Genomic DNA, 72,089 nt, shown 5'->3' on the forward strand with positions numbered 1-72,089 from the left:
GCGGCTGCCTATGTAGGTAGTATGCAGCATGACAGCTCACTAGCTCTAGGAACATGTGCACCTTATGTGTTTGTCTATTTGTGGCTATGTGTGTGAGCGCTACATATAACATATCAGTGTGTCTACACATAATTAGACCTCACCAACCAAACCAGCAGTCAGACTGCCAGTTGCTGGGATTGAATGAGCAAGACACTGGGCTGAGCAGTAGAGTTCCATAAACACCTCTGGGTTTGAGTCTAAGTGTTTGAGACTGCTGCCTTAGGGTGACATGAGCGTGTGTGATTCTGAGTGGGAGCCCGGAGCTAAAGGCTGAGGGCGGCATGAAAGATACGCTGGCGTCTCCCTTCCGCCACAGGCTGCACACTTTCCCAGTTCTCCCCACAGAACAGCCTCACTCTTCCCCTGCAAAGCTGTCAGTGCCACTTCAGCGATGCCGCTTGTCTTTGTTCCAGTCAGACGAGGATGATACAGATGAGAAGATAGATAAGATAGACTGCAGGCTGGAGAGGAAGTGTCGGCCGCTGTTTGGGAGTCTGTGGCTTGAAACGCCTCGCGCGTGGTTTCTGGTGGCGCGGAGGAAGTGCTAAATTGAATCTGTGCTCTGTGTAGTGTGAACTACTTGACGTATCTTAACGTCTTAACTCGACGCCCTCTTGCCAACTCGACACATCAAAGACGTCCTCACCTCTTGCATTATAAAACTATTTCAGGCTGATGTAAAAGGAAGGGCCCTATATATACACAATCAGAAGTGGTGTAGTACAGCAACGGTTAGATGCAATAATAACAAATATAATAATAGACCAAAGAGAAGGCTGCATAAATTGGATCTGAGTATATCTTGGTCACATGCAAAGAAAAACAGTCAGAATCATGCAGGAAAAAATCAACTGGACACATTAGGGATAAGGGCTCTTTTTCATATACGTTTCATAAAGATGAACTGAAATTTATATATGTTCATGTGTGTACACTCACTGGCGACTTTATTAGGTACACCTTGCTAGTAACGGGTTGGACCCCATTTTGCCTTCAGAACTGCCTTAATTATTCGTGGCATAGAATCAAGGTCCTCAGTGATTTTGGTCTATATTGACATGATAGCATCACGCAATTGCTGCTGATTTTTTGGCTGCACATGCATAATGCAAATCTCCTGTTCCACCTCATCCCAAATGTGCTCTATTGGATTGAGATCTGGTGACTTTATCACTGGAGATCTTTTGTGAACTCACCAACATGTTCAAGAAACCAGTTTGAGATGATTTGAGCTTTGTTGCATGGCACGTTATCCTGCTGGACGTAGCCATCAGAAGATGATACACTGTGGTCATAAAGGGATGGACATGGCATTTAAAGGCTGCTCTATTGGTACAAAGGGGCCAAAGTGTGCCACGAAAATATCCCCCACACATTACACCACCACCATCCTGAACCGTTAATACAAGGCAGGATGGATCCATGCTTTCGTGTTGTTTACATCAAATTCTGACCCTACCATCTGAGTGTTGCAGCAGAAATCAAGACCAGGCAATGTTTTTCCAATATTCTATTGTCCAATTTTGGTGAGCCTGTGCAAATTGTAGCCTCAGTTTCCTTTTCTTGGCTGACAGGAGTGTCACCCAGTGTGGTCTTTTGCTGATGTAGCTTCAAAGTTTGGGTGTTCTGCATTCAGAGATGCTCTTCTGCATACTTCGGTTGTAACAAGTGGTTATTTGAGTTACTGTTGCCTTTCTATCAGCTCAAACCAGTCTGGCCATTCTCCTCTGACCTCTGGCATGAACAAGGTATTTTCACCCACAGAATTGCTGCTCACTGGATATTTTCTCTTTTTCGGACCATTCTCTGTAAACCCTAGAGATGGTTGTGTGTGAAAATCCCAGTAAATTAGCAGTTTCTGAAATGCTCAGTCCAGCCCGTCTGGTTCCAACAACCATGCCACATTCAAAGCCACTTAAAGGATTAGTTCACTTTAAAATGAAAATTAACCCAAACTTTACTCACCCTCAAGCATTCCTACAATTGGTGTATATGAATTTCTTCTTTCAGGTGAACACAATCAGAGTTATATTAATAAATATCCTGACGCATCTAAGCTTTATAATGGCAGTGAATGGGACCAACGAGTATAAAGAACAAGAAAGTGCCTCCATCCAAAGCAAAATGTACTCCACACAACTCCAGGGGGTTAATAAAGTCCTTCTGAAGCAAAGCGATGCATTTGTGTAAGAAAAATATCAATATTTAACAAGTTATAAAGTAAAATATCTAGCTTCTGCCAGACTGCCTTCCGTATTCAACTTACTAAGAAAGTGTAAAAGTCTTGCAGTTCAAACACATATGCTACGTCCTACGCCTTCCCTATTCAACTTACGAAAAAAGGTTAACTGACGTGACATCCGGAGGTATGTGGAATACGTTTTGCTTTAGATGGATACACTTTCTTCAGCTTCATACTCGTTGCCCCTGTTCATTAACATTATAAAGTTTAGATGAGTCAGGATATTTATTAATATAACTCAGATTGTGTTCATCAGAAAGAAGAAAGTCATATACACCTAGGATGGCTTGAGGGTAAGAAAAGCTTGGGGTAATTTTCATTTTAAAGTGAACTAATCCTTTAAATCACCTTTCTTCCCCATTCTGATGCTCAGTTTGAACTTCAGCGGATTGTCTTGATCATGTCTGAGTTGCTGCCATGTGATTAAATATTTAACATGTGTCCCTAATAAAGTGGCTGATGATATTACACTCTAAAAAAATGCTGGGTTAAAAACAACCCAAGTTGGGTTAAATATGGACAAACCCAGCAGGTTGGGTTAAAGGGCACCTATTATGCCCTCTTTCACAAGACGTAATATAAGTCTCTGGTCTGGTCAAGTTTCAGCTTAAAATACCCCACAAATTTGCCCCTATATTGCTGACTAAAAGAATAAATCCAAAATTGGTTGAAAAAAATGGCTGGGTGAAAACAATCCAATCCCTGGGTTTGTCCATATTTAACCCAGCATTTTTTAGAGTGTACACACATTTATTTAAATATATTTTCAATATATTTATTTATTATATTTATTGACCTATAGACACATATTCAGTTGTGGTCAGAATTATTGGCACCCTTGATAAATATGATCAAAGATGACTGTAAAAATAAATCTAACCTTTCACTGCAGGAAAAGAATTGAAAATGGGGGAACAATTACATTATGAAATAAATGTTCTTCAAAACACATTGGCCACAATTATTGGCACCCTATTATTAAATACTTTTTGCAACCTCATTTTGCCAAGATAACAGCTCTGAGTCTTCACCTATGATGCCTGATGAGTCAGTCAAGTCAAGTCAGGTGTTTGAGACACCTGGCAAGAGATCAGAGAACATTCCTTCATGCAGAATCTCTACAGATCCTTCAGATTCTTAGCTCCATGTTGGTGCTTCTTCTCTTCAGTTCACTCCACTCATTTTCTTTAGGGTTTATGACAGGGGACTGGGATGGCCATGGCAGAAGCTTCATTTAGTGCTCAGTGACACATTTTTGTGTTGGTTTTGATGTTTGTTTTGGATCATTTGGATCATCTTCCACCTGATGGAAGATCTAACCACGGCCCATTATTGAATTTCTAGCAGAAGCGGTCAGGTTTTAATTTTTTATCTGTTGGTATTTGGTAGCATCCATGATACCATATATCTGAGCAAGATGTCCAGGACCTCCAGCAGAAAAATAGGCCCACAACATTAAAGATCCAGCAGTATATTTAACCGTGGGCATGGGGTACTTTTTATATGTGCACCAAACCCATCTGGTGGGTTTGCTGCCAAAAAGCTCTTTCTTTAGTTTCATCTGACCATAGAAGCCGGTCCCATTTGAAGTTTGTCTTGTCTGACAACTGAATATGCTGGATATTGCTTCTGGATGAGAGCAGAGGATTTTTCTTGAAACCCTCCTGAACAACTTTTGAGGATGTAGGTGCTGTTTGATCATTTTTTTAGGCTTTCTGTGACTCAAGACTCAACTAATCTTTACAATTCTCCAGCTGTGATCCTTGGAGAGTCTTTGGCCACTCAAACGTTCCTCTTCACCTCGCATTAGCACGATTTAGACACATGTCCTCTTCCAGGCAGATTTGTAACATCTTTAGTTGATTGGAACTTCTTAATTATTGCCCTGGTAGTGGAAATGGGGATTTTCAATGCTTTAGCTATTTTCTTACTGCCACTTTCTATTTTGTGAAGGTCAACAATCTTTTGCTGCACATCAGAACTAAATTTTTTGGTTTTACTCATTGGGATGAATGATTAAGGGAATTTGGCCTTTGTGTTTCCTCATGTTTATACTCCTGTGGAACAGAAAATCATGTCTGGACAATTTCATGTTTATGATCACCCTGGTGTGCTAAAAAATGTAAATATGAATGGGAATATACTTCAGAGATATTTTACTCATAAAAAAAATTCTAGGGGTGCCAATAATTGTGGCCAACGTATTTTGGAGAAAAACATTTATTTCATAATGTGATTATCCCCCAAACCCCCCCCCCCCCCCCGCCCCAAGGTTAGATTTTTGCTAATTTATGAATTAAAGATCAAAAGGATAAACAATGCAGATTTATTTTTATAGTCATCTTTGATCATATTTACCAAGGGTTCCAATAATTGTGAGCACAACTGTATGAAAAACCACTTAGTCATTTAAAGTTTTGATTTTCCTCTGATTAGGTCTTATCTCTTCAAGTGTACAGGGTGAGCCAGGACCACCATTGTTGCCCCCTCAAAAAGGCACAAGAACGTCTTTTTATTTAGTCTCACCCGAGCTTCTTAGGTAAAACAAGGTGTTTACTTTAGTTCCAAGAGTCGTTTTAAATGTAAAACATGCTCTAAACATGTACTGGTACATGATAGTTTTTTTTGTATTTTAGTGAACAGAAAATCTTTTGTCTTGTGAGGAGGCATTAATTTATCTTTGCTGTGGGCCTTGACTGCGGTAATTGTTGTGTGAGGGCAGGCGGTGTGCCGAGTCAATCGCTCTCTCTCTCTTTCTCACTCTCTCTCTCTTACAGGCACATAGATTCACTCTTTCCGACACGCGTGTGCATGCAAGAATGAGTCAAAATGACTTATCCAGCGGGGGATGTATTAACACTTCATATCCATAAACTCAAACCTGCAGCATGTCATGTCGAGCACATCAGTCAGAATGGAGCACCAACACAAAATAAATATTCCAATTTCAGGACCAAAATGGCTTTGAAAGACCTAAAGAGAGTATTAATAGTGAAGGCATATCATATTAAAGTACCCTACAGCTTCTGCGTGTCTTTGTGTTTGCAATGTCTTCCTGGAGAGCATCTGAAACCCTTGAATTGTAGGACTGAATGGAACAAAGAATGTAGTGTATGTTTGATGCTTTGTTTTCTCTTTATGTAGTACATAAGGCAATTTGTAAGTTTCAGTATAGCCAAGTACAGCCTACGCTGACAAAAAGTCACCATGGTAACCATAGTTTCCATAAAAATATCATAGGTACCATTACTACAGTCAGTGTTATACATTAAATCTGTGGTAAGTCGATATTAGCCACTACTGATGTCGCAAAAAGAAATTTAATTTACAGAAAGACTACTACTTAAATGGGATCCCTTATGAATTTAATATGAATTTACAGTAGTAGCTACTAAAAAACCCTGATATTTTGGCATAACCATTATACTTCAGAAATGTGGCATATTTCAGAGGAAAACGGGATGTTGGATAATGCTAGATTGTAAAAAGTCTCACTATATGACACCAAAATAGATTTGACTTTAACATGCTACTTTTTTAAGGCATAAGTGACTGACCATCATGAGTTAATGAACAAATAATTGTTAAAATATTTAGCCTTTTTAAAAATCCTTGAATTATTATATTAAGAATGGACTTTCTGCCTAAACTCTCTTCATATTTCACTGCTGTCAAGCGACCAATAACATCTTCCTAAGCATTGCCCATAATCAAAACCCTCATGCGGTCATGATTCTTCATAATCAACCGAAATACTCTGACATCCCTTTTTCGCTTTCCCCAAATTTCTCTCTGAATCTCCCCGTGAGCTCGCAGCAAACATCTCGGGAGTGTTTTCCACTGCTTGTGCTATTGAGGCTAAACAATTTCACTGCACTAATTGGCCAATGTCAGGCGTGACACTAGGATAAACAAACGCTGCTCAGGAAAACTGAGACAAATGTTGGCTAATTAAACTGATGGGGGAGAGAAAAAAACTGACAAAAAATTAGAAAAGAGGAAGAAAAAAATCCCACCATGTGAGGCAAGCTTCCCATTTTGAAACGTTAGCTCCTCTAATTAGTCTTTATTTGGCAAACGGGAGAATGAAATAAATATATGCCGAGGTAAATAAATAAAAGCGTTTGAGCGGCAAAAGTCAGAAAGATTTTGTGGCGTTTTGCGCCGAGACCTTTGAAAGAGGACAAAACGGGGTTGTTTTAGCGAAGGCCTCAGATCTGCCGTGTGATCACCTCCCTGCTTCTCTTCATCATCTCGCTCGCCATTTAATCACTTCTGTCAATTTGTTACTCTCTGTCTCGTTTGTGAAATAAACAGTCACGGCATGACGACGGACCTTGGCTTTGTTTGCGTTGGACTTTGAGATGCGCTGGCACACACAAATGCGTTTCTGTTACCTTCTCTCTGTTTCTAAATCATTTCTCCGTCTCTCCCGCCATAATCTTTCATGCTGTCTCTCTCCCTGTCTCAATTCCTGGTTTTACCACCCCCGCTCCACCACCTCCTACTCCGGAGCGTGTGTCACCGGATGTTTATAGGCTGTTGTTTTCGACGCTGATGACCATTGTCACACAGTGTTTCTATTACCAATCTGCCCTGATGGATGGCCCCTCTCTGCGCTCATGCTGATAGGAGTGTCCTTGATCAGCAAAGGAAGAGAGCGAGAGAGAGAGGGGAGGAGGGGGGCTGGCTGAGGTGGGGTTGGCACTACCTGTCCATCCACGGTCTCGGCAGACTGCAAACTTCAGCCATGACACGTGTAGATCAGCCCACTTACAGACACGCGGTGACACGCCGGTTGTAAATTGGGCCGCTGCCAGCTGAGGTGGGTGTGGATGCCGAGTCCCTTTCACTGCTTAATTGGCAACCAGCAGTCTGCTGAGGACGGCGCCGTCTTTGCCGTACAGCTGTGTTGAAGGAGTCCGCGGGACAATGGAGATGTAACGGGCCAAGCTTTAATTAAACACATAAGTTGGGTGTCTCTGCTGCACTTCTGTATTTTGCAAACATCTGCAGAAGTTGTTTTTGTTTAAAGTACAGATGTAAATAGCAAGACTGAGGACAGATTTCATTTAAACCATATTGATTCTTAAAATTCTATGAATTACCTTACACCAAGGCTGTAACCATGTCTTGAACATTGGTGAGGACCATGATATTGTTTTTCCAGGGGGGTGGGGGGTGTTATTGGGTAATTTTTTTAAAAAAGGAATTAAATAATTAAAAGATTAAAAGGTATTTAAGGGAATACCGAAAAAGAAATAAGAAAGGTAAAAGGTCTATTGTAGTTATTAAAGTGTTAGTTCACCCAAAAATGAAAATAATGTCATTTATTACTCACCTTTATGTCGTTCTACACCCGTAAGACCTTTGTTCATCTTCAGAACACAAATTAAGATATATTTAATTAAATCCGATGGCTCAGTGAGGCCTCTATAGACAGCAATGCCATTGTAAATCTCAAGATCCATAAAGCTACTAAAAACATATTTAAAATAGTTCATGTGAGTTTGGTGGTTCTACCTTAATATTATAAAGCGACAAGATACTTTTTGTGCGCCAAAAAAACAAAATCACGTGAAATCGCTGAAATCACGTGACTTTGGCGCTCCGAACCGCTGTTTCGATTCGTAAAGCTCCAAAGCAGTGTTTTGAAATCAGCCATCACAAGATAGTTGAAAAGTCGTTATTTTGGTTTTTTTTGCCACACAAAAAGTATTCTCGTCGCTTTGTAATATTAAAGTAGAACCACCGAACTCACATGAACTGATTTAAATATGTTTTTAGTAGCTTTATGGATTTTGATATTTACAATGGCATTGCTGTCTATGTAGGCCTCACTGAGCCATCGGATTTCATCAAAAATATCTTAATTTGTGTTCCGAAGATTAACGAAGGTTATAAGTTATATTAATCATATCATATTGATCAAATTATAGCGTGTTTTCAATTCAAAATGGCGAAATTTCACAAAAATGTTGAGTAGTTTGCATTAATGAATATTATTGTCGGTTTCTGAATATTTAATTAGGGGGAATTTGGCCATTTCTAAATATTAGGCCGGACTTGTCCCCCTCAATGTCTGTGGTGGTTACAGCCCTGCCTTACACTGTATGCTGTGTTTAACAAACAGTGTAATCTGATTCAGGAACAAATGACTCTTATGAACTGGTTCTTTTTAGTGAATCAAAGCCATAAAGCATGACCAGCATAGTCCGATTCAGGAACAAATAAGTCTTAAGAGCTGGTTATTTTAATGAATCATCCAAAAATGCTTTTTACATTTTTAAAATTGTACACTGTAAAAAAATAATTGTTGGTTTAACTTAAAAAGGTTACCTGGTTGCCTTAGAATTTTGAGTTCATCGAAATTAAAAATTTGAGTTAATACAATGAAGGTGACTGATTTAATCAACATAAACTCAAAATATTATGTTATCTGAGCTACATTAATTATCTAAGTTGATTTGACAAGAAAAAAGGTTGTGATAACATCAGGAAAATGTTTTACAGGGTAGTATTTTAATAAAAGACAATAGAAATAATATTATATATAAAATAAAAATAAATAATATTTATTAAATAATAATAAATAGAATAATATTCTATTTATTTATTCTATTTATTATATTTGATACATAATTCACATCTGAACTGCCTTATTTAGGCCATTATGTTAATTCTTCAAATTAATATTTTTATAAGGCACTATATTTATTTATCATTCTAAAAAAAAACCTTAAATATTAATTGTAAATATTTTATTAAATTGCAGAATGTTATATTTTTTTATCATTCTAAAAAAAACCTTAAATATTAATTGTAAATATTTTAATAAAATGCATTAGAATGTTATATTTTATAATAATTGTATTAAAATGTTATATGTAATTTGTTGTATTTCTTTATATAAATATAACCATCAATATACTTATTTGATTCCAAATTTGCCTAACCAATATTTGTAAATAATGTTAATATTGTTATTGTTAATATTTTGTTATGTACTACATTAAAAGGTTCCCTGAATTTGTTTCATATGTAAGCAGAAGTGACATTATTGAAATATGTCCAAATGGTTTGGATTTGCATTGAGAGCTTGTGAATCAGAACCAAATCAATCAAGAAATCTGTATCAAATCTAAACAACTAGTTGTAAAATATTCACTATTTTTGATTCATTTTTTATTGAAACATGTATGGCATTCACATTCTTTACCATTTCACCATGTTTTTTTTTTTTCCTCCAGTATTTTGTGTTGTGTTTTTATGACACATCCCAAGTTAAAAAGAGTTCAACTTAAATAAAATAAACGCATGTCAACGTGTTCTTCTGCAGATGTCCTGTTGAACAGCCCCTAACTATGTATTTGAAGCATGACATGAAAAGATTTAAAAAACATATGGTTAGGGTGAGGTCACTTTAAAAAATGGATTGTGCGGCATATGTGGAGTCATTTCGAGTGTGTTTGGCTGTTTCATCTCTGATAAGAGTTATATTAATGATATTCTGTGTGGGAACAATGATAGCAGCGATTTGCCTCAGCATTGTCATTTACTGATTGATTATCCCATGATTTATGTTTTAATATAAAGGGGGGGCCACGGCAGAGCACATAATACAATATCCACAGTTAAAATAACTTAACGAGCTGGAGGGAGAGAAAAAACAATGAAATCTGAAATGGATAGAACAGCTTATCAGTTATGACCCCTCTACATATACACTCTGCGTGTGTGTGTATGTGTACATGAATAAGAGACAGAGAGAAAGCAGGAGATTGAGAGCGAGTGAGTGTGTTTCCTCTGTAGACAGTAGGCTGATGATGAATTTTTAAACAGATCACACTGATAATTGTATTTCATATCTGTCAGTGACGAGGAGACTGGCCACTGAGATGCTATTTATGTCAGCGCACCTCGCTCGGTACAGCCCTCAATAAAACTCAAATCACGAGGGAGATTGTTAAGTCTTCCTCAAGAATTATTAAATCGAAGGAAAATTTATGGATGACACTTTATAACAATTAATCAAGAGATGTTGATTAATAAAGTTATCCTCCTCCTCCTCCTCCGTTACAGCCGATGTCGGGCAGCTGAGCCGTCGTTGTCGTCACAGATATGGTTTTGTCATTCTCTCTGATTAATGCAGCCCAGAGAGACGCCTACTCCGTTGCCCACCACACCCTCGACTTAAAGCAGCCCAACACACTCAAAACATTTTCTACCTGTTAACCTTGAGAAAATATTGGAATGAGTGGAGCAACAGAGAGCGAAGGAGATCATGTGGGACTGACTGAAAAAAAAAAAAAAAAATCAAAGTGGAGATTTTGGAGAATGTCACCCAGCCAACCTTGTCACTGTGATTAGGCTACTGTGATTAATTAGTTTAGTAAGATTGAGCATTTAGGTCAGAAGTGTGTATATGTGCCTTTTTTTTTTTTTCTTTTTAACTACTTCCCAACCCAAAATCCCAACCTAATATATAGTAAATTGAAATCATTCAATCAACCAATATCAAACAATCAATCAATATGTATAATCAATCAATAAATGTATAAATTGGATTATAAATGCAAATGAACAATACAATATAAAAATCTAAATTGTGTGTGTGTGTGTGTGTATGTATATATATATATATATATATAAAATTTTTAATTTACTTAATTTATTTTAATATATATTAAAATAAATATTACTCTATCTATATATATATATATATATATATATATATAGTAACATTTATTTAAATTATATATATTTAAATAAATGTTACTATATATATACATACATACATACACATATCTATATTTACACATAATATGTAACTGTATTTATACATATACACGTACATATTTTTGGTATTTTATTATTAAAATGTTAATATATATGTATTGCATTTACAGTATCATCTACTGTACTTCTGTGTATGCGTATTTGTATTAAAGCAGGAATGAATGAAGGAAAAATTCAGCTGATGAGAGCTCAAAGGAAGAGAAAAAAGCAGGAAAACTCCAGCATGTGACCTGGCCAGTATTTGAGGGAAAAAAAAGAAAACGAAAAAAAAAAAAGCTCTCATTTAGAACGAAGTGGTACGCGTGAACGTTTGCAGGGTAGTTCGGGGTGGAGCAGGGCCGTATACGTCTGATTTGCTGATATAGCCTTGAGACTGGCGTCATCAGTCGCTCCCGCTGCAGAGGCCAGCCAGAGCTAGCCGAGGCATTTGCAAAGACAGGGACGCCGTTCAGGCTTCTGCCAGGGTGTGAAGCAACAAACGTAGGGCCGGAAAACCTGGCCTGGTTCAACACCCGGATCAAAGGCAGCGAGACTCTATAGGGCCGTTTGTTTGAATCAACCTATTTCTGGCAAAGAGAGTGAAGGGACGTTCAGTGTGGCAGACGGGTGGACTGAAATGGTGCGTACGGAGCCTCCTCAGTCTTACATAAACCAAAACCCCTATATAAACACCTCCTGACTACTGAATTGTGTTTTGATAGGCAGCCATATCTGCTAAAATAAACAGAAATGGCAGGCTTGGGCTGTGAGATGTGACCTGCGTTGGCTAGGCACGATTTTTCTGGTTATATTTATCATATCATTTTACTAAGACTCTGAGAATACTTTCCCCCATGTCTTCTTAGTGAAAAAATGAGGGGGGGGGAACACATTTATTTGAATGGTCTCGAATGCGCTATGTAATCATAACAGTTTGGCATCATGCAGGATATTTTAGCTGGTCAATGGAGAAAAGAGGAAAACATTTCTTGTTGTTCTTATTAATGCTTTTAGATCTTTTATAAAAACAAACACATTTCCACTAAGCGTCAGAAGTAGAGCACTCCAAGCAGCTTTAGGGGGCTGTTTTTCTCTTTGTTGCATCAGTATCGAGGAGAGATCTCTCTCTAACTGAAACCCTCAGGCTATAAGTTTGACTGAAGCGGAAAAAAAAAAAAAACATCCTATTCTGTTTCTCTTAAAAACCATACATTATCAAAGGCGTCTCATGCATATCTTTGATCTAAAATGGTTACATCTTAATAATTATGGTTCAGAAGTATGAAAGAATCAAATGTTTCTTTTTCCATTCCGGTAGTGTTCGAAATTGTTCACCATCTTCAAGACCTGGGGAGCAAACAAACAAACTAATAAATAAATAAAAACTGACAGAACTGCGCTGCTATATTATTTAATGACAAGATCTAGAAAGAGGGGAAATATCCTATTTAAAAACGGAATATAAAGCACAGTGTATAGCTTTCGTGTCTCATCTCGATCTTTGCACTGTTTCTTTCACTTTTTATATATTTATCCAGTCAATAAAATGCTGAGAGAGAGACGTTTCCAGTAATCCTATATGCTTAAATATGACTCTAGGAGCGTTTTCTGGCCACTCTCTTTCCGAGCTTCTGCGGAAAATGATGTTTTTACAGAACATTTCCCTTTGCAACCAATCAAAGAGGTGCAGTCAGTGGTAATGAAACAGGAAAACATTTCAGCACTCCTCTCTCCTCTTTAATGGCTGAAAAATGCTAATTGGAAGAAGACCGCATGTGTCAAAGAAAACAAAAGAGGTGGTATGGCAGGCAGCGGGACTCATGTTGGAGGATGGTATTTTGAAATGTGAAATGTGTCACTTAACTCCTGCTGAAACGCACAGGGTTTGGAGGGGAGGATCGAGGAACGGAAGCCCCTCCTGAACGTGGAGGTGCAGCGGAGCAGGAAGAGACGTTTATGAGGTAATAACCAGATACAGTCACACAGAGAATGAAAATCTGGATGAAGAAACCTGAAAGATCCTGATAGGCAACTACATACTGATTCCTAAAACGTCTCGCCACTGATTTCCATATGCATGACTTGTTGCATACGTACAACTATCTAAATAAATCTACCAGTATTTAGGATTGTTTTAATTGAAGATGTCTATTGTGCAACTAGTCTGAACTTTAAAACACTTTAGCTACATTTCACTCTCGTTGTTTACAATGAATTAAACAATAACCACAAAAAAACATTTCTCGAAATCACATCTTGTGTGTTGCAAGTCATTATTTGTAATGAATTAACAATCATGCAATAAAACAACCGTTACTCTATTATTTGAAGGGTATATATATATATATATATATATATATATATATATATATATATATATATATATATATATATAAATATATATAAAAAAAAGGGATTCCACCTCATGTCAGATTCTCAAGTCAAATAAGTTTTGTGATCAGCATTTAGTTGAAAGTACAAAAGTAATGAGTTACGTAAAGCTGTGTGATGGGCTTCCTTCCTCCAGAGAAAGGTGACATTTTAATTACCCTGCCTTATCTGATGGGTTTCAAGATATTCTTCCCAGTAAAAGCCTTCTCTTTATTATTTTTGTATTATATATTCTTAGCTTTCGCCTGTCAATGACTGTACAAAATTCATTTGACCCAGTCGTTGATTGAAGCTGGGAAGTTTTTATATTGTATAAAATAGTTTTATCAAAAATCTCTTCAGTGTGAGAAGTGTCTCCTGCTTTTATGACAAAAGAAAAAATCCCTATGAAGGAATAATTGTGATAAAATAGATTTCTGACTTGAGTAATATAAAACTTGCTCACTCACTTTTTTTTTTTTACTGTTACTTCCATCATCCAATTAATAATTTCAAAAACATTTTATATAATTTCAAATGATAACAAAAGACACCATAACTTTGTCCATTGTCCTTTATTTGCATGATTATATAAGAATATAAGCAAATAAATGAATCAGCAAATTGTTTCTGTTTTATTTCAAACATTAGAATAAGAATTAGCTTAATAAACAGTTATTACTTAAACAGTGAAAAACACACATATATGTACTGGCGTAATATATTAAAATGTAAAAAATAAATAATAATGAGCAGTACCACAAAAGCATAAGAATCGTTGGCAACAACAGCTGTTCCAACGATCCAGAACTGTAATTGTAATACTGTATATATTTCAGAACATAAAAGTGATTGTAGAGATGTAGCAATATTAGTTTTAACAAACATAATTGCAGTGGTGTTGGCATGTAAAATGGCTGTGATCATAATCACAGACGTAAGGTTACGCCACAGAGCCGTTCTGGAGTATTATTACCACTATTTAAGTTGCCGTGTTTAAGTGCAGAGTTATTATTTTTAGCAGTACTGACGTTTATACCCAAGCGATCATCGCTGGATGGCTTCATGTGCAATTGCAAACAGTGTACCGTTTTACAAAAAAATAAAATTATTTAAAAAAAAATGGACAGAAACATTCATTTATTCTAAATGCAAGTGTTGCTGACCTCTGACCTGTGGACTGCAAGACTGTCCTTTTTGAAGAACGGCAACATCACCTACAAGACAAGAACAACATTTTGGAAGCATAATCAATACATCTGAGTCACATGCGAGGTTAGGGTACTTTCTCGCAAGATTCACAAAACAAAGCTATTTCTGTAACCCCATGGGGAAGATATGCTGCTGAAAAATAATGCTGTATCCTGTAATTGGTATTGATCTTGCCTGCTGATTTGGTGAAATGCATGATTATTAAAAAAGATCACTTGACACACATATTTGCATAACGTGTTAGTACGTTGAATTTTTAGGATTTCTAGGTATGATTGCTTGTAAGTATTCTCTTATGTTGCTCCACAGACTATTTACATCACCGTTAAAACTAGTAAGTATGTGTTTTTCCAACACACATGACAACTGTATGATCAAGTCTTTTTTAAATAAGAAAACATACCTTTTTTTTTTGTTGTTAAAAAAAGAAAAACATTGTCATTGTAACCGTCTATAGAGTTCATCTACTCAAAAATACATCAGTGACAGCTAGCTATGTTTTTGTTTATAAACCTTCAGATCTCACCATACATATCTGCGGACACATATGACAGCATCCCGCCTCGTGTAGCGTGCGGGCAATTTGGATCATAATTTGTTGATGTGATGTGACATGCTACATATAAAAAAAAACTACTTCAAAGACCATCACCTCGAATCTCCCTCGGTTTTTCAGTTCCAGTCTTGTACCATCCGTCTGCGATCCCTTAAGCAGACAGCGTAATATTGAGACATGAAGAATTTCTACAACAAATAATGTGCATTATAGCATGTCCAGGCATTTTAATGCAAATAGAGCTATCGTAACAGCTACAGTAAATAGCAGATTAGACTAAAAATGCAGATAAATCTGAGGTTATTTTTCATAATATATGAGAGATGAACCAAATCCATTTGCTTCAGTTACTATAAAGTATCAACACATAAAAGCAGTGATAGAGAATCATTTTAAAACACCATAAAAAGGCATAAAATCTATAATCACTCAGTCTGATGCTGCTCTCTTAAAATACATTAAGTTAATAAACTAAAAATGTAAATATATTTTTCTTATCACTGCATGTAGTGGGTGAGGACATACATTCAAGGACAGTATTATTATACTTTTTACACAGCTCATATTTCCCAATCATCTTCAGTCATTTATTTAATAAGAGAACCACTGAACTTGAGCAGGAAAGGCAAACATGAACATTTCTTCTATTGAAAGAGCTTTAACCAGGACTGAAAATGGCACAGTTCAGACTCCACACGAACCGTTCAAAGTGCGTTGGCATTGCATCTTGAGCTTTACGCTCGTGCTTGCGTGGCATACCTTCAGGCATGGCCTTTTACAAAAGAATAAGATGTCCTACACTGAATAGGATGATAGGTACACACAAACATTTATACATTAAATATAAATAACTATTCCTAAAACGCACAATAACATGCATAAAACACACACACCCACACCCATACACACAAGCATACGCCGACCTGTCAACACCAACTAATGTTTACTACCAAAATTTGCCTTGCCAATGATGTGTTCTGGCACGTTAATAAAATACAAAGTGCGTAAATAAATAGTTTTACTTATTTTTCACTGGGTAGTAGAAAAAGATGCATTTCTCTAACACATCAATTGAAAACACTGTAACTATTTGTATATCTAATCATCTAAAATTATTTCAGTTCATTAGCATAGAATGAGCACAGCTGGGTAATTCACCATGCCAAGACACACTCTAGTCTGGGTTTGGAGAAACCCAGCATGATCAGCATGGATATTTTTTTTTTTTTTTCTGCTAGATTCTATTTTTTGTTTACACTTTACAGTGTTAATGTTACAGTGAAATTACTGATACCTATGAACAACATATATCTAATATGTACTAATTATTTAGTTGCGCCTTTATTAACTTTTAAATACACATTGTTATTTTTGTTGCTTGTAATCACTTATATTAATATAGGCACTTATATAATCACTTATATTAATATATGTTTAGCACAGGCACTGTAATATAAAGCGTTAAATCCCTTTTAAGTGCACACTAACACCACTTTGAAGGGAACTTCATCACTATGCTGAATAGCAAACATTAATTCTGGAGGACAATGCCGCAAGTACTGCTACAAACAAAAAGGAAAGAAAAAAAATCACTGATTTGTAAGTCTATTAGCTAATAATGCACAATGATATAAATACCACGACAAAACAGCAAAAGCATTGCGGTGAATGCAAGTGAATCTAAGTCGAATAAACTGTTAAAGAAAAGTGGAAGACCAGCTAACATAAATGTGATTTTCACGGCAGTAATAATAAGAATCAGATAAATCAATAGGAATAAATATTACTTTTATAAAAACAGTTTTATAAAAGTTGAAAAGAGGTCAACTGTTCGAAAATACGCAGAAATATCTTTCTAACGCAGGTTTATTTGAATATGACAAGCTAATAATCATTGTACCGTCGTCTTGCACGGAGACAGAGATATATATCTGTTGTTAACACGCAATAATCTCGGAAAACCGTAGCATTTTTGCCCAGCGATACTCCTGCCCTACAGCGGCAGAAATCTTGGCTTCTTTGAGCCCGATGAGTTTCTGATGGGAGATTGGTGACGTAAGAGCCATCAACAGCGACAGGCTGATCGAGGTAGTCGCGAGGATGGATAGATGGACAGATGTTGGGGCGGAACTTGGACATATTTCCACATTATTAGCCCCTACCGACAGGCGTACAGCATAAATGATCAGTTAGATTGCAACTGGCAATAGCTCAAGGATGCGCAGCACCGTCAAAGGTAAGAACATGATTTAAACGTCGCGTACAGAGATATCAACGCTTCGGTGGTGGTGATGTATAATATCCTAGCCTGGCTTATTCATACATTTACACTATACTAACAAATGTGTACACTCACCGGGATGCGGTATGCAAGGCGAACCTCTCGCGTCGGTCCACAGGCTGAATTATCCGCTGAAATCACAGCAGAATCCCCGCGCGCCGAACCACCGCGCGTCGAAGAACCTTAAAATCCGTTAGAAAACATCAGGCGACCGGAGCGAGCCAAGGCCACCTCAAAAAATTCACTCGGGTTTCTGGCGTTCCCCTTCCGAGCGATTTAAAAACACACCCACCCACTCGCCAACTTACAGAAAGAGTGGACATTGCGTCAACGCTGGTTTAAAGACAAAAACAAAGTTGAGATTTAAGTGTGATTTTTGGGGGGTGCCAGGTACACCGTGTCAACAAAGTACTGAAGAGCAGATATGATGTGGATTTATTACGCTTCTTAACCTAATAGGATCCGAAATGTCTAACACCGCGGACTCGTTATTTAATTTGTGGATGTTTTGCAATTGATGAATAAGTAATGTGTAAGCGTTGTAGAGAGGCTTGTTACGGTCATACTCAACTTGTTCCAGGAGTCCCTCCCCTTCCCGTGCAAAGTGTTCACTTCCTAGTAAGGTGTAACGAATCAATCTGTAACTTCCAACTGTCCTTTTTTTCGGGGATGGAAAAAGGTCGCAAATAATTTGCTTTTAGCGCGTGAACGCCTGGAGTAGTTCGTGTAGTGTTGTTCGCCGCGGCGAACGTGAACGCGACAGATAAACAAAACTGGCAAAAAGAATAAAAGACAGTGAAAGGATCAAAGAAATGTCTTTATGTGCATGAAAAACTGTTCTAAAATATCAGACAATATAAAATGATATGTTTACAGCGGACACCCCTCCTTTATGCGTTTGAATGTTTGCGCGTGACGTGAAACTTATTTTTCACGAGTAGCCTACAAAATCATAGTTTAATTTTAAATAGCACTATTTAGTTTTATATAAAACCGTATACTGTGCATATTAGTTTGAATGGACAACATACAAACAAGTGATGTCTTCTCCAAAAAGGCAGTTCGTTGTCTTTCAAACGATCCTGTTTTGTGGGGAGGGAAAAAACAGAACAATTAAAAAGATTGACAGGTGGGTTTTCACTGTCAGAGTGACGCTCCGGAGGGGTGGAGTAAAGAGAGAGAGGCAGGAAAGGCAACTCGATGTGTCTGTCTATCAGTTGAGACTGTCTGAACCGCTCACGCATCCTGAACGCGCGATACATATTTCAGCGAAGAGCCGCGAGACCAAGAACGCCGTTTCGCTCCCTGGAGTTTTTGTTTTTTTAAAAGAGTAATTAGTTTACGTTCGCTGCGAGAGAGTGTGTTTTTTGTTTATATATCGCTCTGTAGTAAACGCGTCACGCTCGCCCGAATCAACTGTCCACATGTTTCCCTGAGCATGGACGGACAGTGTGTTTGGTGAATATCGGGAGGAGCACGAGCAGAGACTCTCCACTGCGCGCGTGGGGAATTTAGTCCGTTGAAAATGCGCACTGAGCTCAAGCCCCATTTGTGACTGACATTAACTGTCTCCTGTCTGCCTGTCTTTTCCCTTGGTTTTGTCCCGGTTTTAGGCTTTCCACCGAGCGAGAGGACGGAAATACAGTTGGACGGGCTCTCCATAACTGGAAGTTTCTTCCGTTTTGCTACAAACTATTGCCATAATCTAAGGAAAACCTAAGGAAGCGTTTTTTTCTGTTTGTGCGCCGTTAGACATGGACGGGAGATATATCTTGAGCTCTTGGCAATCATGCTATGACTTATAATTATTAAACGTCTCGGCCAGATACACCTTCATTTTTTTATTTACAGACATTTTAGTCTGTAAAAATATCTACAACCTCTCAAGACCTATTGACCCCTCTTAGACTTTGCATCGGCAGCATCAAAGTGACTTTTTAAAGAGGTGGAATAAAAAAAACAGATTCCGAAGAGAAGAGGAACGTGTTAATACATGCTTTGTATTACATTTTTGAAATTAATTCTTGTCCCCCGTCACTGGCATTTTGATTCTGTATGAGAAGTCAAGTGGAGGGTGGGACGACAGCATGCCGCGGAGAAAGCAGCAAGCGCCGAGGCGATCTTCAGGTAAGCGGTGCATGCATGTTTTGTTTACTAATATATTAGTACGTAGGTGAAAAAAAAAAAAAACATAAAATCAATAACACTTTATTATTATGTGGGTTTAGCGCTTAATCCAAATATTGACTGCAATTTGACTTTTTAATTTGTTTTCTGTTTGTCTTATTAACTTTTAAAGAATGCCAAAAACAAAGTACTTTAATCAGAATACATGTATTGATTTAGCAGAATGCATTAGATTTAATTTTATATTGCTATAAAATAATGCTTGAGTTTTTTTTAAGTTGTGCCAAAATGAAAACTTCACACTCCACCGTGGCCTATGTAGTCGAGTGAAAATGTAGTTTAAAGTGCTCCAGTTCGTCTATTTAGATGCGGATTGCCATCCTTGATTTGATGCTTGATTGATCGCCTGTCATGTGGCCTCCTTTGATCTATTCATTCCTGATAAACATCAGTAAATCATTCACCATGGAAACACGCATGCGCCGTGCGGCCGCAGCCACTCAAAGGACAACTTTTGCCCCCGTCGTGCGGGAAAATAGAGAAAGGAAAGAAGTTTTCGGCAGGGTTATACACTACTTTTTTTCGTCATTCAAAGAGAGGGAGAGAAAAGGGGATAAGGGATTGCTGGGGCGTGTCGAGAGCACAAAATGTAGCAGAGAGAACATTTCTTCCCTGATAGATGTCACTGAGCAAGGCCTCGGTACTGAGATCTGTTTTCCTCTTAGCTCAATTTATTCATGTGAAATGTACCTGTGCTCTTTGATGTTAAAAGACAGAGCTGATTTCTGTTTTTAACAAATCTTCTATGAAGATCAAGAGAGCAAATCTCTGATTTGCAACGAACGCTGATGGATTTTTTTTTTTTTGGGGGGGGGGGGGTGATTAAACACAAACTAGCCATTATATTTAAAACCATTTTGTTGTATTATACTAAGGGAGTTCCACTTTGTCCTATTGGCGTTCTCTATCCTTTTTCTTTTTTTTTTTTCTTTCGTCCCCCCCCCCTTTAATCTCTGTGACTAACAGGTCCATTCTCTTCTGAATGAAGGCTCTCTTTCAAGTTCAAGCATCAGCAGAGTTACTGATCTGCAGAATTAGGCCCTGATATTTGACTGATGAGGGAACAGCCGACATACCAGACACACTGCTGTAACCAAGGTCGACTTTATAAGGGCTAACAAGTGCGATACATAGTTGACATTTCTTTCGTTTAGTTTGGTTTTTACGTTTACCTTTCTGCTCAGTGGAGGGAAAGGGTATTTTTAAGGGATTATTTCATCTCCCTGGCTGTATGGCGAGACTGACGTGGGGAGTTCGAAAGCTCACAGAGGTGAGATGGCGCCTGGTAATCTGACCTGGCAGCTCCTCCACAAAAACAAGCCATCAGCCCCCTCCACCTCAGCTGAATATTGATTTAATTTTCTCTATTCTGACAGGCATGTTCATCATTTGCTTTAATGGTCATTCAAAAGTTGGCAGGCACATTGTTTCCGTTTTTCCCAGAGCCTGACACTTTTCCCCTTTCCATCAAAATAAAAATGTTAGGAATTATTGATTGAGGGAATAAAAAGAAAAGCCGCTTAGTGTGACAAGGTGATTTGTTTTTACTAAAACTTCTTCTAAATTATTCGAGCTGTTTGATTATTTTAAAAATTTTGCGCTGTGCACTAAAAGCAGCACTTCTCTGTTATGCTCCACCTCTTTTAACGGATGAGTTTGCCTCGATTTGCTTGCTATCATTGCCATTGTTTGCTCTGAGTGATTTACATGCGTCGGCTGTGGGCTCAGGTCGTTTTGGTGCAGTGGGATCGGAGTGGCCCTCTCTGTGTTGGGCTGCTGCAGTCATTTGTATTTATTTGCTGGCTTTTCTCTGAAACAGACACAGGCCTCCCACGTAGAGCACAGACTGTGTCTGTGAGTTTGAGCTCTAGCAGAGAGGAGAGGAGCCAGGGGAGGACTCGGCGATGAATGCGGTATCTCTCCGCTGCTCCAGGTTTCATTTGGTTTTGTGTTTTCACAACCTCCCACGCAGATAGAGACACGCTCGGTTTGCATCCATTCCACGCAACTCCGTCCTCTGGATAGCCGGGGCGTAAACACTGAGTGCCCTGAGGTGGTTTTCGATATTTTTGCTGCATTTACTTTTCCTTCATTTTAACTTTACATCTTCGAGAACTGTCTCTTTTCTAAATGTAGGCGTGACTATTAAATTGTATTCCTTTTTAGATTCACGTTTGAGACCATATTCAGATTAAAAAAAAAAAAAACACACAAGCGCACACAAACACGCTCGAAAGAAGAAAAATAAAATGCGAGCTGGGAGGAACCAGCACAGGGAGTCATTAAAACGCATTCTGTCCTCAGCACCAGAGGCTTCTTAATTATCCGACATAAAGGTAAAGGTTCCTCTGCTGGCTTCATTAGGGAGGAACCCTAATTATCTGAGCTCCTGATGGATTTGTGACAGGCTCTAACGATTAAAGCTGACAAATTCAGCGAAGTGTCAGGTCTGCAGCTGCCTTGATGTAATCAAGTTGATATTATACAGTCCCTTTAGCCTGTAGTGCTGAATTAACTCAATTTTCTGGTGCAGGTGACAAATGGACTTTGCTACCTGACTAATCACGTCACCGTGGCAATGCTGCCTAATGACCTCAGTAATCCAGGCTCTTAACCGCACCGCTGGGCCCAGAAAGCATTTGAGGCAGCCAATCAGAACGCCCCTGCGTTAGCCAATCGGGCCTGGTGCTCTGCAAACACGCCATCGCTCCGTCTCCGTGTTGATGGACGTACCACTGTTCTGTGTCATTGGTCGCACTACCGTTCGAGCTCTGAGTGTACCGACACACCGTGCTCCTGCTGACAATAATCGCACCACCACGCTCTCGAAATCTGAAAATACTGTCAGAATTTGAGTGCTGTTGAGCGGCTCGCTTTGCTTAAGTCTCTCAGTGCAGCGTTACATACAAATCAAGCTGCTTTTACAGATTATATTATGTGCAGTGCTGTGATTTATATGTGTTTTTGCAGCACGAGTATGAGGTTAATACCTTTTATTCTCTAACAAAGATTTATTATGTTGCATTAGAGATGTGAAGGTTTTGTTGTAGTCTGTTAAACAGCTCTTCATATTCATTCTCATATCTGGTGAGAAATGTGAAATATACTGGATTATCATTTCTCAATTTGTGATGTCTTTGTATTAAAAGATAGGAGTTGACTGCCACCATTTGTTTTGCATGTACGACGCAAATTATAGAAATAAATCTATAAGGGGACGCTTAGACGTCATGTTCTATCCGTGTCTCTTTCTTTAATGCCTATTTTCGAGCTAGCAAAGAAAATAAATCTTCCTGAAAGATGCGAGAATGCAGCGTGACATCTGGGCTCACCTTGTGTTGGCTTCGCTGGAGGGTAGACTCATCCGCTCTCATGTCATTAACAGGTGACATTGACCCATTTAGTCAATATTCATGTTGGGACCCACCACTTACAACTAATAGTTTAATTTGCATTTGGGGATCAAGCCAGTGGCCTATAGGAAATCAAAGCGTATCCAGTTATTCTGAGTCCCGAGCTTGCCGTTCCCCTTGTCCGAGATCGTGGAGGTTGAGTTTGATTAATGAAGATCGATGACAGGTTTTATGGGAAGAGTGGATCAAAATGAAAATATGTTGGGACTTTGCATGAGCCAAGTGTGATGGTACACAGTCTGCGGTAAACACCGCTCTGCGGTTTTAATGAGCTTAGACACATTTGGGAGTTATCTGGTTTCCGCAAGTTTCGTAAAGTCTAAAATTAAGAATACTTCCAGACGTGTGTTTGTGCGTCTGCTGATAGTTGCTGAAAAACAAGCACACAGAGGACCACAAAAAGCTAGCGTGTCACCAGAGGAGGTTTGGATTAGAGGTACTGTAGCATTATGGGAACTCAAAACTATCAAAAGGGCCAGCTGTGTTTTTTCTTACTCTTTCTTTCTCGCTCTCTTTCTTTCTCGTCCTGTCTGTTTTGATCCCCCATGTTTCATTTCTCAGCTAATTTAGTCCACAGTGAGTCAGAAAGATGAGAGGGAGGGGGAAGAAAGACAAAAGAGAGAAAAGCTCAAGTCATGACCCAGCAACGGGAGTCTCCAAGCTTGAGGAGTACACGGAGGTCAACGTGTACCCAGGGGAGCCCACGTCTGCCTTCTCTCTGTCCTGCCCTGCACTCATCTGTTGCTGCTTTCCCTTGCTTTTTTTTCCCTGGCTCACAGGAAGGATGGGGTGTTTTTAGAGGCTCGGCGGAGTTTTCTCATCCCAGTATGCCGTTTTCCTCATGGAGCGCCTTATACATCCTCATCAGATAAAACACAAACGGCTCGGCCAACAGATCCTTGCCGATGTTTATAACGGGCCAGCAGGAGATTGAGCTTTGATGTTTGTGTTGTAGGATCTGAGGAGCGTGTGGCGTCTCAACAGGATGATGCTGTTTGTGACATTGTCTGATTAGTTGCATATTTTTATAGATAGCTTAGTTAACGTCATATTTCAATGGTTGACATCATTTTATTAAGGACGGCCAAGCGTTCTAAGGTTTAAGCCTTGCGGTCATATGTTCGTATTTAGTAACATTCATTTTGACAGATGAGCATGAAACGAAAGGAAGCTCTTTGATGATGTTAAGTAAACACCCGTGAAGCCCCCTCAAACTTAGGGAAGTCACGTCCTGGGACTCGCTGTTCCTCCTCCCATCAACCACTGTATTCTCAACTCAAAATATCCTGCCTGCATGAAGACAAAAGACCAGCTAAAGACAGATGAAAGAAAGAAAATGCTTTTTTTTTTTTTTTTTTTTTGTCTGCAGGTCCTTTTGCTTTTTTTAATTATTATTTTTTTTTTATATATAAACCAAAGTTGAACGCTGTATTGTTTAAGGTCCAATAATGTCTGCAATAAACAATATTTCAAAAAATCTTGATTGTTTTCAAACAAGTTTACAAAACACTTCCCCTCATCCATCATTGGTCAGAAAAACGGTAGTCCCGCCCCCAAACTCACACTTGTTTGGGCTAGACGGGATGCTCAAACAAAGCACTGGCTCTCATTCATTAATAATTGCGTGCATTATTTCATATTTGTACGCACCGGAGAAATTCTCACAAAAAAAAAAAAATACATACACAATACATGCGTACACGCATCACTTTGTTCTTAACCTTGTCTAATTTTGTGGTTTCAGTTTCATTTTTTTTTTTTTCATACATTTGGAATTCATTTTAGTACAAAACTTCTTGGTGAATCATCATTTGGTCGCGAAAATGTTTGTAGACAGATTTCATGGACGCTTGTTGAATGAGACCTAATGTTTTAATAGATTACGTATATTTAACTCGCATGAAACACGCATGTAATTTTATATATAAAGAACTTATGCTTTTAACTCGGTTAGTCAAGAAAGGGCTATGGGAAGAAGACTGTGAACAGGAAACCAAGGGTTTAGTGGGTAAAATGTGATATTCAAAAATGCAGAAAGTGGGGGGAAAAAAAGAAGTGAAAAAAATAAAAAAAGAAGGGAGCGAGCGATAGAAGAAAGGAGTGGTGCTCAGAAAGGTATTAGAGCTGACAGATGAACAGGAGTGGGGAGAAATTCTCCCGCAGCAGCTGGGACTGCAGTCATTATCCTGACAGGTGTCAATTAAGAATTACTGCCTGCCTCAGTCCTCTGCGCAGCCCAGCTGTCTGCGCAGCAGAGAAATAACACTTTACCCTTGTCACTTTGTTAGTTCGTAGCCATAGCCTCCGAAAATGAGTCGCCCCAACGCTAATCGATAACCAGTGTATTAGCAATTATTTTGCACATTGATTTACGAGGGCCAACGACTTCTTCTGTGCTGTTATTAGCCCTTGATTAGATCTGCCCGCACACGTGAACACACACACTCTCACACACGCATTCATAGCATGCTGCCCTGTTGCCAGGTGGATATATGTTTCCTCCGAGGCCCCGAGGTCTAGAACAATCTTAGTGCACAGTCTTAGTGGCCCTGTTGGGCCTTCCATCACTCGTGGCCGTTACAGAGACAGGCCCCTCTTAGGCCCCACATGCACCCACACACACAAACATGTACAACACCTCTGTGGGGGTTGAAATACAGCCCCATTTCAGGCCGGCCCTGGATGAACGCTGATAGGGTTTGAGTATGTGTGTGAGAGAGGGGCTTGTAAAAGGCAAGAGTATTAGTGAGGTGTCGTGGTCTGTTTCAGCTAAATGAATGGCTCTTTGCTGTAGAAGGTGCTCCTGGTTACCGAGAGTTATGGCTGACCAGATAGGGGGCTTCTGGGTAATGTCTGTGTGAAGGAGCACCGAACCGCTACATTTATTTTCATGCCTGCGGTTATTTAATACTCCACTTTCATCTTTAAAGCCATCGTCAAGAGCTTTGTAGGTGTCTTCATGCCTTTGCAACAAGTGTGGCATTTTGAGATCTGATTTTTTTTTTTTTTTGCATTGATTAGTTATTAAAGAGTTAATTGACCCAAAATTTAACATTCCGTCGTCATTTACTCACTCTTGTGTCGTTCCAAACTTTTGTTTTCTCTACAACCTGAAATGAATTTTTTTTTTTTTTTTAATGCTCTTTTACCATAGTTACAATGAACAGGAACTGAAGCTTTCAAGCTTATAATTAATGTACCTCTGATCAAAAGTTTGGGGTCAGTGCATTTTTTTATTTTTTTATTCTAAGAAATTAATACTTTCATTCAGCAAAGACACATTAAATTGATCAGAAATGACAAATACTGTTTATATTGTTACTAAATATTTATATTTCGAAATAAATGCTGTTACTTGGGATGCTATCTTAAGTAACAGCATTTTACTGTGACACTTTGATAGTGTCATATTTTCCACAAAAATATTCTGCAGCCACAACCGTTTTCAACAACGATAACAATAATAAATGTTTCTTGAGTACCAAATCAGCAAATTTCTGAAGCATGACACTGAAGACTGGAGTAATGGCTCCATCACATGAATAAACTGCATTTTAAAATATACAAAAGTAAAAGACATTTTAAATTGTAATGATATCTTACAATATTACTGATTTTTACTGTATTTTTATCAAATAAATGCAGCCCTGATGAGCATAAGATTCTTTCAAAAACATTTTAAAAAAATCTTATCGGCCCCAAAGTTATATACTCGTATAGCTTCAAGTCACAAGGACCACTTTTTTTTTTTAAAAAAACTTGCAAGCTTTTCTTGTAATTTATTGGAAAAGACTGATCGGCACAGTCTTCAAAACCTCTGCTTTTTCACAGCTTAGCTGAGTAAGAGTATTTATTTATGTCAGAGTATTTATTTTTGGGTGAACTATTCCTGTAAATGCTGTACTTTCACAAGCCGTAAGGTAATTGGGTTATCGTGTCACCTGTGAAAACAAAGCTTGCGTATGTGCTAGGTCGAGGTGAGTACAACAAACTCTGAAGTCTCTAAAATCGTTCTCTCACTCCTACATAGTGGTGGATTATGTTCTTTATGCTAGAGAATGGGATTTGTGTTTGCTCGAGTGCGACCTTTGCCCTACAGGAACTAAAAAGAGAACCTAATCCCTGGGTTCCCCTGATGTGCCGATGTAAGAATGGAGATCCCTCTCCCTCCACTCTTGATCAGAGGCGTTACGATTCTCCTCTATGAGCGCTAAGCCACTGGACACACAATGAGTGGATAAAGATAAGCCTCCAGCTTGTGTTGACACTCTCATTGAGCCCCATAATGCACTGCTCCGGATCGCTCTCATAAAGACTCGGCTCCCCTTTTTTACGAGCCGTCTTCCAACGGTCGCACAAAATGCCTTGATTTTCTGTGTTTTTACCCTGACACTTTCATTGGTCGTTTTTCGTGCTGTGTTTAAGACCACATTTGCAGTCCATCACCCCTAAAGCTAGGTAAAGAGCCGCGTGTCACCCTCATCTCCTGCCGAGGGTCACTTTTATTAGCTTCATTGATAAAAGCCTGTCTGCACACATAGACGATAGCTGGTAGGCCCTCCAAGTGGCTGTATTTTTTCCTGTGTGGAGAAGTTTTATTTAACTGATAGGACACTGGAAAGTAATGAATATCATTTTTCCCTTTTTTGTCCCCAGTTTTATGGTGCTGATAAGGCATCTAGGGGATGTATATAGCGAAACGGCACAGATTCTTTTTTAGATGGACAACAGGCAGGACAGATCCCTCTGTCACTACTGTATATCATTTCCAATCTTTGATTTATATATTCATCTTGTCTTAGAATCATTTCCTAAAGTATGAATCACTGGCATTCATATTTCAGGATCTGTGATAAATATATGCAGAGTTGATATCAGTTTCAAAATAACTAATGCGACAAAAAATGTCTGGTTTTCATTTCATTCATGCACAGAAGCCTTGAGGGACGTGAACTGGATTTGAATCCTCCACATATACTTTAATAGATGGGCGAACATGTTGTGACTAGTCTCCCAGACTTAACTTTATAGGTATTTATAGTGATTTGGACACAATCACATTCAAATGCCACATATTCTGAGAAGCCTAAAGCTTGTTTGGAGACAGACTCACCCAGACAGTGTCAATCATAGTGCTAAGCTTTGCTCTGAATCTTCTGTCTGAGAAACCAGTGGGGGGTGTCCCCTTCAAATCTGCCCCCATCTCCCCTCCCCTTTCTGTTTTTGCCCTCTTCTCTACTGGCCACCGCTTTCTTTAAAAAAGCCATATGCTTCCCAGTTAGACTTCAGCGTGTGCACACATACACACGCAGAGGCTGCGACACGTATGAGGATCAACTATTAACCTTGTCCAGCTGACTGAAAGCCATACGGTTGGTGGAACTTTAACCGAGGGACGCATCATTGATCATTGACTTGTTCTGCTCAGCCCCTAAAGTCTGTGAGCTTGGGAACTTGAGATGAACAGATGTGCTGTGAAGAAGAAAAGCCAGGTGACTCAAAACGAGGACCGCAAACATTTACTCTTCCATTAACAGATCTGAGCTTTATAAAAGCAAGACAGACTATCTCGGGAAGAATTAAATCAACAATAGACGTTCTAGATCTTACTATAGATTGAAAGTCGTGACATGTCGAGTCACAAATTCAGTGTCTCAGGCCTAAACTGGTTCTAAACCAAAACATTATGATGTGTCAATCATATTTGGTAATGACTTGCCAGGGAATTTTTTTTCATTGACCGACAAGAAACAAGTTTCTGTGTTCTGCTGAAACCAGGTGTTGACATATGTGTGTGTCGGTGTGTTTTTGTATGTGCACGTGTGTGTGTAGCTCCTCTTCACTAGCGCACCGTCTCCATGTTAAATTGGTTATGGCAGCGCAATCCAGCCCTACTTAGAGCCGTCAGAGCAGCCGCTGTGTGACGAGCCTCGGCAAGGACGTGTCATAAATACTGAGGTGTCGTTTCTTTCATGTAAATATACCTCTGTTTCAAGTATCGTCCATCAATACTGCACACGGGGGGAGATATCTAGCTGCTGCACAAAGTATGTGCTCTTGAAAACTGCAGCAGCTCCTATTAGGTCTAGTTTTGTCTGGGAGTGAAGATACACTTTTTTAAGGGGGTATATATATATATATTTTTAAGGTTTTTTAGCATTTCCCCCTGATGTTCCCCTTATGACGTTTGTGACGGTTTCAGGCATTTCTTCTTTGGAATTATATGCACTGAAAAATGTTTCATAATTTTGATTTCATGATTCCCTGTACCTTTAACCCTCTGGTGCTGCTTGTGTGTCGGTCAAAAATTATCTTTTTTATTTCAATGAAATAAATGTAATGTATTTTAGTTCAATAATGTTTTTATTTAATATTTTGTATTTTTAGGGGATTTTATGGTGCTAAATTATATTTATGGAATAGTTATGATCCATTTATTATTACTCGTTATTACCCACTTTTTGAGCATAGACCTGAAAATGAAATTTCCAGCTTAAACTGTTGTAAATCAATGCCTTTGGAGCACAAACTTAAGTTTGGTCTCTTTAAGACACCCAGCAGATTGTTACTGAAGTGAAAAAGTTAAAGTGAAACTAAACAAAAAGTTATTAAAATAAAAAAAGTAAAATAAAAGTAAAGTAAAAAGTTTATTATGAAAAATGCAAAAATATTATTTTTTAATTTTATATGAAATATATATTTTCCAAAACATTTTTTACTCTGTGAGAAAATTAAAGCCATAAATCTAAACAAGTTCAAAATTTGAGTTTGATATTTAAAAAAATGAGCTTTCAGTAAGATTTTGTTTGGGCGCAGTACCAAACGTTTCCACTAGATTCAATTTTTCTCACATTCATTTCTAATGCGATCAATTTTGACCGCCAACAATAGAAGTGGCTATTTTTTTCAGGATCATTTAAACTTTTCAAATCATGTCCATATTTTTTTTGTGTTAAAAAAGTTAGACCTTTAACAAGGTTTGTTCCATTCTGAACATTATTTAAAAAAAATATATATATATATATATATATATTAAAAAAAAAAAAAAAAATGTTTGGTTAAAAATGACTGAAAAGCACCCGAGATTTACACTACTGTTCAAAAGGTGTTTTTATTTATTTATTTATTTATTTATTTATTTATTTATTTATTTTTATAAAGAAGTCTCTTATGCTCACCATGGCTGCTTTTAATTAATGAACAATTTCATAAATAATATTTAATTATTAAATAATAATTTAATTTGAAATATACATTAAAAACAGTACTATTATTAAAATGTAAAATTTTCTACTTATTAAAATTTATTCCTGTGATGGCAAAGCTGAATTTTCAACAGTCATTACTCTATGGTCTTCAATCACATGATGCTTCAGAAAAAAATGCTGATTTGGTGCTTAAGAAATATTTATTTTTTATCAAATTAATGTGAAAAATATCTATTCATCAAAAACATCCTGAAAAATATTAAACAGCATATTTTCAGGATTTTTTTGATGACTAGATAGTTCAAAAGAACAGCATTTATGTGAAATAGAAATCTTTACTGTAACTTTTTATCAATTTAATGCATCCTTGCTGAATGAAAGTATTAAACTTTTGAATAGTAGTGTATGTAAATGACCTCTGTTATTATTGTCTAACCTCTTTTGTTCATTTTTCACTTTTAATCATTAGGACAGGCCAAGTTGCTGAATTGTCATAGCTTTATCAGCAGTCATACATCTTCTTAGTTTCTCAAATTGATGGTGAATGGACATGGACATTTTTTTTTAAAGAGTTTTTGACACTATATAGACAAATAAGTGAATGTTCAAGTTTCCCTTTATATTCCCCCATAAAATCACTGTACCTTGTACCTAATTGGTTTTAACTACCAGACGGTGAGGAACCAGAGCTACTTTGCAGGTTGAGTGCGATTGTTTCCATCCATTTGCATTCAAAATGGCGGCGTTTTGATGTTTAAGTGATAGCAGCTCTCAGGCTGAATGTTAGGACAATGTTGTGGGACAGACAGTGCAGGGAGGATGGAGGGAGGAGGGGCCAGCACTGTCTAAAACCCATCACTCATTGGTTAATGATACTCTCCTCTCATTTAGCCACACCATTCTCCCATTCCCTCCTTCTTTTAACCCTTCACAAATCAAACGTGGGGTCATCCACAGTTCACGGCCCCCAGGTGGTCAGGAAAGCGCTACCACGCCCTCGAGGGTTCGTTTGACGGCGTGTCTGTGTGTATGTTTTCCCCTAAACTGTTGTCCAGGTGCCGATTTCTCCACAACTTCATCGCCGCTGTTCTGTTTTTTGTCTCACTGCCTGTTTGTCTAGTGTCAGTCTCACGGCTTGTGTGCGCGTGAGGTGTTTTTTGAGCCCGGTGGCAGATTTATTGCCTCGGTTCTGTTATTGTGGTGTAAAAGCTGAAAAGTGTCTGTCTCTTCCTGTCACTTAAATATGTCAAAAGCTTTTCCTTCGTCTTTTTAAGGTGTCTGTTGATTGTAACCTACTGGCTGTGTAAAGTTCAGGATTGTAGATGAATACGTGTAAAGCATTCGCCTCTTGTATGTTTTGTTGTTCATAACTGTATTTCAGCAGAATTTAAAGTTCTACATAAGCCCTGCCCCTTGTGTGTGCTTATTGGATATTGTCTAATTTGTTTATGCGGTCAGCCACCAATAAGAGTATAACAATTTTTACCATGTTTAAAATAATTAAAAATCCCAATTTCCTCTCAAATCAGTGTTAATTTTGGCCTTGCAAAAACATTAGTCTGCGCGAACGTTTTTTTTTTTGTGTGTGTGGTTCGCCTACGTCCATCCTTGAGCTTTTCCTGCAAACTGTCAACTAACAAAATACAAAATGAAACCTCTATCCCTCCCTCCCTCCTTCCCTCCCTCACTCTCTCTCTCTCTCTCTTCCTTTCCACACAGTATCCTCTTTTCTCACACTAAATTTAGGTCACAGCTGTAAAGACAATGAAGCTGATTTGAGTATTTCTCTAGTACTTCCTCTGATGTTTGGTTTTTGTCAACGAAGACTGGAATAGACACATTTCCAGTTGATGTTTTTATCACGCGTGTCGTTCTCCAAGTACAGTTCGGTTGTTTCTTAGTAGTAGTACTAGTAGTGATATTGTGTCTGTTTGTTTCCTCTCAGGTAAAGAGAAACCCCAGAGCTGTGGAATTAAAGCCTTTTACCCATAATCCATCTGACCTGGGTTTGTTATTCCCCCACCGCAAACCTTAAATCAATCTACAAATTCAGCTCTATGTCCTTGCTCATAAAAGGCTCTCCTTTCACTTTCAAAAAAATGAGGAGAAAAGAATGGGAGAAAAAAAAAAACGCAGTGTAGGAAAGCAGGGACCTTATATAAAGGGCATGGTCTGCGTCCATGCCAGAAAAGCTTGATTTCCTTTTGCAGTGCGGCCATACATCAGAGGCCCTCCCAGCTGGACTGTCACACTCTGACAGAATGACATGTGTCATTTATCAAAGGGGCCAGAGCTTGGGAAAACTCATATGACAAAGCCTGGGAGAGTTCATTCCCCCTTATCCACAACACACACTCACACACACACTCACACACACACACACACACACACACACACATAATCCATCTCTCTCGTTCTTTCACTCTCTCACACACACAATTCCCTCCCACCTTTTCGCCGCTCGCCTGTTGCCAAAAAATGGGTCTGTAATATTTCTGTCATCTACACACCAACTTGCTGTTCTTTTTCCCGTTCTCTCTCTTGCTCTCTTTCAAAGTTTTTACTGTGTATTATTCTTCTTCCCAAAAGCCGTTTTGCAGTAGTAACTTTTCAACCGCATAATTCCTGTGTTAATTACGGAATCATGTGTATTTGAAGTGATTAAACCCGGCGTAATGAAGCTGAAGATCTTAGATATCCTATATCGCGCGAGCGTTTCTCTGCTGGAATCCATTCATCAATTCGAACAAACTTCATTCTTAAGTCTACTTGCACCAGCTGAGAAGGAGAGAGAGAAAGCAGGAAGGAGAGGGGTCAAATATAGTTCACACCGCTGTGTACTACTCTACAGGGCACATTCACCCATCACTCAAAATGTGCTTTCTGTCTCTCACTCTGAGGGGCGGGAATAGATGAATTCCACAGACTCTGAGCTCCGGGTTCCAGCGCTGCGCAGCCGACCTTCGACCCCTTAAACGGGCTCTGAATATGTGGTGTGTAATGATCCTCGCGCTGTAAACATTTAATGACGCAGAGACTGTCATGGGAATCTTCGCATTCCCCACCCAGAGAGAACGTCAAAGGAAAGATCCCGTTTATGAAGTATGAGTCTTCGTACGGATCTTTGTTCTGAGCATGAATCTTTTTGATCATATGCTCTGAATTAGACGCATAGCATCCTTGTTACATGTAAAGATCAATAAAACAACAAAGTGGAGTAACGGCAGGTGGCAAATAGAGATTATGTAGGTGATGCGAAGTCTTTTCTCTTAGTATGAATCTTCTACTCTGGACTGATGATTCGAACTCTGAACAAGTTTGTACTTAAGGTTCCGGTCTTCTCCTCTTGAGTGTGAATCTTTTAATACATTGAGCCGTGTTGCTTATGTGGGTGATGCTCAGTACGAATCTTTTGCTCCGAGCAAGATTTGTGCTCTAAAGAAAAGATTTGTACTCCTAGTACCAGTCTTCTGTTTCAAGCATGAATCTTCATGTCGAATCTGGCTCGCTCTCAATAGGGCTTTTCTCACTGCGCTTAACCCCAGGTTATCATCATTCTAAACACCACTTTTAACCCCGGCTAAAGGAACGTTTGTAATTTAGAAGCAGGGTTAGCACTGCTTTTATTTTTACCCAGGGCTATGAAACCCTGCTCTGGTAGCAAACCTCCCGCATTGCATGAAAATCCTATGTTACAGCTAGATGTTTAGCAACTGACAACCAATCACGTACTCATATTTTTCGGCTTTGGACAGTAACGGAAACACGGCGCATTGTATATAAACAGTAAATGTCAAATGCTGACAGAAAACGTGACAGTTTGAGTGAAGAAGAGACAGTTTTATTCGTACCTTTTATAGTCCGAAATGTCCATTCACTATAAACTCGTACAGTCGGCAGTAAGAGGATGCGCAGTGCTGGAGCTAGCCTATGTAAACAGGTCGCGTGCTGCGTTTATCCAATCAGTGACACTGACACCGCAAATATGCAAGTAAGAACATTAACCCAGGGTTTAGGAATGTACAGTGTTAAACGTCAGCTATACCCAGGATTAATTGTTAACCTGGTGTTAACCAGCGTGAAACATGAAGCAAGATAACCCAGGATTCCATTTACCCGGGGTTTAGAATGACCCAGGGTTAACTATTTCAAGTGTGAAAGGCCTAAAAAGAATCTTCTGCTCAGAGCAAACTATTTGTGCTCAGAGCATGAATCTTTTCCTCGAAGCACAAATAATTTGCTCAGATAACAAAAATTGTGCGCTAAGCAAAAGATTCCTAATCGAAGTACCAATTTTTCTTTTTTCTCTCTGAGGATCAATCTTCTGCTCTGAGAGTGAAAATTTTACTTTTTGAAACTTGTTGCTTCAGCTGTGTGGATGATGCAAAGTTGTATCTGGCTTGTCCTCGGTATGAATTTTCTGTTCTGAGCAAATGATTTGTGCAATGAGCAAAAGATTCATACTCCGAATACCCCATACTTGAGTATGAATCTTTTGATTTGAATGTGAATCTTTTGTTCAGCGTGCACATTTTTTACATTATACATTAAGACATGCTAAAACGAATATGGCCGATCCCATTCCCTTCTTCTTCTCCCCATCTGTCCAGAGTATGAATCTTCATTTCAAGTACGAATTAGTTAGAACTAATTAGTTTGTTCAGATACTTTATTCGCAGGTCGTTTGTAAGCTCTTTTCCTCAGGATATGAAAACTATGAATAAAAGATGGAAAAGAACAAGATTAAATGAATAAAAATCTGCATTTGTACATGGTGCCGTACGACGTCATCTTCCCTTTAGGAGGAATTCTCTCTCTCAGCAGGTTGCTGCTCTTCCTTTCACAAATTCTCTTTTCTCTCTCCCCTCCACTACTCCTCACGTTCCCCTCCCTCCCTCCATCTCTCTCCCTCCCTCCATCTCTCTCCCTCCCTCCCTCCCTCGTGGTGGCGGGGCAGGCCTTTTCATTTGTCTTCATAAGCCTAATTTATTTTTGCAGCCAGATGTGAGCTGACAGGCATCAGTCAGTGGGGCCGCTGGTCCCCCCCCCCCCACCATTCTCAGGTCAGCAAAGCAGTCACGTCTCTCCGTTTGACTGAGTCCCCCATCAACATTACACAAGATGGATGTGTCTTTAAAGGCCAGATTGATTGTGGATATCGGAGTTATGGCATCATTTATCATGGTGAATATTATTTAGGTGCAGGGGAAGAACAAGAGAGAGGAGATGGGGGGGACGGCGTATTGTTAGAGGGCAATTGGAAGGCTGTGAAAGTTTAATTGTGTGTGTGTGTGAGCGGAAGGAGAGGTCGTTTGTTTCTGGAAGGTTTAGCGAGTTTTGCTATGCTTTCGGTTCTGCCTGGGAATATCATGTTGTGTTGAGGGATGAGCTTTTTGCACTTTTTTTTTTTCTCTCTTTCTCTCTCTCTCTCTCATTTTCTCTCTCTCTCTCTCTCTCTCTGTCTCTCTCTCTCTCTCTGATGTGTTGTTATTGATTGTGTGTGATGTGGGCCTCTGCGTGATTTAGTGCTCCTCTCAGGACCCTCCATACACTCCGCTCTTTTCTCAGCCCACTTTCACGCTCGTCACAGAAGCTTCTGGAAAAAAAGAAAGAGTCTCCAGCTCTTTGTGTGGCTGGGCCCAGGGTCAGAGAAGAGTGTTCGGGACACCAACCAACAAATTTATTATTTTCCATCCCTCAGCTTCAGTCTCTCAATATGTCCAAGCTGAGGTGAGGTTTATTGTTAGATACCGCAACATGTTTTCCTGGCTGCTTTTATCTAGTTATCTTTCATCTCTCTTTAGGAAGGTGGGATGTTCTATAAGACGCATAACTTCCTTATTGTGAAATGTGAACAATATAGAGCAGTTGCAGTGGATGGCACATGTGTTCTGATACATTGAGCCATGGTGCTCATGTGGATGATGCGGGTTCAAATTTTGTTCCTAATCCTTTCAAACCATTGTCATTGTCCAATCTCTAGCTATGGTTCTTGTCGTTTATTTTGTTTTATTTTTCATTTTAGATTTTATTTATTTTTTGTATTTTAGTAGTTTATCACTGTTTGTTTGTTTTAAGAGTCATTGGAGGTTTAACATTTTTAATTTTACTAAATTATTTAATTTAGGATATTTTCTTTCTAATTTTATTATTTAATTTTATATTTATTATTTTTAAAGTGATTTACAGGGCATTAAAGATAAACATTTTAATAGTGTTTGTTCCCTGGTAATCAAAGCCAGTGATCTTGTCATTGCTCTCTGCTAGTTGAGCTATTATTACAATGAACTATTTTCTATTCATTTAATAATATTTTTGTAGTTTGCATTTTGGCACAACAAATACTGTGATATTGCCAGCAGCTCCATTTTTTTCTTTTCTTTCTTTTTTTTTTTTTCCCCGCCTACCTCACTGATGTCATTGATGTGAGAGCCAACAGTTGCCCCGAGTAGACCAAGGGCAAACGCAACACCAACAAGCTCCTCTCTGAGCAGGCATGAATCGAACAAGTGAATATGGATGACATCAGACACTTTTTTTTTTTTTTTTTCGTTTAGGGAGTGAAGGGTAGACGGTAGAGAGAAGAGCATAGCCGTCTGTTTTATGGGACGGTATGGAGGATTATTTATGACTCTGGTCCCCTTTTTTCCCCAGCGTAGAGATGCTCTTTGGAGCGCAACCTGATATCTAGTAGTAACAGTCTGGTCTTCAGAGAGCTGCTAAAGTTTACAGTGAGCTGACCCTTAGGGGCTTCCATCACAGATCATATAAAACAGGAAATCAGGAATAATGTTTTTAATTCTGTACTCCTATAGAATTACAGGATGTTGAAAGTCAATGTTCCAGGGTGTGTATGTGTGAAGGGGCTCTCCAATGAACATTGACAACTGTCCATATTTGCTTGTATCCTACAGGATCTCTGTCATTTTGCTGTATGTATATACAGTGTGGGCGTCCGGGGACCTCCGCCGAATGGCTGGTGCCCATATTTGTCTCTCGCATGTGCAGGGTTTCCCGGTCAGGGAAGGGTCAGGCTCTGGGAATGTATGTGTGCGTTAGCTGAGGGGTGGGATGAAGGCACTGGCACATTTGATTGATGGGTAATTGTGCAACCAGACTCAGCTAGACTGAACTGGTGAGGTCACGGCCTGAGAGAGGAGGTGCTTTTTGTCCTTCTCACTTTTTCTTGTCCCTCTGTGTGACGTCTTGCCATTCTTTCTTTTTCTTACTCTCTTTCTTACTTTCTTTCGTTCTGCTGACCATCTTCATTTCCCTCCTCTCATTCGCTGTTTTCTTTGTCCTGCTTCCCAGGATTCAGCCTGTAGAATTTATATATATATTTTTTTTTACATGAATTATTTTCTGTAGTCGCATGTTGATTACGGCCATTCATCAGAAGTGTCCTCTTTCAAGAAACTTTTTCGACAAAGTGCTCTCATCGCAATCACTTTTGTTATGGTTTAGACCTTAATCTATGATCTGCTATCAAACCTTGTTTGTACTTTGCTGCAGTCATATTTTACTCCTCAGAGTTAGGAACTTATCACACTGAGCGATTGCTGGACGCTCTCCTCTCCGCACTCCCAGGTGCTGAACGGAGCCTTGCTTCATGGCTGTTTTTCCTCTGATTCACTCCAGATTAGATTACAAACAACCCACCTCTCACCAAACAGCTGCATTTCAGTCACAGATTTGACAGGAAGTCTTTAGCTCATGATAAATAGCACAACAGCCACAAACACGTGTATTGCATTCCTGCTAAATTTGATTTTTTTTCTCTCTCTCTCTCTTTCTCTCCCTCTTTTTGCTACTTTTATAACTAATAGGCTAGCGGGGTTGAAAAACATCACAAGTAAGGTTCGAATTCAAATAACTGACATAAGAACCAAGGCTCAGTGTGTTGCAAACCACTTAGCCACAGCTCCAATGTAAAGTTTGTGTTTTAGATGCTCATATTGACTCATATATCTGAGGCCTTCGAGGGGTAAAGTTGTCTTTTAGAGCCAAAGCTCTTGGCGGTCTGAGAGGAATGACGGAGGAAGAGTATGAAGGAAGAGCCGAGGAAGATAGCAGCATGTTGATGAGGGTCGCACAGCGTTCGTACTGCAGGCTCTACTGTTTTTCATCTTTTCTCTTTCAGAGCAGCCTGATTTATGGTAATTATCCATATTTAGGATCATCTATCAACTGGTAGTTGCTAGGCAATGGGAGCAGCTGCTGTGTGTGTGTGTGTGTGTGTGTGTTTGGGCTGGTGAGTTTTCTGTCAGGTACTCGGCTCAGGTGATGGCCTAGTGGAGAGACTGTGCTCTGGGATTTAAAGAGACAAAAAAACACAATTCTTTCCTTCATCCTCGTTTTCACTCTTTCTCTCGCTCTCTGTTTCCTTCATAGCTCCCTCCGCATGGGGGTTCTCTGTCTGTTCTGACATTGTTGTGTCTCTGAGCACCAGGGTGGATGGCGTGTTATCTGTTTCTCGGCGAGGGCACGGCGTAGGGGAGGCGCAATATACGGGCGGCGTGTGTGGACTCCAAACCGTCAGGTTTAGCTTGGGATTAGTGAAGCTTTTGAACCTGCATGACCAAACGTAAGCTTTTTTTTTTTTTTTCTTTTTTTCTCAACCGAAAGAGTGGTTTCCCCCATAAAGGGCCAGATGGGGACGAGACTGCAGTGCTTAGGATATAATGGCCATTGTCTCACGGCTGGGCTGCTCCTCTATGACAACGGCAAAAGGTGATTTATTGACTGCGCCTGACGGCACGACGGCCCGCCAACCGCTACGACCAAACCTGGATTGGTTAAAAAAAGACACCCAGAGAAAGCAAGAAATATATAGACACAGAAAAAAACACTGCAATGCAGGATCAAGCAGCAGGAGATTGAGGATAAACAAACAATATGAAATATTTGTGTTTATTTTACAGCTGAGGAGATTATTAGAGACAGCTGCATGGATGGTTGGAAAATCACTTATTGAAGTCATTATTGATTGCAATGCACATGCAGGGTTTTTCTTCTCCCCCCTCAGACACCAGGATCAAGCAGAACCCCTGGAAATCAGGCCTGTTATATTCATTCTTCTCTGGTCTAACTGCTAGCATAGCCCTTCACCTTAGTTCATGCGAACCACAGGTTATCAGAAACACATTTTAATTGTATATGAATTAAATATATTTACAATAAAACAAAATGTCTGTTTACAAACATTAATTTACCTCGATTACATTAATTTTCCAAGCCATTCAAATATTTGATTTGATATCTTCCTTAAATTCCATCTGAAACACACGTGTGTATCAGATGCGTGTCGCACGCAAGCACTCTACGAACAGCGCTAATTACAAGAAGGTAATTATTTGTGGAAGTATTCAGGTGAAGATTGAGGCACCTTCAATTACTCAGCAATCATGAGTGCTGTTTAATTAGCTAACATGCACTCGTTTAGCCTCTCCTTGTTTACTCGGCTCTCCGTAATTCACTGTGTGCAGTTCGCGCAATAACAACACGCAGCACAGCTGCTTCAGTCTGAACGTCTTGGGGTGATTCTTCACTTGGGGGAACTTTTCTGTCCCTTAGGATGAATTTAAAGGACAAAAAGAAAAAAGGATATATTAGAATAGCTTAACTTTTTTTTGTTCATCTTTTGATTGCTTCCTCACTTTTGAGAATTAAAAAATGTAATTTCATTTTTTTTGTTTTAGCACTTTATTTAAATGAAAATTGTCAGTGGTCTGAGTAGCTGCATTAGGCGTAATTACCAATGTGTTATTGTTTGAAAAAATATAATTTGAATTATTTTTGTAGACCTGATAATGATTTAGCACAAATGAAACAGATTAGGTAGGCACTGGTTCTTCCTAACTGAATCTTGACAAATGTCCAGTAAAAAAAGCTGAATTTTTTTTTACCAAAGATTTTTTTTCATCCAGTTCCCACAGTTTTTTTCTTTGCAAACATCTTAAGGAGAAGCACTTTAAAAGTGTATACAATAATGCACTTGAATTGTTTCAAATGATTTTTCGCTATATCTCTGGCCTAGCGGAGGTCTTACAGTAGCATGTGTGCTAGTTTATGCTGCCTACTTTTTCAGGCCGTTGTAATTTAATTTTTATCTTGAGTTAAGGGTCAAGTGTTAAATAAATAAACGTAAACTGCACATTCCTTTTCTGTTTCTCTTCCCTTTTTTTCTATAAGCAGCACAGCTATTCGTGTTATATTTAAGTAGCTAAGCGAACGTTAGCTTTGCACTTGCGCTTCCTCTCCTTAAAATAAGTCTGACCTCACCGTACTCTTGCAGGGTGTATTACCCAAGTAAAGTAAATTGCTGTTAATAATTCGTTAATTGAGCCCTTTCATTATTCAGCAAGCATTTTGATATCGCCGTTCAGCAGTCTTGGGGGATGACAGGCCGTGAGCGCCTTGTTGTGGTTTGCGCAGCCGTGAGATGTCCATTCACAGGCTGCTCTGAATGAGGACGTAACGGCGACTAAAGGAGACAGACCCCGTCTCACTCCCCCGGTGCTGCTGTCACCTCTGCTTTGCTCTTCCCTCCCTATTGTTTGAAGCTAATGTAAAACGCACTGTCTATATGACCCATTTTAGCAGCCCATTAGCATAATTTGGCTGTCGCATGGCCACCGAGTTAATGTACTTGCAAATGACAGGGAAAGTGTGTTATACGACCTTAGGGTTTTTAAAAATTAAATGACAAAGTAGGCCGCACTTTGCATAAGTATGGACTTGACATTGGAGCGTGTGTGTGCGCGTCTGTGTGTGTTGGCAAATGAGTGAGTGATATTGTAGTGTGTCAGTGCAAGGTGAGGTGAAAGCATTTACACAGTAGTATTTTAGTTTGTTCATCTACTCAACAAAACCGTTTTTTTATACATTGAAAGAGATACAGAAAGCCTTAGTTAAATTCGATTTTTTTTTTTCATTTTTAATGGCTTATGAACACCTGTGACATCTGATGAGTATTGTTTTTTTCACAATATATTGTTTTTTGAATATTTTAAATCCCAAGTATTCTAAAATATTTAAATTGTCATTAAAAATCATTAAATTTATCTATGATAGATAGAAAATTACTGTTAAAAAAGTTATTAAAAATTAGTAATTAGTAAGTAATAGCTTTTAAGTCATTATATATCAAGAGTTGTCATCCATGCACAATTATCAGGCTATTCATGTTTATTTTTCTTCCTCTCAGTTTCATGTAATTCTCAGTATTTTCAATGGAGCGGTCTGTTGCCCTACTTATATACCTCCATCCATACTCGTCCGGAAGTATCTAAAGCGAAAAGATGAATTTGGAGCGCAGAATGGAATGCCACACCAGTTCTTCAGGGGCCTGAAGCTATTCCGCCATATGGTGGCCTATTCCACACGGAGGATGGTGGGAGGGGGCTGGGCCAGCCTTTTACAAGAGATGCTTAAAGAGGCAAAGCAGATATTAATTCAGAGAGCCTACTCCAGAGTGTCCGCAGGAGCACAAATCACTGTCAGCGGATACGGAGAGGTGGGCAGGGTCCGTGTAAAACGCCCGTCTGCACTTCAAAGCCTTCTTTTGTTTAGTCTGTAATAAAGTTAGATGTGTCTCGCAGAGAAAAGGGACGAAAAAAGCCCGGAGACAGAGCACAAAGGAAGTCCTCAAAGAGGACGATTGTGTGGAAGATGGTGAAAAATGTGAAGGCTTTTCTCCTTGTGTAGGTTCACATTGGGCTAGAGAGAGAGAGAGAAGGTGGGGGTCAGATCTACAAGCCAAACCCCCCTCAGAAACCTGTCCATCTCCACGGTGCCCTTATTACTTTGAACAGCAGCCATCAATCAACCTGTGTCCACAGAATAGAAACAACGATCATTATTCACAGTTCTGAATAAATGGAATGAAGAAAGTGAGTGCAAAAAGGGTTTACAGGCAGGGTCCAAAAATGGGATAAATGGGAGTAAGAATTGGCATTGAAGATGAATTAAAACAAAGTTACTTGCATGGAACTGCAACATAATACTTGGTTTAAATTGAATTGTAAGAATGATAGTCTGACCCTGAAAAAGTGACGTGAGCGATTCAACTCCCAAACCAATGAAAACATCTATCGTGACCTTTTACCTCAGTTAATATTTTACTATTAGAAGTCTAAATGCTTAAAAATGTTTACTGTGTTGAATAATTTCTGCGTTATGCCACCATATGATAATATTTGAAACGTATATGAGGTGCAAGTTACATAATGACCTGCGTAGTTTCACTCATATGCAAGAGAAAACGCTATACCCTATTCTGGTAAATATATGTAATATGCCGTTTTATCACTGGTAAGATTTGTATATTATTTATCTGTTTACTTTTTTCAATTTACATCACATTAACAACGTTCAACTTGTCTGGGAAACCGCCACAGATTGCTACACAGCATATTGTCTACTGTTTATATTGGTAAACTGCTTTTTTTATTTTTTCAGCCAGTAGTCGATGTGTTGTAACACACACACTTTGCATTCATTTCTAGAAACAGTGCAGTTTCCGCTGCCAGTTCCACAGACAGCCCTGCCAGATTGCAGCAGGCCATAAGTGGACTGGGGCAGACAGCATCATGCTACCGAAGCCTTGTTTTAACTGCCCTGGAAAAAGGGGAGCAGGAGGGAGAGAGAGAGAGAGAGAGAGATTGCTGCATTCTCACTGACATGCAGAGCATTACCATAATTGGCTTTTCTACATGATAGGACAGAGGAAATAATAATGTCATTTTATTTACAGCCTTCAGTGTCCTGCCCCACTCCCCCTCCTCCTTTTCTCTTTCTCTCTCCATCTCTCTCTCTGTCTGCCTTCAGCGTGCTGCGTAGGTCAAAAGACATGGTTTGATCAGCCCTGTCCAAAGGCATCAAAGTTGAGTGGCATGTAATGGAGACCCAGTGACAAACCACATCGGCCAGCCAAATAAGACTTGCCAGTTTTCCCATTAAAATGTCGGGTAAACGGCGCGGCTTTCCTCTGCACACTCCAAAACCACTCTGACCGGCTAAATCAGCCGACTGAGGGAAGGCAGAATTGGACATTAGTAGTGCAAATGACTGTAGTGATTGCCCCCTCTCCTCCTCGATAAAATAAATAAATAAGGAGAGGAGGAGGCGGGGGAGCGAGGGAGGCGACGGTGGGCCGCACAGTGACAGTTGAGGAAGGAGAGGCCATCGGCATCTGCGCTCTGTCCGCGAGCATTCTCGTTCCCCTCTTTAAGTTTGAACACTTAGGCCTGACACTTCTCAAGTGCACCAGCCAGCCCAATCAGACAGACCTGGTTTTGTCCGGCGGACTTCTTGGAAGCGGCAGAAAGGATGGAATTTTTGAAGAACAGCAGATGTTTTTGGCCGCCAAAATCACTGTTACAAAACGTAGCAAGCTGCTTCCGTAGCCAGCGTTTTAAGGCAATATGAGTACTTTACACCCGACAGTTTTTAAAAGCAGCTTCACAGTAATAAACAGGAAAATAAGAGAATCAATAATGCAAATATTAAATACAAGACATTCAAATTCTGCTGTAAAGCAGTTCTAAAAAGAAAGTGTCATTATTCAGCTCAAGACAGTTCAATTCAATAACTGTAAAGTGAAACGAGTTCAGTTGAACTATAAGCAGCTCAACAGAAACCAATAGTGTCATTATTCTGCTCTAATTCAGTTTAATAAGTGTTGCAAAATTTGTCAAATATGAAAGTTGATTCAAGCAGCTCTGCAGAAGTTTGATCATCCAGCTCAATTCGGTTCAAGTGTGGTTCTCAGTAGTAGAACTCGAGGAAAAAAAAAAACAATGGGAGAAACCAGGCTCAGTCTGGTGGCCAGTTCTCATTTAGTAGTTAGCATTGTGCTCTGGGGCGCATCCGGGACATGTGGCTTCGAATCTAGTCTCATTTCCTGTTATTTCAACTCTGAAAAAATAATAGAGGTGTAATGTGCATTTTCAGAGTTTTGCTTGCAGAAACAATCTCGTCTAGAGTCACGGCTTGCTAATTCTCTGCTGTTTGTTGGGCAACTGTATGCGAATCTCAACGCTCGAGTGCTCGTATGTGGGTGGTGTTTCTAAGAGCTGGCACTGGCTGTGTTTGTATGTGTGGTGTCATGGGTGTCTATAGCAAGGAGGTTCACTCTGCGGCTGATCTTTGTTGGCTGAGACTGTGAGCTCTGCTCGTGTGAGTATGTGTGTGTATGTCCTGCTCATGTCCCGTTGCTGTGTCACCTGTCTAAAATCAGTGAGATCTCAGCAGCCACAGTGACAGCTCCACTCTGGACACAGATGGCCACGCTTTCCTGCACAACACGCATACACGCACACACAACTCACATCTCGCACACCTCATACATGCACACAAGCACAAGGCCCTGGTGCTCTGGCTGATCGTTTTAGATGTTGGTGGGCACTCAAGAACATGCACACCTTTGTTCTTGTATCTCCATACTGGTGTGTTGTGTTTGAAAGAACACTCGCAAACACATGGGGGTAAGAGCGATCTTTAGATTGTTTGGGGGCAGAAGTGTGCACATTCTAAATATTATCATCCTGGCTTATGAATAATAATTAGATGGGATCATTCTTGTTGTAGTTTTAAATGATTTGAGCAGGTGTCTCAACTTATAGTCTATAGACTAGACTCTGACTGTGTGTGTGTGTGTGTATATATATGTCAAAATTAGGGCAAAAATACTTAACGCAGTTAATGCAGCATCTGTTTTTTCCATCATTATTTGGCTAGCGTTACATTAAATGATCACGCTCTTATTCACACAAATGCTTTTAAACCATTCAAGCACCACAAGACAAACGAGAACACGCTGTTCGTGAATGTCGTGTCTGTGTGCGCGCACAGAAAGACGCGCAAGTATTGAGTTCTCTTTTGCATTTTGTTGAGTATCCTCATAAGAGTAGTATTAAATTACTTAGATTACTATATCTTATATCTTAGATTGAAATTTGTGAGAAAATGAGATCCACGTCATGTTCGGCAGCGGCAGCTCTTAAAGTCACATCAGCCTAATAAACCAGTTGCTGTGATGTCTGTCATTAATGTTAATCAACGAACAGAGGTAACAGAGAAAATTGTCTGTATTTAATTTATAAAGAGTTTGATAACTTTATTCATTTCTGTATATTTCCTACCTGTTTGACAGATAGGAATGCCAAAGGTAAACGTGACATTTATTAGAATAATTTTAAAGTTCATGTAAATATAAAGTTATTTTTTAAAGCCTAATAAATATTGAAATTGTTTGCTTTAGATTATACTGTAATGTTGTATGTCTATAATCAATGTTAAAAAAAAAAAAATTTTTTTTGGACATCAGTATTAGTATCAGTGAGACTGGCCTTCATTCATAAAAAAGATGCCATTAAACTATTATTTAAAATAAACTGTCTTTAACTTGTTTCTACATTAATTTGGAGAGTAACTCAATGTTTTTAATCACGATCAATTACATAATTTACAATTATGTGTATATATATATATATATATATATAATTTACAATTATGTATATATAATTTATAAATATACATGTGCCTATTTGTAGATCAACATTTGTTGAAAGAGTTTCAGGCCTTGTTTTGTATGGTATCTGTGGAAAGTGCCGGCTTCACTCAGTAAATCAAACTCTTTCTCGTTCTCCTCCGCATCAAAAGCATCTTCTTTTTATAGCAACTATTGATTCGCTTAATTGTGTGTATTCTTAACAACTTATCTGTGTCGTTTTCTCCCGACAGTACAATGCAGGCTTATTTTTGACTGACAAACACAACAAGCCCCTCCCCCCCCTCCTCTCCTCTTAATCCCTCTCTTATTGTTCGGCGTGATGTTTAAAAGCAGGCCCCCGATAAGAGATGTCAGCAGTCAAACTTCTGATTGGGTTATTAAGTGTGAGCTGTCGTTGCCGTCGTCTGGCGGGTTCCTTTTTTTTGACGCAGATGGCAAAAAATTGCCAAGTCGTGTTTGACGGCTTGATGCGAGGACAGTGACATGCCAGCGCGCATGCCTGTCAGATGCCACGCGGTGTCAGGGGCTGAGAAGACGCGCTCGATTTAGTGTCAGGTTCTGCCCATCTCTTTGCTAAAAAAGCCCTCTCGTTCTAGCTTTCTTCTTCGCCCCCCATCTCACTTTTCTCTCTCTCTCTCTCTCGGCCCCTCTATCACTCTCTCTGTAATTACAGCAAAGATGAAAAACTTCTCTCTTTGTTTTAACGTGATAAGCTGTCTTAAATGCTGCAGTGACTTGAGGGAATTATCAGGGCTTCAATCCACTGAACCGTGTTGCGGCGTGAACATTTCTTTTAAAGCGATATTTGGATAAGTGATTTATTTGACAGTTCGTAATGTTTATTTCACCAAATCCTTTTCGCTTTACGCTGCCTACTTGATTTCTCCGAGGAATTGACGGATTGAAATCCGTCGGAGAGCTTGAGGTGGAATCGGTGATTCCTCTGGATCAGAAGGCGTCCTTTACGAAAATCCGAGTAACGGGAACGCCACATACACCACATTCCCAGCTGTTCACGCCCCTACAGCTTCTTCCACGCAGCTGTAAATGGCACCTTACAAACATCAGGTACGGAGTCCGTTCTGATTACGTGTGCTCAGCTGCACGCCGTTTGAAGCTGACAGCACATCTGCTTCAACCACTGAGACGGATCTTGGCATCTCGGACAGACATCTCCTGGTGGCTCGCTGAGATAAAGGAACAACTCTTCAAGCACTGCCTGTCTCTTTTTCTTCTCTTTACTCCCATCTCCTTTACTGCTCCCCTCTTTTCCTGCTCTGTCTCTTCCCATTGCCTTCACAGTTGTGCAGGCTGTTGTTTGGCTTTTCTTCTCGTGTTGTGTTCAAAATGGCTGATAGTAACAATACCGCTCTCACAAAGCGAACAGGAGCCTTTTTTTATAGCTGGACATGCTGTGAAGATGCGTGCGCGCGCACACGCGCACACACAAGCACGCTCGAAAGAGGTACTTTGATGTGTTTCGATGACGGAGAGCTCATTTTGTTTATCTCCCACTGCAGATCGAAACCAGCTGATGAAACAGGAATTTAATCCTACCGCTCCTCATTAAGCACTTGGTCTCATGGACCTTTATTCTCTTTTCATTAAGCGAATTAAACGAGTAGCATTCTGTCTCTCCCTCTCTCTCTCCCTCTTTTTGTCTTGCAGCTGTGGGTGCCGACAGTGGGCTATCACTCCGTTTTTTTCTGTCATAGCTCTGTCGGCACACAATAGAGTGAAGGAGCTTTTTGTGGCTGAAACATGAAACCTTACATTTGTGAACATTATTGTTCTGTTCCTTTCCCCCATGTAATACATCTGACAGTACATCTTATTACCACACATTTAGCTGAGGAAAATAAGCATTTTCTAGTGTGTGGCGTAGGCAACATTTTTCAGTATCCTCTTTTTACCTTGAGAAATAAATGTGCACTTAGCAGTAATACGCAGAGCAAAAAAGAGCCGTGTTTTCACAAATAAGCATGAATGTGTATTTCTGAAACACGCACTTGTGGCCCGATGCTGTTTTTGCTAAAAAATCAGTGCATTAACTGGTTCTTATCAATCCCCTGGGACTTTTTTGGTCAAAATATCAACAAGGGAGGAAGACATCCTGGTTTAGAGACCAGGGTGGCTGATATAGTACTGATATACATATAAAGCAATTTAAAATCAACATGAAATCGAAAAAATGACACTATTTATGTTCTTAAAAGGATGGTTCACCCAAAAATGGCAATTCTTTCATCATTTACTCAACTTCATGTTGTTCCAGACCTATGTGACTTACACAAAAGAAGATATTTTGAAGAATGAGAACTGTTGTTGTCCAAATATTGAAAGTCAGTGGGCTCCAAAACAAAGCTGGACCATTTTCATTGCATGGGTAAAAAAAAAAAAGGAATTTTCAAAATATCATCTTTTGCGTTCTACAGCAAAGTCATACAGGTTTAAAGAAACATGATGGTAAGAAATTGAGTAGATGATTTTAAAGATTTTTTAATTTTTGGATGAGCTATCTTTTTAATCCACATTTTAACCCTGCATCTCTATTTAATTATTTGGGCATTGTTTTTTGCTTCTTAACCTAGAACATAAATTGGACTCAAAATTGCAAAAATGAAACACTCATTTGCAAACAAAAAATCTTGACAAATTTGGAACGGACACAAAAACAAATCCTGCTAATCGCCCAAGCAGACATGGTTATCGGTCAATGCTGAAATATTGTTGGAATACAGTATATCTATCACTAGAAGGAAGGTGCACTAAAGTTGGTTATGTATCCTCTTGTCTTTTATCTCACTCTCTATTTTTCTCCTGTGGCTGCACACACTCTTGACTCCCTGAGAGTTAGTACAGCATGGACCATGACAACATGACATGCCATTTCCTCTTGCATTTTAGCATGACTCGCTGCGAGAACTTCCATCGCCTCTGCCAACAGCATTGAGGCAAGCTGCACCCCGCGCTGCATCCCTGGCAATAACTCAGACGCAATCTCACACTCAGAGGAGTCTAGCTTGGCTAGTGCATGAGAGAACTGGATCAATGTCACACACAGTCTGTGCCCTCTAACTACAGGGAAAAGGAGGACAAGAAAGAGCAAGAGAGTAGTCTATATGGTGTAATTTTATTGTAAACAAAGGGGTGGGGAGTTGGGGTAATTTTGTAGTATTGATTGTAAATGAATGCATATTTTTTAAAATTTTGAAATAATATCCTTTGCTTTCATTACATTATTTATAATAGTGTACAGTTTTTAATTCCAGGACATTACCATGTTTCTTTTTAGTATGTTCATTTGTTTTAAAGATTTATTTATTTTTTCTAGATACTTTTTTTTTTTTTTCTTTAGAGGACTCTACTCTGCCCTCTTTACCCTTGCTGAGCTGTTACACAGGATAGCTTTGTTAGTCTCAGCAGTGAAGGGGGCTATCTATCATAGTCAAGATATGGATGTTTGCCACTTTATAATTGCAAACCTGTGTCCTCTGCCAGGACTATTGACAAAAAAATCTCTTTAGGATCATTATGTAGGCATGCATACACACACACATGCAATGATACATTTTCCCACACCTATTTTGTTTGAAGAAAAAAAAAAAATGTAAAAGTGAATTTACTTATTCAACAATCCATGTTAGAGATGCACTTTTTGGGGGCTCTTGTCTCATCTCTTTTTTTTCTTCCCTCCCCTCTGTTTTGTTTTCTCAGCCTATGTGCCGGAGGACGAGCTTAAGGCAGCTAAGATCGATGAGGAGCACCTGCAGGACGACGGGCTCTCCTTAGACGGTCAGGACGCAGAGTACCTGTGCAATGAAGAAGACGATGGGCGTGAACAGCTGAGCTACCAGAATTCTCCACTCAGCAATGGCACCAACCCAGACGCTGGGTACGGCTCACCCCTCAGCGACACCAGCGATCACCTGGCTGACTTCAAAAGCACCTCCTCCAAGGAGGGCCAGGATAAAGAGGAAGTTGAAGACATGGAGACAGATGCCGGACTATCATTGCAGGACAGCCTGGCGCAGATGAAAGCCGTCTATGCAAACCTGATTTCAGATGCTTCCTGGTCGAGTATCACAAAGGACATTATGAAAAGCAAGCAGGTTAGTGCTAGTAGCACTAACAGTACTCCAAGCAGCCACAAGGGGAACAACAGCGTTGTGAACAGCCATGCAAGTAATATTACAAGCAGCGGAGCTAGCAGCAGCAGCAATGCTAGCGCTAGCACAAAGGCAAATGTGACGCCGAGCAGCAATTCTACAAAAGCCACCACATTAAACAATGCCAACAATGGAAACATCAATGGTGCTAACAGTGGGGGTGTTGCATATGACTGGCACCAAGCAGCACTTGCTAAAACCTTACAGCATACGCCCTACCACCTCATGCCTGAACCAAGTCTCTTCAGCACAGTGCAGCTGTACCGGCAAAACAATAAGCTGTATGGGCCTGTGTTTACGGGTGCCAGTAAGTTCAGATGCAAGGACTGTAGTGCAGCCTACGACACGCTTGTAGGTCTCACGGTGCACATGAATGAAACGGGCCATTACCGTGATGATAACAAGGACAAGGAGGAGGACAGGGGAAAGAAATGGTCCAAGCCACGGAAGCGATCCTTAATGGAGATGGAGGGCAAAGAAGATGCTCAGAAAGTCCTGAAATGCATGTATTGTGGCCACTCATTTGAATCCCTACAGGACTTGAGTGTCCACATGATCAAAACTAAACACTACCAGAAAGTGCCTCTCAAAGAACCAATGCCAGCTCTTGCCTCAAAGCTGGTGCCCTCCACCAAAAAGCGAGCGTTCCAAGACCTGATGTCTCCTTGCTCACCTGAGTCGATCTCCAGCACCCCTGGCATTCCATTGGCAGAGACTGCGCCCACCAAAGATCAGAAGATTTCCAACCCATATGTCACAGCTAATAACCGTTATGGCTACCAAAATGGTGCAAGTTATACCTGGCAGTTTGAGGCCCGAAAAGCTCAAATTCTTAAGTGTATGGAGTGTGGGAGTTCCCATGACACCTTGCAGCAGTTGACAGCCCATATGATGGTGACTGGACATTTTCTCAAAGTCACAAACTCCGCCTCTAAAAAGGGAAAGCAATTAGTGTTTGACCCTGTGGTGGAAGAGAAAATCCAATCCATTCCTCTTCCACCTACAACAACACGTTTACCAGCTCCCACTATCAAGTCCCAGCCTGATTCACCAATACACCCATCCACCATGGATGAAAGAAAGGAGCTGGAGGAGGAGAAAGTGGAAGAACCTGAGGAGAAAAAAATTAAGCAAGAGAAAGAGGATCCTGTTGAGAAGGTGGAAAAAACGGACAAAACCAGCCATTACAAATATCTAAGAGAAGAGGATCTTGAAGAGTCTCCTAAAGGTGGACTAGATATTCTCAAATCATTAGAAAATACAGTCTCCAGTGCAATCAGTAAGGCTCAGACTGGTACGCCCACTTGGGGTGGATATCCCAGCATTCATGCCGCTTACCAGCTCCAAGGATCTGTGAAACAATCTATACCTGCTGTCCAGAGTGTCCAGATTCAACCAACATTCAACGCCAGCAGCTTGAAATCTTTGACCTCTGACTCCAGCACTCTGATCCATTCTCCAAGCAGCCCATCACCACCTCCAAACCATAAAAGCAATGTTCTAGCAATGGAAGAGTTAGTGGAGAAAGTAACAGGAAAAATCCCTTCAAAGAAAGACAGGGATGAAAAATCAACTGAACGTGTTTCCAAACATCTCACTGCTGAATTACCCTCTCCTGTCCTCAAAGACCGTAAGGACCTTCAAAGACCAGGAGATCTTAGCAAGCCAACAAAGAATGGAATGGTAGATAAAGACCTAGACCACATTTCGGTTCGGGAAGGAGAATACAAGGAAAGCCATGCAGATAATCCTGTAAAAAACGGAACGGATGTCCACAAAACACAAGTCAGCAATGGTTGCGATAATTTAGGAATCATCACTGACCACTCACCAGAGCAGCCTTTAGTCAACCCTCTCAGTGCATTGCAGTCTATCATGAACACTCATTTGGGTAAGGCCTCCAAAACAGTCAGTCCACTCCTGGACCCGCTAGCAATGCTGTACAAGATCAGCAACAACATGATTGAAAAGCCCATGTACAATCCCGCTCAGGTCAAGCAAGTCGAGTCCATCAACAGATATTATGACAATGACGACGATCAGCCCATGGACTTGACGAAGTCCAAAAGTGGCAATGGGCCCATAAACAACTGTTCATCCATGGTTATCAGCAACAGCAGCATCACAAACAGCACCCGACCCATCTTGTCAACGTTGTCTGAATCAGTCTCATCTCCTCTTCGAGAGAATGCCCTAATGGACATCTCTGACATGGTGAAGAACCTCACAGGTCGCCTGACGCCAAAGTCGTCAACCCCTTCCTCTATATCCGAAAAGTCCGATGCAGATGGCTGTGCTTTTGAGGATGGGCTGGAGGATCTTTCACCCGTTCAGAAGAGGAAAGGCAGGCAATCAAACTGGAACCCTCAGCATCTGTTGATTCTTCAGGCTCAGTTTGCGTCCAGCCTTCGAGAAACCACTGACGGAAAGTACATCATTACAGACCTAGGTCCTCAGGAGCGTGTACATATTTGTAAGTTTACAGGTCTCTCCATGACCACCATCTCCCACTGGTTGGCAAACGTCAAGTACCAACTCAGGCGGACAGGTGGAACCAAGTTTCTGAAGAACATAGACTCGGGCCAGCCACTGTTCCTGTGTAGTGATTGTGCCTCCCAGTTCAGAACTCCCTCCACATACATTAACCACTTAGAGTCCCACTTGGGCTTTAGCTTGAAAGACCTCTCAAAGTTATCAATAGACCTCATAAGAGACCAGCAAGCAGTCACAAAAATGATCACAGACAAGACATTCAGTGCCCTTGGCTTGACTGATGAGGACTCTAATTCCATATTTCAGTGCAAACTGTGCAATAGGACTTTTGTCAGCAAGCACGCAGTGAAACTGCACCTCAGCAAAACGCATGGAAAGTCACCGGAGGACCATCTGATCTTTGTTACTGAGCTGGAAAAGTTAGAAAAAGCCTAAGGAAAGCAGGCTGGTGGCAGTGAAGTGACTGGATTGAGAATCATTGCACTACATCACTGTACTGCACTGCGCCTGAACTGAGCCTTCAAAATCAGTCCAACTTCTGTCGTGAAACTGCCTGATTGGACCATGATCTGTTTCGTTGTTTTGTTTTTTCTTCCCTCGTTTTTCAGTCTCTTGATTTCTTTCTTGCTTTGTACTGTATTTATCTGATATGTGTCGGTTATGTGCATTTTTTTTTTTTTTTTTTTTTTTCGTTTTTTTCTCTCTCTCTGAGTGACTTCATATTCAAACAGAATTTACAATTTGTACTCTGTTGAATTGGAAATGAAACAAACATGGTATCCATGGGCATGGTCTAAAAGAAAATGGCAAAAGAACTTCTGAATAGAATGAGTTGCGTTGTACACTTACTATACATCAAAAGACTGACTTCATTAAAGCACTCTGTAGTGTTGAATGTTATGAGAATATGTATAAAATGAGACAGAGCTATTTTGTTAATTTGAGCTCAGATTTTCAGATATTGGCTTGACATAAATCAAACTGCAACCCTTTGAAGTGAAAACAATGAATTGTAGATTTTGTTGAGTCTTCTAAACCTTGAAGGATATTGAAGATTTTGACAGGCTGCCTATGATTATACACTTTGGTTTTTCAAAGGCATTTCTTTGTTTTTAATAATCATTGTTTTTTTGTTTTAAGTATCATTTTATACAGTAGCAATTTGAAACGTATGCTTTGGTACCACTATTTCTCTTTCTATGGTTTCGCTTTGGTTTCAACCTGTAAAGACTTCATTGAAATCTTATATACAGCACATATATTTAAATGATCAGCGAAGATGTGTAAATTTCCATCATCATATCTTGCCAATTGCCGCAGCTCAACATTGTTTGTATGGTGTGCATTCTTTTATATTGTCATTTTATATATAGTTAACAAAAAGGAAATAATATGTACAGAGATGTATATGCAGTATATGTGCTGTAGAACCACGATTCATCCTTTAGTTGAACAAAGTTCTCTGATGTGGTAAATACGAATTGACTGAAGGAGTTGCATCGATGTTGATGCATGGCGTATGAGAGGGAACCAAGCAATGCAAAACATGAAATACAGTACATTTCAATGTTTTATCATGCCATTGTGAAAAGTCCCATCAATTCCCTTAATTAAAAAAGAAAAAAAAATGTTTTTGTCCCTTAATTGTAAAATAAAAACTGAAGCATTTCTTGATTAATGTTGTTCTCCATTTGGTCATTCATGTGTTTTTCTCTTTTCCTACAATCAGCAATTAACTTGAGATAGTGCATCTTAGCTTACTTCAGAGTCGAAATATTCTGAAGTTCCTTGTCCGTGTTTGCTTTTGTGATTGTTTGAATGCAGCACCTTTTCTTGCTGTATGTAAATGAGAGATGTTTCCAGACGCAAAACCTGCCAGTAAACAGGAAACTCTCTCGCTGGAGCCAAAATGGGCAAAAAAAAACTTGTGGATTTAACGCTTTTCCGTAAAGCCTGTATATCTGGCTTCTCAGGACCGATTCTGTAGCATTGATCCAGCTCTACCTCCTTTTTTTTTTTTTTTGTTGGATCTTAGTGCAGTCCCTGTACGTATTCTATGTAAATTACAGCAATCATGACAACTGCGACATTGTGAGTACCTGCAGAGCAGAGTGAAACATCGGCAGATAGACGCAGTTTAAGCAGATTTGCATATTTTTTTTCCCTCTCTCCTGTTCTCACAAGCACTCTCCAAGCATTTCACGGGGTTTTCAGACTTAGAAATAAATGCCCAATTTCTAGTGGGAATCAAAGATTTACTCTTTTCAGCTCAATTACTGAGTGATTATACGTGTGGACACAGGGGGCTTGAGGGGAAACGAAACAAGAAGGGGAAAGGACTGAAATATGCAGTGTTTGCACAATAATCTCAATCTCCATTTGAAGCCGCTTTAGGGAGTTGCAGTATCAAACCCCTTGTTAGTTGCCCTATTTGAGAGTATCCTCTCACTCAAATTGGCATGTTTTGATTTCCCAGTGGTCCCATACTGAATATTCTGAGCCTCCATCTGCTAGTTTTGCTTTCCTCAATTACTGTAATTCTTTTTCATTTTCATTCGGAAGGCAGCATATCTGTGCAAACGATCAGAAATATTAAGCCATATAAATCCAAAAGTAACCAACTACTTTTGCATAAATAGTCAAATTTGTCATCTAGAGAATTATTTTTACACATGAAGGAAGCAAGTTTAGGCTTGAATATGTTCTGGAGTAGATTTACAACTATTAATTCATTCAAGTCATGGTTTTGGCAGAACTTTTCCACATGTTGGAACATCCTCAATATAATAACCTGAAAGCATTATTGTTATTGAAATCAAACCTTTTGAGTATGGAACAGATTTAAGTGTATTATAAAATTAAGCCTTCCATTTCCTTCCACATCTGGGGTCCCGACGCACATGATGATAAAGCGGTCGTGCCAGGTCTCTCTCAAAGAAGTGTCTTGCTGCCTATGCGCAGATTTCACATGCTATGAGAAAACAAAAGGTTTCAAAGCGTACATTTGCGTCTTAAAGCTCTGGAAAAACACAAAGGTGAGACAATGTTGAAGACGGAACATAAACACTGAGGTTTTGAATGCCCTGCAACTTTGTGTGTAAGGCAGAAACATTTTTAGCAGTAAACAAGCATGTCGCTGCAAGTACAACATTAATCACGATAGCAATACATTTCTGTTTGTGAAAGTATGCATTTAGAATGAAATTCTTAATTCCATTGACCATGGTGATGATTGATTGATTGATTGATTGATCGTCAAAACAGATCTCCACTTTCGCTTACCTGTCTAAAATACTAAGATGTTTTAAGGACAGGACAAAGGGTTGAAAGAAAGCATAATTTTGAATAAGTCTTTGCACGTCAAACATCAGTGTCATTACTGATGCAACTCATCACTGTGAATTCATCAGCTTAACCTTCTCTTATGTTTTATTATTTCACTCCAAGCAAACAGGAAATAAATAATCTCAGTCTGTTTCTTTGCTGCTCAATCTCACAAACAGACGGTGAAGCATAAATATGATGCCACACAAAAGAATTCATTGATGATAGGACTATGATGAATTTTAACTGGTTACAATTTGTCATTTTCAAAAGGCAAAGCTGTGAGACCTCATCGTAATTTAAAAGTTCCCTATCAAATTGCACACTTTCTCCTGAGAGGAATAAGATTGAATATAATGAAATCTGGAGAATGACACATTGTGGGCTGTGAATGACAGTATTTTTGAATATAAAATGGAAAAAAAATCAACTTTTAGCCAACATCCATCTAAGTGGACAGTTTTTTTTTTTTTTTGTCCAAAAACATTCATTGGTATATTGAAAAAAAGAAAAGAAAAAGTGTCATAATTTGCTTTCCAAAAGACTTTCAGTCTCTGTAGAACACAAATTGAGATGGTTATCAGAATGTTTTAGTCACTGTCACCAATCATTTCATAAACCCTTATGCCAAATGGCTTCATTTGCGTTCCATAGATGAAACATAAAACGGATGACATGAGAGCGAGTAAATGATGAAAGAGTATTCATTATTGCGTTCACCTTAACCCCAAAACCTGGCTTCCTTGAGTCAAATACTCAACCTTAAAAAACACATTCAGCTTGAAATGCACCAACAGTGACAACTTAAAGTGTTCCTTGCATCAATTTTAAATGTTTTAAGCCTTTAAAAACTCATTTGACACCCTCTGCGCTGACTATTTCTAGACTGAATTTGTTATTCTTAAGCTGTCCGCAATGAGGCCTGTGTTCCTGTCAAACGACAGCTGTCAAACTACAAGGCAGAATGTGTAAAATTGAATCACAGTTGAACACTGTAGAAAACAAAGGGCTGTCAGATAAATGCACACGGCAGAATAAATTGTGAGCCCGTTTGATTGGCAGCTCTAGGACGAAACATACATTTCCGAGAATAAATATGGCTGGAAAACTTTGAGTCCCATCAGGTGATGGACTGCGGGATCATTGCATTAAGACTTATTTGATGCTTCCTTCCCAACGGATGTGTGAAGTGTTGGGGAGACGGCGTCACAAATGGTTGTGTTCCTGTCAAAAGTGAGCCGTGTTTGGAGATGGAACGTCCCACTTATTCATCTGCGTGCGGATAGCGGCCTGAAGAATGGAGATGTGACAAAATCGCTTCTTTATAGAATAATGACGGCTGACATGGGGCCTAATGGATGCAGTGTTTTTAATCTCTGTGAAGGCTCAGCCCGGTGATGGACTCGGCTGCCAGGCCTACAGGTGTGCTGTGACAGCCTGTCTATTCTACTGCTCATCACTCACGCAGAGCAGAGACGACCAGCTACATTTCAGCTCAATCCGCTCAGACGCTGTATTGCACTTGAATGCAAAGCCGTGGGGAGTGGCACCGTAACCCGGCCGGAAACTTCTCTGGCTTCTTTATGTAGAGGTTAAGAGAGTTAAGTCCAATGTTGCACAGGATATGTCAAGTTGGGTATGATGGGAAGAAGAACAAGTCCAGCTTAGTCAGGCACACGCTTTCTACACAGGCAAAATGTAGAGAAACTGCTGGATATCTAAGGAGAGAAATCAGTTTTTAAAAAAAATATTTTTACACTGCAGGTCTTGATGCCCAATTCTGATTTGTTGACTATATCCAATTGGTTTTTGACAACCAGCTTACATCTTCTTTTAAAAGTGACCAATATCCGATATCTGCATTTACACTATATGCTTGGCGAAACAACCCAAGTACTGACCCGGAAAAGCTTAGGCCGAAAAGGAAATAAAAACAATCTGCAACAGAAGCACCATCTTTAAAGTTTTCTGTAACAACACTGTATTTTTGTTTGCTTTGTCTCTTCACCCCACGCTCATGACATAAAATTTCAGCATGACTCCACTGGGTTGAGCCTTCGTCCTCCATTGCGCCATTTAAAAAAAAGAGTCATGTGATCGCGGTTGATGTCATCCACCACCATCGCTTTTTCAATGACGTACGCCTCGTATTGATGGGAATATCCGATCTGTTTTACATTTGTCAAGTGGCCCTTTGTTACTTTTATTACTTTTACACATGACAAATGCAAATCATTTTGCGTTTGTTTATTTTTCAATAATTTTTCAATGTTCAGATTTAAATTCAAATTTATACATGGTGATTTTCTACACCTTTATTGTTGAAAAAGTTGTTAATTTGATTGATTTTAAATAGATTTTTAGCCATTTGAAAAAAAGAGTCATGTGATCGCAGTTGACGTCATCCACCACCATCGCTTTTTCAATGACGTACGACTCGCATTGATGGGAATAGAGTGCCCCAGGGATGACGCGTTTTTGTAGGCAAAACCCGGAAGCGAGTTAGCATTTTAGGATTTCCGGTTCCAACGCCGTAAAGTCTATGGGTTTTTTGAATGGGTTTTTGCTAAATCGCCTGAAATAAGGTCTGTGGTTAACAAAGCCTCTAAATACTTTCACGTTTTGATCTATGACATAAAACACACCAGTTATAACCCACTTGTGATTTTTTTAAACTTTTACTGTGTCTTAAAATCGGTGGTTGCTAACAAATTGCTAAAAGGGACTACTTCCTTCGGCGGAATTTCTCATGAAAAAGTGGATAAGTATTCATACACAGCGCAGATCATAATATCATAATCAGTGAGCATGTTTGTAAATAAAGTTGTTTTTTAAATACAGTTTGAGGAAGCTTGGTAGTGACGACGTTGATCCGCGACCATGGTGTGCTGTAGTCCGTTTATAGCCTACTGTTAGCCTTTTATATCTGACGACTTTATTTAGGCTTCAAAATCTATAAATATTGTGTTAACTTGTAAAGATTATCTTGATAGACAAAACGTGTAAGTGTCATAACCCTTTGTTAAACACAGAGCTTATTTTCTGTGATTTTCCAAAAGTCTATGGGAAAAATGAATAGGCTTTCAGTCGAGGGAACCCGCGCACCGCTAACTTCCGGGTTGGCCTACAAAAGCGCGTCATCCCTGGGGCACTCTATATTTGATCTGTCAGCTAACATGACAGACGGAAATACACGCATCCCATTCATATCAGATTTATTTCCACATATGAATGAGGCCTGAAACTGATCTGAGAATATTGGAATCCATGTGCTTTTTTCCTGCTTACACGTTCATGGGTCATATGTGATCTGGGAGGATTGGATCCATAGGCGGAATTTGCAGGTGGGACGGGTGGGACATATCCCCACCACTTTTTGAAACATCTCACGGCACAGACATCTAATACAAAAGAAACACCTCTAGTTGGTTATCAATTTGTGTTAATAATAGGTGATCTGGTGCTGGGATGTGTTGTTTTTGAAATCATGTTGAGTGCTCGTTGTCACTGTTATCAGAGGTGCAACAGTGTTCTCTTGGCGCTCGTGCACACTGCGCTCTCTTTACACGGACGAGTGCTTCAATCTATCGCTTAACTGTTGCAGAGACTCTCTATTCGTTCCGTTGAACTCACAAAACAAATTACACATAAACGTGTCTCTGCTCTTGATATACAATCACTGATGAACACCTTTGGTTTTAATGAGAAAAAAAAAAAAAAAAATATATATATATATATATATATATATATATATATATATATATATATATACACATGGTTGGATTAGAACCCAGAACCTCGTGTACGCTAAATGAAAATGCTGCCACTAGTCCAGGACAATCTATTATCAAAAGTGGATCCACATATTTATTAACTAATGTACATCCTCTTGAGACTAATGACATATTGTATTATAGCAGATGTAAGGAAGAAACTATCATATTAATTGTAATATCATATTATTATTATTATTGTAATAATACAATACACCCCCCCACCCCCACCACCCACACACACACACACATACACACATACACATTCGTGTCCCACCCACTTTTTAAAACAAAGTTACGCCCTGATTGGATCAGTTGAACCATGTAATAAAAATGCAGCCATATTAGCCTATTTTTTTGATCTTTGTTTTACATTTGTCAAGTGGCCCTTCATTACTTTTGTTACTTTTACACGACAAATCATTTTGTGTTTATTTTTCAATAATTTTTCAATGTTCAGATATGAAAAAATGCTGTTCAAATTTATACATGGTGATTTTCTACACCTTTATTGTTGAAAAAGTTGTTAATTTGATTGATTTTAAATAGATTTTTAGATAGATTATCATTTAAACATCTCATTGGTGCTTTGTTTAATGTTTGTGTGAAAGATTTTCATTTAAAGGTGCCCTCGAATGAAAAATTTAATTTGTCTTGGCATAGTTAAATAACAAGAGTTCAGTACATGGAAATGACATACAGTGAGTCTCAAACTCCATTGTTTCCTCCTTCTTATATAAATTTCATTTGTTTAAAAGACCTCCAAAGAACAGGCGAATCTCAACATAACACCGACTGTTACGTAACAGTCGGGGTGTACGCCCCCAATATTTGCATATGCCAGCCCATGTTCCCAACATTATGAAAGGCATTAGACAAGGGCAGCCAGTAACGTCTGGATCTGTGCCAAGCTGAATCATCAGACTAGGTAAGCAAGCAAGGACAACAGCGAAAAATGGCAGATGGAGCAATAATAACTGACATGATCCATGATATCATGATATTTTTAGTGATATTTGTAAATTGTCTTTCTAAATGTTTCGTTAGCATGTTGCTAATGTACTGTTAAATGTGGTTAAAGTTACCATCGTTTCTTACTGTATTCACGGAGACAAGAGAGCCGTCGCTATTTTCATTTTTAAACACTTGCAGTCTGTATAATGCATAAACACAACTTCATTCTTTATAAATCACTCCAACAGTGTAGCATTAGCCGTTAGCCACAGAGCACAGCCTCAAATTGATTCAGAATCAAATGTAAACAATGTAACAGTATACAATACTCACATAATCCGCCGCATACATAACGAACACTTTGTAAAGATCCATTTGAGGGTTATATTAGCTGTGTAAACTTTGTTTATGCTGTTTAAGGCAAGCGCGAGCTCCGTGGGCGGAGAGCATGAGATTTAAAGGGGCCGCACAGCATAAATCGGCTCATATTTAATGATGCCCCAAAATAGGAAGTTAAAAAAATTAATTTAAAAAAATCTATGGGGTATTTTGAGCTGAAACTTCACAGACACATTCAGGGAACACCTTAGACTTATATTACATCTTGTAAAAAAAAACGTTCGATGACACCTTTAATGTTATAATTGATTGATTATAGTTTGAGGTAAGAGGTAAGCATTTTCAGATAATATTGACACCACCTTAGAAAATGGTAATTGATTGTATTGAAATTATTTATATTAAATTATATTAAAATATTTTATAATGACCCATAGTGACTGTATCATTCTGAGGACTGTTTCATCCTGTTACAGATTTTAAGACTTAAAAGACTTTCTTACAATTTCTGACCTATTAAGATGTCTGAATGCAGCTGGAAGTGATTTTATTTATTTTTTTGCCATTCACTCAACAGTGAATGATTGAATTTTGAATCTATGCAAGACTGCTTTGTGAGACACAAGCTTCTACAAATGTTGCTGTGGGATTTGTATGCAATTTCAGATTAAATTGATGTAGGGAAAAGTCAGCGAGTGAGAGTGAGAAAAAGAAGGCAGGGAACGAGAAAGATCTGTGTGAATTAATGAGCACAAATATGCTTCTGTGCCATTATTCGTTGCTGAAAAATGTGTATTCTTACTCCCTGACGGCCCAAGCAGCTGAGAGAAAGTAACTGACTTTGTTGTTGCGTTTCTGTGATTGTTCTTTCAGATTCAGCTGAGTTTCCTCTCAAAGGCTTTAGACTGGCTTAACACATTTGTTTATCTTCGCGCTTTACAGGTACAGCAAGTGAAAAGTGTTTCTTCTCTTTACTTTACTACACAGTATTCATCAACAACTGAAAGACTTAAATGACAGATGGGTATTATTGCTGAAATGACTTGTCATGTTTGCACCTTTGATTTAGTAAAAGTAACTCTACAACAAATATCTCTACTATGTTTTCAATGTGGGAATGTACTTTCAAACTGTAGTATGGCAAGCTACAAGCTAATTATAAATTAAAGTAGCTAAGCAGTCAAGTGTGTGTAATTTTAAAATATATCAAAATAGAAAAAGTTCATTTAAATTTTAAAATTAGAGTATTTTTACTGTATTTTTCTTTCTGACCCCAAACTTAAAAAAGGTAGTGCATTTTTCTTTCTCTAAACAAGCATTTTGAATAAAATTGGATTTGGATGACAATAAATTTACACTAACTTAAAAACAATAAAACATTCAACTAAATATTAGCATTTAACTTATGTAAAAATGTTAAAAATCAGTATTCATGAAAAATCTTAAGGCCTGTTCACACCGGGACGAATATCGCGCGCGATTTTCGCCGACGTTTAACGCCTCGTGACTAAACAACGGGCGCCAATGTGAGTGTGCACACCGACGCGAAAAACGCGAGGCGTAAAAGCGTCATTTTTAAAAAAACGCCTCGGGTTCGTTTTTTTGGTTTGACGCGCCGCGTTAAAAACTGGCCGACCAATGAGATTGGCGCTTTTGTTCACGTGCCTGGAGCTGCTGAAGTTACAGTAAAACACGACTTGGTGACGCTCAAGCACGAGCCGAGCACACAAGACGACGAAGAGAAAGTAAGTAGACGAGGAAGACCCCTACAAACTATCCCTGCGTCTCAAACAGCTCCCTAGCTTCCTAGGTCGTGTATCAGTATACCATATAAATGAATGTGGCCGAATCCCTGATCAGTTCCCTGACTAGTGAAGTAGAGAGCTGATTGAGACGCACACTATGGGTGCTCTGCCACAGTATTTTTTCTGTATTTTTCCTTTTTTTTTTCCTTTTACATTCAAGAAATATAGTTGAGAATGTCTGTTTCATAAATATGTTTATTTACACTACCGTTCACTTGCACTATATATTTATGTATGTATGTATGCCATTTTATATATGTATTTTTTAAATCTTCTTTAACTTTATTAATATCATATGTTTATTTGCACTACCGTTAAGCACAAGCGCCACATACTGTCAGGGAGTGAATTTGCACTTTCACTCGGCACATCGCCGGTGAAAATCGCTTGGGTGTGAACACAAAAAACGTCTCGAAAAACGCTGACGATAAACGCGTGCGATATTCGTCCCGGTGTGTACGGGCCTTTAGTGCAAAGAGTTGCTCCTAGTGACAATTAGATTACACATTAGATTGTGCAAGGATCATGTTTGTGACCAATCTTATTAGAGACACGCTAACATCTCTGACACAGCACAGCAATACCATAGTGCCAGAAATGGAAGTAATCACTACATTAACTACATTAACATATTTGGCAACTGGAAATATGCAAATATGCAGCAGTGATGATTTGGGTCTGTCACAACCTTCTATAAACAAAGTGATCAGACAATTACAGCACTTTCAGAACCTCTTACTGTGTTGCTGTTCATTTCCTATCAAATACATTAACAGCATGGTAAATAAAAAATAAAGATATATATATACACTATATTGCCAAATGTATTGGGACACCCCTCCAAATCATTGAATTCAGGTGTTCCAATCACTTCCATGGCCACAGGTGTATAAAATGAAGCACCTAGGCATGCAGACTGATTTGTGAAAGAATGGGTCTCAGGAGCTCAGTGAATTCAAGCATGGTAACGTGATAGGTTGCCACCTGTGCAATAAGTCCATTCATGAAATTTCTTCACTACTAAATATTCCATGGTCAACTGTTAGTGGTATCATAACAAAGTGGAAGCAAATGGGAACAACAGCAACTCAGCCAAAAAAATGGTAGGCCATGTAAAATCACAGAGCGGAGTCAGCGCATGCAGAGGCGCACAGACCAACTTTCTGCAGAGTCAATAGCTACAGACCTCCAAACTTCGTGTGGCCTTCAGATTAGCTCAAGAACAGTGCATAGAGAGCTTCATGGAATGGTTTTCCATGGCTGAGCAGCTGCATCCAAGCCTTACATCACCAATTGCAATGTAAAGTGTTGAATGCAGTGGTGTAAAGCACACAGCCACTGGATTCTAGAGCAGTGGAGACGTGTTCTCTGGAGTGATGAATCGCGCTTCTCTGTCTGGCAATCCGATGGATGAGTCTGAGTTTGGTGGTTTCTAGGTGAACGGTACTTGCCTGACTGCATTGTGCCAAGAGTACAGTTTGGTGGAGGGGGATTGTTTTTCAGGGGTTGGGCTTGGCCCCTTAGTTCCAAAAAAAAAGGTGTCCCAAAACTTTTGACAGTATACTGTATATATATATAATATGTGTGTGCATGTGTGTGTGTGTGTGAGTACAGTAAAACAGGAAAAATTATGCCTGTAATTTCAAAGTGAAGGCTTACTGTATAATAGACCCTACTTATCTGACTTTTTCCATGTTTAAGTGCTATAATCGGGTCCCCGGTGAATCTAATAAACCAGAAAATGTGAAAAAGGACAACCCAGTATCTTTGTTTTGGTAAGCCTTTCTCTGCAAGCATGTGAAAAAATGAGCTCCCCTTGTGACGTAGGAAGAGGATCTTATAATAATATTATCGCCCCTTAATCTGCACGTTTCCACCCACAGCGCCGCCATTTTGTTTTCACAAGTGACAATGGTGTACTAGTAACGTCCTAAAGTGCAGCTGTTCTGCACAGTTTAGCTACAACCCTGATAAAACACACTTGAATGTCTTCAGGATGACTAAAGCTACATGAAGGAAGGTGAGTTGGGACGGAGCAAAACTCTGCAGGAAAGCAGCACTCCCTGAGCTCGTGATATATCTCAGCTATGTAAACATTATCACTGATCTGTTAACAGCTATAATAGTAAACATGAGTCTCCATAAACTCCTGGCATCTGAGCCACTAAGGATGCAGTAGTGTAATTTGATTTATGAAGGGAATGTGTCCAGATAAATTCATACACCAGTCTGTGCAAGTCATTTTACACCAGACTGCTTTGCACACGAAGGTCAGCAAAACACAAGATTAGCAAAAATGTTGATTTTCAAAGATGGATCGATACCAACTGTTCATATATATTTTCAATGTTTGCAAATTGTCTTTCTGAATGTGTTGCAAACGTATTGTTAAATGTGGCTAAAGTTACCGTTGTTTCATACTTTATTCACGGAGATCAGAGCCATGTCGTTATTTTCATTTTTAATCACGAAATGCTTGCAGTCTGTATAATTCATAAACGCATCTTCATTCTTATTGAGTCTCTCCAACAGTAGCTTTAGCCACGTTAGCCGTGCAGCGCGCTAACAAACTTGAATGTTAGCAAACGTCCACAAGATACATGCCATACCTACGTGATCTGTTATATTTGCTGTGTGAGCTTATCCTGGTGCATATTTTTTTCTCCCACCCAAAAATAGGCAGTTAAAACGTGGTATAATAAAAAATCCACTGGGTATTTGGAGCTGAAACTCACACATTCTGGGGACACCTGAGACTTATTTTGCATCTTGTAAAAGGGGACATAACTGGTTACCTTTAAAGACACTCTTTTTTTTCCTTCTTGGACAACCAACCAATCACAGTCTTCAATAGACTGTCATACCTAGCAACAGGGTCAGCCTCACCTCTTCACTAAGATGAAAGTTCTTGTCTTTTCCTCACTCAGAGTTGCTCTCAGATTGGTCCCGAATCGCTCTTAAGCTAAAACTCCTACATAGAAATTTTTAAGCTAAACTGGGTAGTTTCTGAGAGGATTCTTAGAAGCTTTAAGAATACGGGCCCAGATCTAAAACAGCTCACAGCTACACATTAGAATAGTAAAAAATAAAATATTTTATTAGGTAAATTGAATTGTCTAAACAAGCCAATTCACTAGAATGAGTCAGACTTTTGAACATTACAAATACAAGAGAGTAGTTTAAAAAAAAAATTGGAACTTGAATTTTCCGTCATTTATGACCAAACACTTCCCTGCCATTGACGGAATTTTCTGGCAATCCATGTTTTTACTGTTATAGTAAGGAGGCTCTATTACGCATCTTCCAAAAGAGTAAAGAATTTCTGGATCAAAACACAGACTAAGTAGAAGCAGAAACAAATGAAACATTGCTTATGTACGTGTAAAATAATGCAATCATCAAACATTTAACAGCATATAAATCAAAATTCAATGTTACCGAATGAAAGTCCTATACCCATGAAGAGGTATAGGACTGTGAAGCTTTAGGTGTGTTGTTGGAAGCGATCTACTTTATCAATGTTTTGATCATCATTCTGAATCCGACCCGGATGCCTTTGAAAAAAATATGATTTTCTCAGTTTTTTGTTCAAAATGTTCAAATTTTTAAATGAAACTTACCCACATTCAAGTGTTGATCAAATAAGAATGCATGAATTAGAATAAAATGTCTTTTACTTGTTTTATTTTGTTTAAAAGCAGATACTCTTTTCTTTCTTTTGATATAGGACTATTGTGTTTTCAGATATTCATACAACAAAATATTCTGGGGGCCATGAAAGTTGTGAAAATGATCAAAAATACTGACGCTGGCTGTCAAAAAAAAAATTATGAAGACATTAAATACAAAAAAAAAAAAAAAAAAAAATTGTCAATTTTGATTTCTTGAAAAAAAAAAAAAAAAAAAATCCTGTATTCAGTCCAGTCTTTTTTTTTTCTTTCTCTCGGACACAGTCCAGAAAAGTTTACACATGTCCTGCCTTACAAGATGTCCAGTGTGTGTGTTTTTTCTGTTGTGTTGCAAGTCAGACACTCAAAACTGTGTTCCACACAATCCACCTTCCACCTTTACAAACAACGCGAGCATGTCCACCCCATTGCCAGCTTAACCTGACACGCGTCTGCGCTGTGTGTTTTTTTCCCCCGTCTGCTTTTTCTGGTTTGGTTTGGTTTTGTTTTGTTTTAATCAGATGGAGGGTCTCTACTGACGATGTCACGTCTGGGCTCACACACGCACGCTCAGAAGGACAGTGGGCTGTCCGGTGTAGCATCATTAGCTCAGCGGAGACGTGGCGGCCCTGACACATGTCGAGCGGCGTGCAGCCAACCCACGGACGAGCACGAGTCGCTCCTGCATAATTTGAAGGTAACGCCGCATTTCTGTGCAGGCATGCTGTCAGTGGTCCACGGAGAACAGGGGACACTAGGGTGGGGGGAGACAAGGAGAGACGGAGAGGGGAAGAAATTTATCCAGAGAGCTGTAGTGGTCTTCCTTATTCCTGCTTCTCCTTCTGGAAAAACCTGTGCGCTTCTTCTTCTAACATGGTTTGAACTCACCATCTGACAAGTCAGAGTTTCGAATGTCAATCACAGCTGATTCTTTTTTTTTTTTTTTTATAAACTGACTGCTTTTTAAAATGCCGCTCTATATAAAAAAATCCTAAAGTTGGGGTTAATGGGAACAATGTAAGTATAATCCCATGTCAAAGCTAACCATTAGCATTCCCAATAGTCTCAACAGCACTTGCTCGGTATGTGATTTGAAATCATCCATCTTTGCTCAGTTCTGCTGCCAGGTTGTTGTTACCTGAGCTAAAAATGACGTAATGACAGCGCTGATTGGCTGATGCCACCACAAAAATACACACAGTTCCAAGTGCTTGCCTGAGCTATGACATTAAAGGCTTTGGACCAAAACAACAAACGTCCATTTCACGAACTAAAATAAATGGGACGCTGGTAAGACATAATGATATGAGAAGGTTTCAAACAGCCGGAAGAGAGTTCTCAGGGTTCCATGGAAAGTTTGAGAGAGAGAGAGAGAGAGAGAGAAAATAACAATGCATTTATTGCATGTATTTTTGAAGTGATTTCAATTGGATTCAAAATGTTTCTCTTTAGGTTTAAATATCTAGAATTACTCTAAAAATAATGTGTAGAGAAAAGATAAACTGAATACAAAGTCAATATTTTCGAGGTAACATTTTAATAATTTGCTATGTACAATAAATTGACAACATAAAAAACAATTATTAAATTTTGCATAATATAATACTCACATTTTCTTTACCCAATATAAAAGAAATTAATATTGAGTAACTTAGATTATAGACACAATATTTCTAGTCACTTGGACTATTTTTCTCAACCAACTAAATAGTGAAGATTTAAAAAAAAAAAAAAAAAAATCAGAATTAAACAGTAGTGACTGAATGAATTGGTTGAATAAGTGACTCAATGTCTTACTCATAAAAAACATCAATTTTTTTAATTTCTGTAAGAATCAGTTGCTGAATTCAGAACTGCACATACTACTCTTACTATTCTGACTACATCTTTCTATTACAGGAATATTAATAGTATGCGATTCCAAATTCAGCGTTTTTGAACAAATCAGTTAAATGAGTGATTTACTGACTGACCCAATGTTTTGAATGAATGGAATAAATAAATGATTTGATGACTCATTCATAAAAGCTGTCACTTGTCGCCACCTACTGGTGTAAAATGCAGAAAGAGTCACTGTAAAATACTCACCACCACTAGGCTATATCAGCGCTGTTGGACTAATTTTGATTAAAGTCAGTATGATACAGAAGTTGCGATAATTTTTTCTTTCTTATTGTGATGTATATCCAAGTGAAACAGCTTCTCTTACAAGAAAAAAACTTAATTTTGTCCATCGGTTAGGAGTGTAATGGTACACGTATTCGTACCGAACCGTTTCGGTACAGGGCTTTTGGTTCGATGCACCTGTGTATCGAAGCATTACATTGCAACATTGTAGCCTAACCACCAATAATCGCAATAAATTCTGCGTTTTGTTACTTTCGATAGAAACAAAGTGTCATCCTTCAAATTCTGTCCACAAAATCACAAAGTTTAAACAGAAAATGCAGTTTTGATACGCTTTGATGCGGCGTGTACATGCGCCTCAGTTCAACCGGCAGCGCGAGCGCGGAGCGCAAGTGAACGCGATCATCTCTTCCCACTAATACTAGTTAAAGAATAAACTTGAAAGAACATGTGAAGGTATGTTGAAAGATACAGTACAACTTACTGAAACGGTCATATCTTGTGCTCAATCAGTGTTTCAACTGCGGAAAGACATCAATGAAAGCTTGTAAACAATATGTCATGTAGCATTTACCTCAGAAAAGCCATTCAGTGTCCAAAGTTTGTAACTGTAGTTCACTAGAGAAATGAACTCCTTTGCTTAATATACTATGCACTGTATTAGCCTATATAATCATTATATTTTTCTTAACCTTTTAGTGATGTCCTGATTAGGCTATTTAATGTATGTTTAAATAAATCTGTTGTGAAAATGACAGCCCCTGGGTAGAAATTATTATATTTCAACAACGAATTGGAGTAAAAACATTTAGAAGATAATGCAAAAACTGCCTTATGTGCAGCTTACATGTTTACATACAATTTGTTATTTGAGTGTTTATTATTTTATCTAAAAATAAAAAGCAATTGAATTTAGGCTAATAGTATGGGCTCAGTTGTTAACCTTTAATATTATAGAAGCATAATGTTCAAGTTAGGGCTCCCTACATAGTTTATAGCATTAGCAGAGATCTTTTTTTTTTATCCTTAAGAAACGTTTAGTTATAATTTAATATATTTAAAGACAAAAACACAATTTGTTCAGTAAACCACTGTTTAATAATAAAAAAGCAATTTTATGTTTAGTTTTTTCTCCACCTGCTGTACCGAAAACCGTACCGAACCGTGACTTCAAAACCCGAGGTACGTACCGAACTGTGAGTTTTATGTACCGTTACACCTCTACCATCAGTTAGTGATTGAATTGTTGTGGTTTGCTGTTGCTGTGATCTCAGGTGAGTGACAGCTTGTACAACATTATTTCATAAAAATACATGGGAAGTGATGAATGTTCATCAGTGGTGGAAAGATGCATTTTGCTGAGTAGGGCTACAAGATAGACTGGGTAAACCCAGCCGGATCTGCCGGCGATTTGATTTTGCCCGGCAACTCAGTCTGGAAACCCGTACATTCATTTCTACTGCTTCTGTTACACTTTTGCGGGAACCAATCACAGACTGGCTTTATCGACCTTGCTCGCTATTGGCGGGTATAACACGATGACGATAGAGAAGCGACGGCAAGCACGACCATAAATCCAATTCCTTTTAACCTCTCGACGATGCTGAATGACTTCTTTAGTTTAGCAAACAAATCGCTCGACTGGGTGTAAATACCACTCACTTTAATTTTTTTTTTTGCACAACCTGCAAAAATCGCTCAGTGCCATTGCTGCTTCTGCAAACCGCTGATCAATGCTACAAACCAATACAAACTAAACCTGTCTGGAGTTTTCGCGTCGCTCTGCAAAGTACGTCAACCGGATCGTTGATCTGATTGGTTGAAGGACTATCCAATTGCGTGAATAATGCTCGTTGATCACACCTCTTGTGCAGTAGAAAATACATGGCAAACTCCCCAGACCAATCTTCAATTTTAAATTGAGCTTGGTCTGGTGATAGCCAGACAAGCTGCAAGATTTATCAAGATAACCACACGAGATTTGGCAAAGGCTGTGATTATTTTATGTGCAGCTTGTCAGAGCTGTACGGCTCTGTGATCAGTAGTAAATGCGGGCGCTCTTGCGAAGAAACTCCAAATATGCCCTGCCACAGAAGAAGATAACACGTGTCATATCGCTGTAGCTGAATAAACAGAAGATTGAAATGCGTTGATTGATTAAACATGACTAATAAACACACGACTGCCTTATTCGGTCTAAGAAGCCACATCATCTCACCAGATCTATCACATCATATCTACCAAAAGGGGCTAACAGTGCGAAGCTAACCAACAAAACCTTGACCACCTGGTGGAAGCCCAGTGAGAATGGAAGCAGAAAAGCAACCACTCCGATGCACGATTGGAACCCATCATGAGTGATCCATAATTCTATTACCGACAATCAAACTCAATTGTACTTGAGTCATGTCTTCGCAAGAAAACCAGAGTCCTGCTTTTACGAACAGTACATTACCTTTCAAGTTGCATCCACGCACAATCGATCAAAGGTCAAAGATACTATTCCTGTTTTCCAGCTCAGTGCTAATATATGCAGCAGTACTGCTCTGTAGGTATTTCACAGGCCTCATCCATCAGTCCATCCATGCATTATGCATATCAGAGGTCATATTGGCGGCTGCCTCCCCTGCAGAGGCGTTAATCCTTATCTTAGCTGTAATAACAAGATTAGCCAGGCCGAGGGGTTTATTGGGGCAGCTGGGGGTCCTGCTCTGACCGCAGTAGGGTTGACAAGGCCGAACCGATGGGGAAATCCTGCATATTGGGCCAACGGAGCTCATTGATTACTTTAACTTACTAAATTGGCCCGGGGTTGTGTTTGACGCAGTGTATGGAGTCCATCTGTTAAACGGTAGTTAGCTTCACAGGGAATGGGCTAATGTCACGCTAGTGGTGCTGAGTGGAATTTACTTGGACAAGCTGGGATAGAAGTGATGCTTTAGGCAGCTCACATCAGCTCGGTATGGTCATAAAGGTTTATGATGCCTAAGATAATTCTCCTCCGTGGATGTTCAATGTCGCCAGCTATGTTTTTCAGTATCCTATTAATTTGAACTACATTATATGGCCAAAAGAATGTGGACAATTGAAGACTACACCCGTATGTGCTTGTTAAACGTTTCATTTTAAAATCATGGGAATTAATTTCTCTGCTGCAATAACAGCTTTACTCTTCTGGGAAGGTTTTGCGGTACATTTTGGAGCATGGCTGAGAGGATTTTCTCTCATTAAAGACACAAAACCACAGTAAATATTAAACAAAGTGACATTTATTTTAAAGAATTATAGCACAGTCTATAATTTTGCCTCTTTGTTGCCATCTCTGTTTGAAACCTGCAATTGCAGTTGTTTGCGAATTATTATCTGTACGTGCGTTGAGCCTCGGCACGGCTCCTCAGCGCGGATGAATCTAATGTTTGCTGTCAGTCACCACACCGGTGTGGATACTGTACTTCAGAATCACAGATTGTAGTCTTAGAAGAATGACCAAAATAAGAATTTTCGATTACAAGCCTGTTCTTTTTAGTGAATCACAAACATTCTGTGCAACCAATGAAGTTCTAGATAGCACATGTACGTCTGCAAGATGTTAAAGATCACTTGATCTGGAAAGCATCTGCTGTTTACAAACATC

At 39.2% G+C, this 72,089-nt stretch overlaps 1 protein-coding gene across 2 annotated transcripts; it reads left to right on the forward strand.

The window, feature by feature from the left end:
• The first annotated feature begins 14,645 nt into the window (after positions 1 to 14,645).
• tshz1 (teashirt zinc finger homeobox 1) lies at positions 14,646 to 54,122 on the forward strand. Of its 2 annotated transcripts, none has more exons than XM_067411713.1 (3): positions 14,646 to 17,488; positions 19,095 to 19,608; positions 49,521 to 54,122. In XM_067411713.1, exons 2-3 carry the CDS (start codon positions 19,569 to 19,571, stop codon positions 52,898 to 52,900), a joined length of 3,420 nt encoding a protein of 1,139 aa, XP_067267814.1. In that variant the 5' UTR covers positions 14,646 to 17,488; positions 19,095 to 19,568; the 3' UTR covers positions 52,901 to 54,122. The 2 variants fall into 2 exon arrangements, with proteins under 2 accessions (XP_067267814.1, XP_067267815.1); XM_067411714.1 differs by having other exon boundaries at positions 14,646 to 17,436.
• Positions 54,123 to 72,089: the final 17,967 nt, after the last annotated feature.

This window comes from Chanodichthys erythropterus, chromosome 15 (assembly GCF_024489055.1).
Source record: "Chanodichthys erythropterus isolate Z2021 chromosome 15, ASM2448905v1, whole genome shotgun sequence".
In the NCBI taxonomy this organism is placed as follows: domain Eukaryota; kingdom Metazoa; phylum Chordata; class Actinopteri; order Cypriniformes; family Xenocyprididae; genus Chanodichthys; species Chanodichthys erythropterus.

Bases quoted from the DNA above. Each gene is read 5' to 3' on its own strand.
- tshz1 (XM_067411713.1), top strand. From the start codon at position 19,569: ATGCCGCGGAGAAAGCAGCAAGCGCCGAGGCGATCTTCAG. The intron at 19,609-49,520 runs GTAAGCGGTGCA...TTGTTTTCTCAG, and splicing joins AGCGCCGAGGCGATCTTCAG to CCTATGTGCCGGAGGACGAG.